This window comes from Nilaparvata lugens, chromosome 5 (assembly GCF_014356525.2).
Source record: "Nilaparvata lugens isolate BPH chromosome 5, ASM1435652v1, whole genome shotgun sequence".
NCBI lineage: Eukaryota > Metazoa > Arthropoda > Insecta > Hemiptera > Delphacidae > Nilaparvata > Nilaparvata lugens.
Window position 1 is genome coordinate 22,682,915 of NC_052508.1, and position 60,948 is coordinate 22,743,862.

Below are 60,948 nucleotides of genomic sequence, written 5' to 3' on the forward strand. Positions count from 1 at the left end.
ATTTGATCGAAATTGTTCGTGTCGAATCCTTATAGTGAAAGGACCTTAAGTTCCAAATTTTAAGTCATTCCGTTAATTGGGAGATGAGATATCGTGTACACAGACGGACATACACTCATACACACACACACACACACATACAGACCAATACCCAAAAACCACTTTTTTGGACTCAGGGGACGTTAAAACGTATAGAAATTTAGAAATTGGGGTACCTTAATTTTATTCGGAAAGCAATACTTTCCTTACCTATGGTAATAGGGCAAGGAAAGTAACAAAGTTGGCATTGGAAATGAACTCCCACGATATAAAAACAATAGGTCTGAACGCTACTATAAATACTGGACGTACGGTAAAAGTTCGTCCAAAATTGATGTGTGTGTGTGTAACTAGAACTAGCCTTAAGGCTAGGTAACAGGATGAACAAACTTCTTACTTGTGATATATTTCAATTTCTCCAATTTTTATACTATCAAGCTATCAAAAAAGAAAAGTTTTCTCAGGAAAAATCTTTTCTCCGATTATGTTTTTTTGAGATATGACCGCCCAAAGTTTAAATTTTGGGGACAGATGATTTCAAATTCGGTAAGAGATTCATTCATGAAATTTTAAGTATTAATGATGATTGAATAAAGCGAATCTTTTTGAAAATATACATTTTTGAGAAAGTTATTCCGTTTTCAAAAAATGAAAAAGAATAACTCAACTGAAAGTAAATTAGTTGCTTGATGTACGTGTACTAATGTGAACAATCCGCCTTGACTAGGAGTGTCTACTAGAGTCGTGGGAACCAGGCATCAGATATTAATAAAGTGAATTAGGCTACTCGTCTGAAACAACCAACAACAACCTATTTAAATAAAACTGAAGGTACTGAAAATTGAAAGAAGTCTAATCAAGCAATCTATAATGAAATTGAATATATTGATTACAAAAAAATTGACTTGTTAGTGAAATACTCAGGTCTTCAGAACCAAAGTTTTAGTTTACTGTATTAGAAAATGTAATGAGAAGATTTTCCAGTTCATAAAAAAAAGTATTGAGAATGGAGCGTTAGCTCAGAGATTATTTGATCCACATACATCTAGAACTCATTTAATTGAATATCTGTTTGAAGTGTTATCCCTTACAAGGTTCTAATAAATCATTTCCAGTCTATGTGGAGTGTGGGCTGGAAATGAAGTTTTTCTAGCTGAAATACGAATAGTAATGTCCAATTCTCCCTTTTCAAAAGACCGGTACATATTTGTTTGCATCCTATTGAATAACCTATATGACTTCGAATGGTCTCATTATTATTATCTATATTCAAGGAATGCAATGATTCAGAAGATTTTTTTCAATCAATCCATAGTTTATTTTTCCTTTTGAACAATATGCATACATGTATCATGTATGTATATAATTATATAAATACAATTGACAATTAACAAAATAAGTTAAAAGTAAAATAGTATTAATATTAAATACCGAAGGTCCCTGAAAAGTTGAAACCTGAGCGCAGGGGCCGAGTGTTACTAAAACATAATTTTCTAAATTGAAATAAATGGGTGGATTCCAATAAACATCTCAATTTGAGGAAATCTTCAAAGAAGGAAAATGAAAAAACAAAAAAGTAAGAAAATACGAAATAAGAAGAGAAAAATAAAATAAAATAAGCAAACACTCTTTAATGATTAAGAAATTATCATATGAGGTATCACATTAATTTATAAGCTTATGCACAATATAATCAAACTATTTATTTATTTACCGTATGCCAGTTTTATAAAAATTAAGAAAATTTCATACTATAAGTGCACGTCAACGGTTGAAATGTACTGTATTGCCTGGGGACTGACTACAGTGAAGTCGTTAGCCTCACCCAGGTAGGCACGTCTCTCACATTCAAATATGATGTGGTGCACTGTCTGCTACATCGCCCCACAGTCATATAGTGGGGACTCTGCAAGTCCACACTTGAAAAATGATGCATTACATCTCCATGCTTAGACCGAATTCCGTCAAGTGCCACCCAGATGCGCCGGGGAAGTTCAAAACCAGGAGGCCCAGTGCCTGAGAAATAGCTTTCCGGCATTCCTGGGGGCGCTTCATCTCTCCATCTCCTGCTCAGAGAGAACCTCTCGCCTCTCAATTGCTCTGCCATCCTGATCGCTGGCCTTCTGGACTTTAGCTCCCTTCTATATAAGTCTGGAATGTCCTGATGAATGGGGAGTAGTTGATTAGAGCTTATTCTTCCATAGAGCCACAAAGTAGAAGGAATACTTTCTTCTCTGTGATAGAGCCGAAGGAGAGCTTGTGGTTTGCGAAGAGGAGGTGGGGGTATGCAGCTGAGCACTGGGAGCCATGAAACTGGAGTGGATCGTAAGGCTCCTGAAATTATGTGCTTTGAATTGTTTAGTTGCATATCTACAAGATTAGTGTGACAACTGACAACTATTGATCCAGGAAGAGGCGCAGTACTCAGCAGCAGCATACACCAGGCCCACTCTAGAGCACCTCAGAGTTGAGGAGGATAGCCCCAAGGTGTGCCACATAGTTCACGAATGATGTTATTTCTTGTCTTCAACTTGACTGCTACACTCTGTAACATATTTAATTTGGATTGATAAATAAAAATTCCTAGCTGAAATATTTATAGGTCTAAGTGAAGTAATTGGCTAATATCGCCAAAGAGATAACGTAAAGATTAGATAATATCAGACGTCCTGGCTAAACTGTACAACAGCCTAAGAGGAATGTAAATAAATTTTGCTAATATATAATATTATATAAAATATTGAAAATTGAGGTTAGGCATAAATATTTACTGATCGGCGACCTAACGATCGACCGAGCCATACATAGCGCAATCAGCAGTGCCTATCAGACGACCGGTTTTTAGGTTTTAGTTTTTAGGTTATGTTGTTAGGAGACATTGTCACCAATACGTAAGTTATTAGAATGATTTAATTTGCAGTTTCTATAAAAAAATGTAGATGGAGGAAAAATGTTGTGTACATCACGAGCGAAAAATACTTTTTCTCCCTCAGGAAAATTGTTGCCCTCGGCTTCGCCTCGGGCTTCAAACTTTTTCCCTCACGGAGAAAAAGTCGTACTTTTCACTCTAGATATACAAATAACTATCGCATTTTTTTCGAAATTTTATAACTTTTTTTTATTTTACCCATTTTTACCCCTTTTTTAACCCTTAAAGGGTTAAGTTCAATTTTCCCCGCCCTGAAAACTTATAGCGTTTTTTCTACACATCCTAACGAACAATTTGAGCTATTAAAGATTAAAATCGAGGCTGTGGTTTTTTTTTGTTTCACTTTTCGATATTTACGGTTTCAGGTGCTATACTACTAGTAGAGCTTGGATTTACTAGCAGCTGAAGCGAATCATTGAAAATGTACGTTCACGAAATAAAAAAAATCTGGTGTGCGCACTCACACAACTTTCCTTGCCGTTATGAAAATTGATCACCTGACGCTAGTGTTCCCGCGCATCTCAAGTCTACTATTCAAAGATTTGAGCCAGCTGGTGACAGGGCAATAACGCTGGAGACACACATGAGGTCTGCTATCTCTTCATAGTGAATCATTCAATAGAATCAACAATAATTTGCAATTGAATAATCACATTTTCTCGAATTTAAAGCTTATTTTCAATTCTAGGTGAAAATGTTACTGAACATTAAATTGTAGAGATTTTCATGCTCAATCTACTCCACTTGATTGTTTTTGTTTAAATTGTATCTGAAGCCTGATAATTGGGAATCTAAAATCGAACCTTGCATTGATGGGGCGGAGCTCCTGGAATTTTCACAGATATGGGACTTGTGGCAGTTGATAGAGCTTATCGATGACTATTTTAGGTATGAATTTGATCAAAATAGTTGGAGCCGTTTCCGAGAAAATCACGAAAACCCCTGTTTTTGACAACATTTTCGCCATTTTAGCCGCTATCTTGAATTGCATTTGATCGAAATTGTTCGTGTCGAATCCTTATAGTGAAAGGACCTTAAGTTCCAAATTTTAAGTCATTCCGTTAATTGGGAGATGAGATATCGTGTACACAGACGGACATACACTCATACACACACACACACACACACACACATACAGACCAATACCCAAAAACCACTTTTTTGGACTCAGGGGACGTTAAAACGTATAGAAATTTAGAAATTGGGGTACCTTAATTTTATTCGGAAAGCAATACTTTCCTTACCTATGGTAATAGGGCAAGGAAAGTAACAAAGTTGACATTGGAAATGAACTCCCACGATATAAAAACAATAGGTCTGAACGCTACTATAAATACTGGACGTACGGTAAAAGTTCGTCCAAAATTGATGTGTGTGTGTGTAACTAGAACTAGCCTTAAGGCTAGGTAACAGGATGAACAAACTTCTTACTTGTGATATATTTCAATTTCTCCAATTTTTATACTATCAAGCTATCAAAAAAGAAAAGTTTTCTCAGGAAAAATCTTTTCTCCGATTATGTTTTTTTGAGATATGACCGCCCAAAGTTTAAATTTTGGGGACAGATGATTTCAAATTCGGTAAGAGATTCATTCATGAAATTTTAAGTATTAATGATGATTGAATAAAGCGAATCTTTTTGAAAATATACATTTTTGAGAAAGTTATTCCGTTTTCAAAAAATGAAAAAGAATAACTCAACTGAAAGTAAATTAGTTGCTTGATGTACGTGTACTAATGTGAACAATCCGCCTTGACTAGGAGTGTCTACTAGAGTCGTGGGAACCAGGCATCAGATATTAATAAAGTGAATTAGGCTACTCGTCTGAAACAACCAACAACAACCTATTTAAATAAAACTGAAGGTACTGAAAATTGAAAGAAGTCTAATCAAGCAATCTATAATGAAATTGAATATATTGATTACAAAAAAATTGACTTGTTAGTGAAATACTCAGGTCTTCAGAACCAAAGTTTTAGTTTACTGTATTAGAAAATGTAATGAGAAGATTTTCCAGTTCATAAAAAAAGTATTGAGAATGGAGCGTTAGCTCAGAGATTATTTGATCCACATACATCTAGAACTCATTTAATTGAATATCTGTTTGAAGTGTTATCCCTTACAAGGTTCTAATAAATCATTTCCAGTCTATGTGGAGTGTGGGCTGGAAATGAAGTTTTTCTAGCTGAAATACGAATAGTAATGTCCAATTCTCCCTTTTCAAAAGACCGGTACATATTTGTTTGCATCCTATTGAATAACCTATATGACTTCGAATGATCTCATTATTATTATTATCTATATTCAAGGAATGCAATGATTCAGAAGATTTTTTTCAATCAATCTATAGTTTATTTTTCCTTTTGAACAATATGCATACATGTATCATGTATGTATATAATTATATAAATACAATTGACAATTAACAAAATAAGTTAAAAGTAAAATAGTATTAATATTAAATACCGAAGGTCCCTGAAAAGTTGAAACCTGAGCGCAGGGGCCGAGTGTTACTAAAACATAATTTTCTAAATTGAAATAAATGGGTGGATTCCAATAAACATCTCAATTTGAGGAAATCTTCAAAGAAGGAAAATGAAAAAACAAAAAAGTAAGAAAATACGAAATAAGAAGAGAAAAATAAAATAAAATAAGCAAACACTCTTTAATGATTAAGAAATTATCATATGAGGTATCACATTAATTCATAAGCTTATGCACAATGTAATCAAACTATTTATTTATTTACCGTATGGCAGTTTTTTAAAAATTAAGAAAATTTCACACTATAAGTGCACGTCAAGGGTTGAAATGTACTGTATTGCCTGGGGACGGGCTACAGTAAAGTCGTTAGCCTCACCCAGGTAGGCACGTCACTCACATTCAAATATGATGTGGTGCACTGTCTGCTACATCGCCCCACAGTCACATAGTGGGGACTCTGCAAGTCCACACTTGAAAAATGATGCATTACATCTCCATGCTTAGACCGAATTCCGTCAAGTGCCACCCAGATGCGCCGGGGAAGTTCAAAACCAGGAGGCCCAGTGCCTGAGAAATAGCTTTCCGGCATTCCTGGGGGCGCTTCATCTCTCCATCTCCTGCTCAGAGAGAACCTCTCGCCTCTCAATTGCTCTGCCATCCTGATCGCTGGCCTTCTGGACTTTAGCTCCCTTCTATATAAGTCTGGAATGTCCTGATGAATGGGGAGTAGTTGATTAGAGCTTATTCTTCCATAGAGCCACAAAGTAGAAGGAATACTTTCTTCTCTGTGATAGAGCCGAAGGAGAGCTTGTGGTTTGCGAAGAGGAGGTGGGGGTATGCAGCTGAGCACTGGGAGCCATGAAACTGGAGTGGATCGTAAGGCTCCTGAAATTATGTGCTTTGAATTGTTTAGTTGCATATCTACAAGATTAGTGTGACAACTGACAACTATTGATCCAGGAAGAGGCGCAGTACTCAGCAGCAGCATACACCAGGCCCACTCTAGAGCACCTCAGAGTTGAGGAGGATAGCCCCAAGGTGTGCCACGTAGTTCACGAATGATGTTATTTCTTGTCTTCAACTTGACTGCTACACTCTGTAACATATTTAATTTGGATTGATAAATAAAAATCCCTAGCTGAAATATTTATAGGTCTAAGTGAAGTAATTGGCTAATATCGCCAAAGAGATAACGTAAAGATTAGATAATATCAGACGTCCTGGCTAAACTGTACAACAGCCTAAGAGGAATGTAAATAAATTTTGCTAATATATGATATTATATAAAATATTGAAAATTGAGGTTAGGCATAAATATTTACTGATCGGCGACCTAACGATCGACCGAGCCATACAACGTAGAATCTGACCAAACACCTTGGCAGAAATTTAGTGTGGCAAAACAGTATGCAATTTGAGGAACTAAAGGTCTCACGTGGCTAATTATTGTGATGTATGGAACAACTAATAACCTATAAAAAATTACTTAGCATGTAGAGAGCATATTTAAAAACCCAACAAAAATAATTAAATGTATTAAGGAAGTAGGAGGTTACTGGGTGCATGAATACTGTAATAATTTGCATGCACCAATCAAATAGTGGCAATTGATAGGCGGCAATAGTGAGCCGATTCAAAAATATTTGTATATATTTCTACAAATAAATAGAATTTATAAAAAATTGTTGTATAGTCTATGTTTTGGATATGGCCCGAAAGCAAAGAAATTATTAAATATATAACATAAGTAATAATTTAATATTTTAATACGGTCTATTTGAGCCTTGAATGGCGGAGGACTAGAATATTCAAATTTTATGTAAATTTAGAAATCGGAAATGAAAATTGTAAAATTGAGAAACGAGAACCACACTCGCCTGCCAACTGCCACCATGAGAGGTCACTAAAAATTATAGAGCGTAATACCTTGCTATATCTTGTAATAATTTAAAGTTAAATTGAATTACTAAATTTCTTATAAGACTTTGTGATGCTCTTATAAAGCAAAAGTCATTTTTAAATAATTTTGTAACCCCTTGGAAGAGACGACTCCGGCTACAATAATCCAGGACCACCAGGAGTTGGATCGACATCAGCGGCTCATAAGAAAATTCCGACAAGTGAGTGAAAAATATTGAAATAGTGATGGGGCGCCCTCAGTGCTTCGAAATTACATAAGAATCAAAGCTAGCTCGTCGAAAGGGTTTCTTATAAATTAAGAATTTGGTAAAAATACTTGCGCAAGTAAATGTAGTATTAAAGGTATTTTATTAGAAAGTAGCGAATCAATCCACATATCAGAAGATCTATCAATCAAAGAAGTATAAAATCTAGGCTGTTAATACATATTCATATGATCATTAATTTCTGCAATATAATTTGCGAAAGTTTTTTGTAGCTCTGATTCACTAGATGAATTGCTCTGAAGAATTTGTCCAATGGAAATTAGTGGACTGTATCTTATTTGTGTGGCAATGAGCCGAATGAATAAAAATGATGAGTAAGAAATAAATAAGTCTTATTACTTGCATGGACGAAATTCCACATATCCGAGATGAGTAACCACTGTGCTTGCAAGACTGATTGCAGCTTGGAGGCAAAATGGTAACTCTGATAGTAGCTAAGAAAAAGGGGTAAGACACCAAATGAAAAGATTGGTTAACAATATTCAATTTAATAAACAACAGAAAATAGTAAAAAATTTATATGAACAAAAACAGCAGTTGCTGTAACTAGATTTCAGATGGGCACATAAGCACAAAAGCAGAAAAAAGAGAATTTGATGTATCTTAAATACAAAATTGACTTTAAAATAATTGTATGAAATTAGATAAAATGCAAAGTTATTTTAATGCCTACTATTCAAATTGACCATGAATTATTAAGAAAATATAATTTTCAAAGGGGTGAATTGCTTTATGAAAATTTAATTTAGGTACTAGACCAAATTCGTAAAGACAAAACAATTTGATAATTCAATAGGTATTCAAAATATCTACAGAGAACATTAGCTGTAAATACAAAGGTTAATTAGTACAACAAACAAAGAATAATACAATATAGGATGATATGTAAAACAGGGTATGCGCAAGACGCTAACAAAATGCTTGAATTGATTAGATCGATTTGAGTCTTGAATAAATCGAGATAAAGACTTGAAACGTCTCAATCGTAGAAAACATAAGTTGACAAAAATGTTGGTAAAAATGAAAATTATTTAGTGCTGTCTAAAATTGGTAGAAAGCTCATCAATACATAATTATTACACACATCAGAACAATAGCACAATTATTTGAACGCTATATTGCGGTAGCAACCTAATCAAATTACTAAGTCAGTAGATTCAAAACTAGTAAAAAATGTGACTTGAATAAAGATAATAATAATAGCAAGGGCTAATTATTGTAATAACTGCAATAGGAAAAGATCTGTAGCAAGGTTACACATAGGCTAGCAAATAAAACGTTGTAAAACAAAGTAGGTTATGTAAATGGAAATGTAAACAAAACAGATTACACAAAAGAAAAATACGCTGAAGAGCGATGCAAAGACAAGTCCAAATTTGTAATGGCTTGTATCAAAACTAGTAAAGCAATACTTAGAATGCTTATGTAAATTGGGTTACAAAATATAGGTTATTATGAAATATACGCCGAAAGGCGATTTAATGACAAGTCCGAGAATTTGTAATAGCTATTACCAGAACTAGTAAAGCAATACTTAGAATGCTTATAATACAATAAACATAATTAGGAAAAAACTGAAAAGTTCACTGAAGCGCTGTGTCTTCAAAGTAAGGTTATGTAAAAATTGAATTTGCAATGAAAATTGCTGTTCAAAATATGAAGCAAAAGTGAAGCTTCAAAATGTGATGCTTCAAATATATTGAACGATTAATTGTGAATCCAATAATAACACACATTAAACGGGAGATTATGACAAAATAGCCTAAAAAAATACAAAATGAAATTGAGGATAAAATATAAAATTACTCAGCTTGAGACATGTTGAATTGAAGAAGTAGGAATGCCCAGGAGAGGACAAAGTGCGACCAGCCTCGACTTGTAGACTTGTGAACATGGAGGTCCACCAAGTATGTGTTCAAATGGATTGAACACCCGATGAAGTTGAACTCCAGACGACCTTCTACGACGAATACTGTGAGTGCACAGTAGAGATGTTGAAGCAGCAGAGTACTATCAACGGAACCTTCTAAGGTTGAAGGCCCCCGAGAGGTGACAGCGTGGTAAGACCAAGACTGACAAGAGAATAGAAGACGATCCAGAACAGCTTGAACTGAGAACGAATTCCTCGTAGAAGTTATCCTAAGCTGCCGTGCTTAGGAGGAAGCCTGAGTTTTGCCGAAGGAAACAGCCAATGCGGAGAAAACACACTTTGAGTAAAAGTTGTCCACGAGGACGCGGTGCACAAATTGAAATATTGAGCTATTTCAATAAATAACGAAGAGAAATTAATGATTTATGACTCAAAACGTCGAATATGATTAACGTAACAAGATTTAAAACCAGACATTGGTAAAATGTGAAAAATACGGGAAACTCAGAAATTTTGGTGACTGTGACTTATGGAGAAAGACGCTAACGAACGGCCATGTTGTCGACGAGTGAAACATCCTAAAACCAAAAAGGCGGATGCGGAACGATGTGGAACTAACAGGAAATGACAAGAAAAACACAACGCAATAGACTCAAAACTTCACAGAAAGTCTTGAAAGAGATTAAACAAATACAATCGCAATGACCATAAAATGATTAAAGAGTCAGACGATAATAATACAAGACACAAAAGCAATAAATGCGTGACGAACTTACGACTGGGGAAAAAATAAGGGGAAACACATTAAGTTGGCACTGGAAGCGCGCCAGATTCAAAAATGACGAACCGAACAAAGATACAACTGAAAACAAATGAAAGTAGTGCATACATCTAACAGCTCTATTTATTCCTTCAGGTGCCGAATCTCGCACCCTGAGATAAAAAATATATTTATTACAAAGAAATCTATTAGATACTATAGAATTTAATATATATATTTGGAATACTAGTTTGTCAGTTTATTATGCTGACCTAAAAATCTATTCAAAATAGAATTGTCCAAGTCGACAGGTATTGGCAAGCTGATATCGCAGCTACATGCAAATAAATGCATATGATCATAAAAATAAAAGCACATGGTAACGTTTCGTGCTATAAAATTTAAAGAATAGTATTGGCCTGTGATATTTTGTTGATCTCGATTATTGTTTTATCTTATATTATATATTTTTTGTCGCTCTATATATTTTTTGCTCTGATTTATTTTTTGCAATATTTGTTAATATATTGTCAGAAATGGCCCACGTTTGTAGGTCATAGATGAAGAATTTTCGAGCCAAGAAGATAGCCTCTCATAGAGTCACTTATAATCTATGAAATAAAAAATTCCTTTTAGAGCTTCTGATCAACGTTTTAATTCAATTTTATAATCAGGGTGTGGATGTTTTGAATAAGTTTGATAATTTATTGCACTTTCAAGCCTTCATGAAATTAATTGGATGTTCTTTCCAAGGGTGTTCTTATGAATTTCTCAATTTACTATGGATATTTTATCAATATGACCTGGTGTTTGAGCGATCGGGTTCAGCATAGAGGTCGTCTTATGGCCGTGGTTGTCGGTGATGCCCTCAGCGGCGGAGTTGATCCAGTCATGCAGCGTCGTCGTGGTCCCCGTGTAGGCTCCGTCCGATTCAGCACGCAGCGGTCCTCTTCACCGTTGTTTGATGCGCTCGTTGTCCGTTGTCCGTCTCGCCTCTCAGCCCAAGCACACTGCAAAGTTTTTTGGCAGCTTCAGTGCGATTTATGACAGGGCAACAGTTATTCAACAAATTAACAAGCACTCCTAATCCGGTCTATAATAACTTGAAAATTTAAATAATAAACTGTGAGCTACATAGAGTGAATTCAAAAATTATCTTGGCTATTGAAAAAGAAAAAATTGATTGAACATATTATTAATTCAACAATGTGTGATCTATCAGCACAAAATTATACAGCTCATCTTATATAATTCACTTGTCTTCGTAGGTAGTTTAAATATTGCAAAAGTTTCTGAGTAAACTGAATGAATTCAAAATTATAATGATTCAGAATTAAATCTGTATAGAAAAATTTATAATCGCTCTCGAACTGAATTGTTAAAAAGAGTTACATTAAACAAATTTTTAAAAGTTCATGAATGGTTTAGATATAATAAATTCGATGTAAAATTGAATAAACTTGAGAATATTTTGAAATGACTTTGAGATAACTTTGAGGCGACTCACCGGATATTGACTACATTGGCACACAGAAAACACTTATAACATGAATGGTCTGGAGATTCAGAAATTTGGCTGCTGACTGTCTCGAGCTGACGTCTCCACAGGTATTTATAGTGTGCCGCCATTTTGACTAACTTTTGGAGTTCATAAACATTTTAAGTTTTGAATCTCCATCACAATAATTCAGTTCACTATTTCAAATTTTAAGTTAGATTAAACTATTCCCACAGAAACTAACAGAGAGTAGATTCTTATTTTATTTAAACAAAAGGATGTGCAGGCTGCTTGAGTCAAGCTCCACTCAACATGTCTCGAACACAAAAAACTACAAATACCCTTTTTTGGAGCTTAGGAATTTGAAATTTACAGGTAATGTACATCAAAATTCCTTCTTTCATGTGTGGTAATTTGTTTTGTAAGAATTTCTGTATTTTTAGAAATATAAGTGTTTGAAAATTGTGATTTTTCCACGTGGTCTTCAAAGTTTTTCAGATCAATTTAATATATTTAATATGTTAAAAAGTGAGATTTATGAGCTTGATCTCATTACAAAATAGTGCTCTGCAACTTCTGTTAATATAGAAATAGAAGTTTTACAATGATTAATTACTTTTCCGTAATGGTATGCAAGTGTTGGAGGTTAGGCTTCCTCTACTTTGAACTACTTTACTTTGAATATTTGCTAAAATAAATTAGTAAAATATAATTAAGCTCTCAAATAATAATCCAGATAGTTTGTTTTTATAGAGTGATAATTAATTTCTTTCGGAATTGCGTTATTGATAAAGATTTTCCAAGATTTCCACTAATGTGTTTGGTGAGGCTAGTTTTTCTTTTTTAATTTCCATTTTTCTCTCCATAATTATGATTTTCCAAGGAAATATTGAGCTAGTCGTGACAATATGTATCAAATTGTTTATGGTGTGCGATTTATTTTTGTTCCTCAATACTATAGGATAAGTACCATATATATATATATTTTTAATAAATTATCAGTATTATTTTTATAAGCTCCTGTATGAGCCCATTAATGTATGATGACAAGAACATGTCGTACTAAAGTGTGACTGTATCCTATAAAAAACCACAACCTGATTTTTATAATTATTAAAATATTTCATGCTCTACCGACTGATGCCAAGCAGGAGGCTAATCGTTATTTAACTATAAAAAATAACGTGACAACTCCTTAGGTGTTGGTTGAAGGAAAGAGTCCTGTTCAGGGTGATACCAAGATATTTCGGGAACTTATTATGTTTCAATACAGCACCTTTCATCCAGACCTTCAGCTTAGCATTTGCCAGTTTATTGATTGATTGATTGATTAGCTGCCTTTATTTAAAACCTACTAGTAGTTCTGTGAACAGTAGACCTCACGCAGTATTCTCATCCACAAGTACCTGATTGAAACTATAGACCTTATGGAAATACAGCAATAGACTGGCTTCTCCACACATCTGTGTAATCACTTGTCAGCTGATTTATGATGAATAATTCTAGTCTGATTTTTACTCTAATATAAGCGTACTAGCAAGAACCCGTGCTTCGCAAGGATCTATTTTAAAACTTGACAAAATGAAAACTTGACGTAATGAAATTTTGAAGAATTGAGAATAGGCCTATAACCATCCTTGGTTAATCTATATATATAAAAGCGAAATGGCACTCACTCACTGACTGACTCACTCACTCACTCACTCACTCACTCACTCGCAGAACTAAAAATCTACCAGACCAAAAACGTTCAAATTTGGTAGGTATGTTCAGTTGGCCCTTTAGACGCGCACTAAGAAATCTTTTGGCGATATTTTAACTCTAAGGGTGCTTTTTAAGGGTTTAAAGTTCGTCTCTTAGCATGTATATTCTTCTTATCCCAATATCTTAAAATTATAATTGAAATGTCCATACTATATGTTAATATAGAACTATAATCTAGAGAGAGTACCTCTTCAAAACAGTTGTTCTGGTAACTAAATTAAAAAAATTTGTCAGGTTGGCATTAAGTTGAAGATTGAAATGCATTTATCCAGGACCTCCTAAATACCAATTTATGCAGTACCTCCTAAATACCTATTTAGGAGGTCCTGATTTATCGCGGAAAAATTGATTGGGTACTGCTACTTCAATCAGAGCTATTCCTGGGAATATTATATTACTAGCCGTCAGGCTCGCTTCGCTCGCCATATCCGTTTAGCCAGACGTTTAGTCTGGACCCTCGACTGGATCGTCCTAACATATGATAAAAATATCACATAACATTTCAAATTTGGTAGGTGTGTTCAGTTGGCCCTTTAGAGGCGGAAAAATTTTCAAAGATACGCCCAAAATCTGCGTTTTCTCAGCTTTATCGAGAACAAATAAACAGAAAATGTTCAAATTTACTACAGAAGCTCAGCTGGGGTGCAATAATGTTGTATTAGAAGGAATTTGGAATAACGCCAAAGATAAGCCCAAAATTAGCGTTTTCACAGCTTTTCTGCGTTTCCTCACCATTTTCAATAATTGATGTAATTATATTTAGAAAAAATCAGTACACAGGTTTAGCTGAGGTGGAAGAATTTTGTTCGCCAAAGATACGCGGATATAGTAACAGGTGTTTTTCGAGATCAAATTGACATAATACATTCAAATTCGGTACAGAGGTTCAGCTGAGGTCTCGTTGCAGGCGAGCGAAGCGAGCCCGCTGATCTCATTTTTGGACGATCCAGTCAGGGGTCTAGGGGGTGGAGCCCCCTGGCTAGACGGATATGGCGAGCGAAGCGAGCCTGACAGCTAGTTACGAATATATAAGCAAATTTCAAGTTAATTAGTCCAGTAGTTCAGACGTGATGATGCGTCAAACATAATTTTCCTATCCCGTACGTGCATAAGCCAGCTCTTTACTTTATATAATTATTATAGATATAGTTAACGACTGCAAGAGATAGGACTGTGGAACAGAATAGTGGTGAAACTATGATAGCGCCAGAAGTGTCTCAAACACAATAGTAGGTACTACATGAACTTTTTGAAAGTGATTTGAAAAAATGTTAAAACAACAGAACTGAATCCTTATCATTCTACCTTCATTTAGAGAGGCTTTTGTTTGAGCCGATTGGAAATCTATTTATAAAAAAATGAATGTCTGTTTGTGTGTTTGTTTGTTCCCTGTAGACTTGAAAACTTCTTGACATACCGGCATGAAATTTTGGGAATATGTTGTGTGAATATTGGGGATGGTTTCTGAACAGAAATTTCAATAGGGGGGCTAATAATAATTATTTATTAATCCATTTTACAGAGATATGATTACAATTCGCCGTGCAGTTCGCTCCACAATATTTTGGCTATCCATCATAAGTGGAAAACATGCGAACATGAATATAGAAGTATTGGCAATTTTTTATTTGATTAAATTCATGTTTTGAAGAATTCATTGTTACGATTGATAAATTGATAGGAGCTTATAGATATTTTCTAATTCAAATGAAATAGCTTTTGAAAAAAATAATGATTGGATAAATACCAATATTGAATTATTCTTGACCAAGAACTCAGTACATAGACAATTCATTCAACTAATTCTGTATTGATAAATTATAATCATTTTCTCTATTGATAATCAATTTCATCAACTAACTCGAAAAACTTCTTCAATTTCCATGAATTTATTAATAGAATTATATAAATATAAAGTGTAGGTCATATATCTAAATTCACAAAGAGTTCGATTCTTGTTGGCAAGATAGATGTTATTCAATGCAGAAATCATTGTTATTTTACTAAAAGATAGGATAAAATTTCTCTTCCAGGGGGAGTTTTGACAACCCACAAAACTCATTTTTCATTTGAAGAAATAATATCAAAAAGGTGCATAGGACCTTACTTTTTGTTCAGCTTGCCAAAATACCCCTCATTTCAATATTAAAATTTTCGACTGACTGTACAGTGAGTCAATCATTCTATCAGGGCTTGATAATTTTGAAATTTTAATCAAATAAAAATGGTAGAATATATTATCATGTAGATATCAACACCTTTATTTGAAGACATATTAACTGCATGCGTTTTCATATTGCCGATACAGCATTGATAAAACTGTAGACGTTTATTTAGCAGTCTCAAAAAACTGTTATAGCTGAAAAATTAATAATACCTACATGCCACGTGTAGACTTATACATTGCATCAGGAAAACGAAGTTCAAAACTATGGTTTTCCTAAACATATGTTTTTGAGATAATTTCTTTGATGCAGCTGTTCCACATTCACTATTATAAATTATACAGAGTTTGTGAAAATAAAAATATTTATTGATTACCAAAACAATTCTATTATTATTTCAATGATAATAATTAATTATTAAAACAATACTTTTATTATATCAATAATAATAATAATATTATTAAACATATTTATCAATAATTATCAGAACAATATTATTGAGGTTGAGTGGAATCAGGTAGAAAGCAATAATAGAACTGATGTTCTTTTTTGAATTTCTATCATATTATTTTGTTATTTCCAATGATTACAACATATGTTAGAATATCACATGTCAATGAATAAATTATCTCATTTCCATATGGCACTCACCTTACCATGTTCATAACCTTACTTAATAGGATCCTTTTTCATCCTTTGAAGCCCTTAGAGGCAAAATATCTCAAAATCCGTTCTCAGTGCGCGTCTAGCATGTTTGAAGAATATTTGTGCAAAGTTTCAAGTCTGTAGGACAATTAGTTTCAGCTGTAGTGTGATTTTACATCAAAATTTTCGAAAAATGCCCTCTCCTGGACCCCCCTGTGCTCCTGATCGAAATTTTTCTGCATTGATCTGATTTTTTTTCGTAGCTGAGCAAAAAAGTTCCTCATGACTTTGATGTGCAATGAGCGGTTAAAAAGTACAAAATTTTGGGGGGGCCCCAGCTCCCTCAGGGGGGCAAATTTCTGAAAATCCTTTCTTAGTGGATGTTTTCAGGCTACCATAAACAATCGTGCAAAATTTCAAGTTTTCTATATGTTTCAAGGTCCCCTGAGTCCAAAAACATGATTTTTGGGTGTTGGTCTGTGTGTGTGTGTGTGTGTGTGTGTGTGTGTGTGTGTGTGTGTGGTGTGTGTGTGTGTGTGTGTGTATATATATATATGTGTGTGTGTATGTCTGTGAACACGATAGCTCCATTCCTGAATAACCGATTGACTTGAAATTTTAAACTTAAGGTTTTTATACCATGAGGACCTGACAATAAGAAATTCAATAAAATGAAATTCAAGATGGCGGAAAAAATGGCGGATAATTACTAAAAAACCATGTCTTTCACGATTTTCTCAAAAATGGCTCTAACGATTTTCTTAAAATTCATACCATTGATAGCTATTTATAACCCCTATCAACTGACATGAGTCTCATTTCTGGGAAAATTGCAGGAGCTACGTAATATTCTTGAGAAAAATGGCGGATAATTACTAAAAAACCATGTTTTTCACGGTTTTCTCGAAAAACGGCTCTAACGATTTTCTTTAAATTCATAGCATGGATAGCTATCTATAAGCCCTATCAACTGACATGAGTCTCATTCCTGGGAAAATTGCAGGAGCTCCGTAATATTCTTGAGAAAAATGGCGGATAGTTACTAAAAAACCATGTTTTTCACGATTTTCTCAAAAATGACTTGACCGATTTATTTCAAATACATACCTTCTATACTTATTTATCAGCTCCATCAACTGGCATGAGACTTTTTTCTGGGGAAACTAATGGAGTCCACTCCATCCTTGAGAAATGGACTTTGTAAACTTCCTCTCGTGCATGAGGTAGGTAGGTAGAGCAGTTTATAAAAAGAACACATAGTCGAGATATTTCATCTGTAGAACAGCTGTTTTGACGACTTTTAAAAAAAAATCATCAAATTTCACAATTTACACAAAGGAAAAAGTAATCTGAAAACAATTATATATACACATATACAGTAGTCTGATCGTAGTTTCAAATATGTTGCCGCCAATCGTCATTATGTTATTCCCCTAAATTATTCTTGTTGAGGAATGAGGCTTACAGTTCAATGAGCAAGGAAAGTTGTGTGAGTGTACCACACCAGATTTTATTATTCTTGAAATGCAAAATTTCAAAAAACCTTGTATATACGTCGATGCGCAATTAAAAAAGGAACATACCTGTCAAATTTCATGAAAATCTATTACCGCGTTTCGCCGTAAATCCGCAACATATAAACATTTAAACATTCAAACATTTAAACATTAAGAGAAATGCCAAACCGTCGATTGAATCTTAGACCTCACTTCGCTTGGTGAATTACATAGATGGTAGACTGATACTTCAGTTTTTTCAGGGCTGCGGCATAGCCTCCATTTAGAGCAGTAGTCTGCCAGGACAGCTAAGTCACTTGCTAGTGTCTCCTCTCCGGTCTTAAAGTCACCACTCTGTGTAGCAAGAGCCAAATCATCTGCATATACAAATACTCTGGATTTGACTCTATGCAGGTCCGAGACATAAAGGTTGAAGAGGAGAGGAACCAGGACAGATCCTTGTGGCAGACGATTGTAAAGCCTTCTTGTTCGACTTATCCCATGCCCAATCAAAACCTGGAAGGATCTGTTTTCAGCATATTTTCGATGAGTCTCACTATAATTCATGTTGCATGGAATAACTTTCAACACTTTATACATCAGACCTTCTCGCCAAAGTGTATCATATGCTGCCTTCAAATCTATAAAGGCTACAGCTGTTTTTCTCTGCCTCTGATATCCAGCTTCAATGAATGTTGTCAGTGCCAAGACTTGATCCTCACAGCTGCGCTCTGGCCTGGAACCTGCTTGCTCAATAGGGACTGTCTCAAGAATTGCTGTGCTTATCCTACCATAAAGCAGCCTTTCCAGCAATTTATAAACTGAGCTGAGCAGAGCTATTGGCCGGTAGCTTTCTACCTTGTTGGTCATCTTCCCAGGCTTTAAGATTGCTACAATCTTTGACCTTATCATAGCATGTGGGATCTCTCCAGTGGCAAGTATGTTTGAATAGAACCGTAAATCAAACTGTCTTCTACATATGGATAGGACTGCATTGTGTGATTCAAAGATTCAATGGTTAAGGGACGGAGATTGTAACGTGATATACGGAGGTTGAAAAGTTCTCTATGTTTATTTATGTAAATAATTTAATTCTTTACATTCAGCTGCTCAACCGCCGAAACATTTAATTGCTTGAAAATACTGTCACTCGGAAATCTTTTAGGCTTGCCCAGTATGGTCTTTAATAAGTCTGGTCTTAAAGGCTCTCTGGATGGTAAACATCTTATTGAAGTGATTCGAATAAGATGCACCCCAAATTTTTATACCATAATGGAGATGAGATTGAATGTAGGCAAAATAAACTAATTATGAAATTTTTTCCAGTCTACATAATAGAAATTAAGGACGTTTTGTTTAATAAAATAAGAAAAACCTTTTCTAGGACATCCATTTTCCTCAATCATCACCTATTTTATAGAAAATTGAATCCATTCCGAGTGGGACAGTCAAACTGCAAGAAGATAGGTCCTCACTAAGGTTAGGAAAGGAAGGTGGTGAAAACCGATCTACACAATCGGGATTTAGTGTGAATTCTGTTTTTTTTTGTGACTGGTGAGTAACAGAATCTGCTGTGTATCTGAAACGTGATCATGTTCAATTCAGGAACAATTAGATTATAATGTAGTTTTTCACTTTATGCACTGCACTTTTGCTCCAGTTCCAAGGACTATTGCTGTTGGAGCTGGAAATTTGCAAATAACAAAATGGTGAATCGCTCGTTGGTTTTCAAGTTAAAGATGAATTGGTAGCAACCAGAAAGGAGGCTCCCCAGCTAATGTTTTTTATCGACTATCTCCAGATAACCAAAAAATCTCTAGTAGGCATCATCCCGAGCAAAACCGAAACAAATAAATTGTCAGTAATTATTACAAATAACGTGATAATACTATGTTAGTATATCATCAAAAGCATTGTTATTAAACTATATTATCATTAAAATGAATCATTCTCTTGATTCATTGTATTCTTGGATCTAAAAGCGTCTTCATGTTATTTTCACCCAATTCCCTTACTCAACCACGAACAATAGACAGTATAAAAATCCATCGATTAAACTGTAACGACCATAGACTTCTTAGCTGCTGTTCTTGTCAGAAAATTCAAAAAGAAGAAAAAGTTAAGTACCTGGGTATCTTGTTGGATCCACACTTAAGGTGGGATAATCAAATTAATAACATGTGTTCCAAACTAAAATTCCTTATCTACAAATTTCACCAAATTAGACAACTGAGCAATATAAAAATAGCTAAACTAATCTATTATTCGTATGCTCAATCCGCTTTTCAATATGGCATACGGGCTTGGGGGGGAGCTTTGAATGCGCATTTCACAAAACTTTTCATTATTCAAAAACATCTTTTAAAAACTATTCTAGGCAAACCCAGACTTTTTCCAACAAAAGATTTATTCAGGGGTTTTAACAGTTCGACAACTTTTCATAAAAAATTTGGTACTATATATTATAAAAAATAAAAATTTATTTGAACCTCGAGAATCTCTTTTGGGCTTGCGCCCCGCGCGAGACATTTTCCAATTTGTCAGAATGGACTTGAATGTGTGTAGGAGACAGTTTTCTTATATTTCCAATAAATTAATAAACCACATTCCCTTAAATATTCTTGAAAAAACAAACATAAACCAAAGGCTTAGATCAGACATAGATAAATGGATAATAGCAAATAAAATCGAGGAAAAATTGTTTTAAATAAACTAATTTTCGTCTACTCCATGTTGCAGTTGACTTACCTACCTCTTACCGTTCTCTTCTTGTTCATTCTCCTTCTTCTTCGTCTTCTTCTTTCTTCTTGGCCTTTTCCGTCTTTTCTCCTTCCGTTCCTTTATTTTTAGTATCCTCTTTATTATTAAGTACTAGTTTTTATTCTGTATTTTTTCAAGAAATTTGTTTTGGATCATTTTTGTTGAATATTTTTGAAAAACATTTATATTGCAACTCACACCTGCGCACAGGTTTTCTTTGCAGGTGTAGATTCTTATATATATATTTTTTTTTGTCTTGAAAGTGTTGTATATATTTTTTGAGAATCAATAAATTTGAATTTGAATTTGAATTGTATGTAAGCTCCTCATGCTGTGACAATTCTGTCACATACAGTGACTATACTGTCTGTGACAGTAACTGTCTTGACAGTTAAACTAAAAAATTAATGAAAATCGACGGCCTCCCATGTACAGTACTGACATAGCCAAGCAAGTTACACGGGCTTTTATCGCAGTAAATGAAAAGCTATCTTCTGATGAATTGTCATTGAAAATATGAGGGTGCACCTCCATTATCTCATCTAACCAGAACAAAGAAACCAATATCTACGCAATTTGCTTCCGTTCATATAATGGTGGCTTCCTGTTACCCACTTGGTCTATTTCCAAAAATACATTCAATAGGACAATTAAAAAGACACAATTCACAATTTTTCTACTTGTACAATTTTCAACCCCGTAGGCGTCTTTGGATGGTCTACAACAATGCACCAATTGAAAATGGCATTCAATCCCATTGTAGTCCGTAATAATCGCATAGTGGATGTTGATTTTTTGACAATCGTACCTATAAACAACCGGGGGCAGATTACTGTTTGAAACCAATCCGTTGTCCCGTTTCAGTCAATATTCGCGTGTATTGTGACGGCGGTTATTGTGACGCACGATCGCTGGAGGCCAGTTCGGCTGCGTTTTAAATTCGAAACGATAACTATAATGTTTGTTGTGGAACGCATTTAGAGTAGTTGGTGGTTGGAGGGTAACAATCATTGCATTGCACTAATTGAGAGCTTTCGGAGTGAATTGGCCCGACGAAAAAGCGACTTACACCGAGCGCAGCCGGGTCCACTCTTTAGCGCCTAGGGCCGAATGAACCGCGTCTCATTGTCTCAGCCGCCGCGCAATTATTCGCCGTTCATTCACGCCGCGACAATTAAATCGCGCGATGAACAGAACCAACAACAAACAATAAATTGTCGGCTCTGTTTCCCAATCTGAGCGCCGCCGACATTCTTCAGCCGCTACCGACGGCGTCGCATATTGGCTGCCACTTTTATGCACTCCCCACCTGCAAACATTTCCGGCCAATGAATGCTGTATTTGCTGTTATGCTGTATTTGTAGAGTGCATTTAGCTGCACAATGTGCTGCTGATACATTTAACGATTCCGGATCAGAACCCAGGAGTGCACCACCACCTCGGTGAAAAGAAATCCATTTCTATTCATGATACAAAGCATCAAATTGCTAGATAAAAATTGAGAGATCAAGATGAAATTATAAACCTGGAACTTCAACCTTGACGTCTCTGTCGGTTTCCTATGTAAACAAAAGTAACATAACTGTAAGGAATGTCATATTATTTCATATTTCCTCGACTTCATTTCATTATGAATAAAATATATAGTGAAATGGGTCATTATTGTACTCTACTGTTCACAGAAGCCTTTTACTACAATCTACAATCCATCCCTCGAATAATATTCCCCACAATAAAATTAATTCATTTCCACAGCGATAATGATAATAATTAGATACAGCGGAGAGCTAATAGGAGTTGAAAAATTTCATGGCTGCACAAACCTCTCTCATACCGAAATCTGTTCGAGTACGGATTTTATTTTGATAATGCTGCAAACGCCACGTTCCTAATTCTTCCAAACCGGACAGGGTCGAGTCGACAAATAACGGAAAATCATGAAAATTGAACCAGTGCTTCCGCACTCGCATGCACACAATGCTTGTTTCAATTAGTACAGTTGTTGGGAGCACGAGGGAAAGGGGAGAGAGGAACGCTCGATTTTGCAAAATCTTGCCCACAGATTCGTCGAGGCTTACTATTTAATCTCTGCATTATAAATTCGAAAACACGCAAATATCATCCGCGAGGAAAATTCTAGATTGAATCTTTATAATGGATGAATGAATTGCATAACACTGTTTTCACGTTTGTGGAGCTTTGGCTGAAATTATACGCTCACCCCATTGCTGCCACATCAGCCTGGCATCATTATTCTACCGTATTAAACTATTTATCCAACTTTACAATATTTTGTAGCAGAGCTGTATAATTGGAGGTACTCCTAAATATCCAAGGCAATCTGCATATTTTGTCCTTAATGAATTTAGAGTTAATTACGAGACCACGAGATACTACATTTTTGGTGAACAAACAACGTTTTTTTTTCATTTATCCATTAAATGTTTGTACAATTGCCTACCTAAAGGCGGTCGACAAACTGTCCTCACAGAAAAGAGGAGTTCCAACACTTCCACGCTCTCAAAATTGAGCATGGAATTGTAATGAATTTCACAGTGATCTCACTAGATAAGAATCATGCCATTTTGTAAATGTAGAAACTATGAATGCGAACGCACATAGCAGAAGACACACAGGCGGAATAATAAAACGTGTGCAGGCATATGGTGACAGACATGTACTCTGACGGACGTCTGTGTGCGTTGCCACATTCGAACAACTGGGAATGGATTTTTTCCGTTTGTCTGCAAACGTCTGCTGACGTATGACTGCTGCTGTGTGTGTTCACTTTATGAGGGTTGAGGCAGAGATATGGGTTCATTATTACTGATAATGAAGGTTTTTCAACTAGAAGTAGAGAAGAATGAATCATTGTTTGAATCATCCAATTAACCAATGCCTGTTATTATGGTTACTCGTTCACAAAAAAGAATTCACCTCAACTATGATTTAACACTATTAGCCTACTAAGTATTTTCAGAATGTGAAAATTTATATTTCGAATTTGATTTATTCATATGGTGAGCAACTATTAAACTACTATTAAGAGCTGTCCAGCTGGATTGACTGCATTGATGAGGGGCTGAAGAGTATGAAAGAAATCTGTTGTTAACAAACTACTGTCCGGTCATCTGATCCTTCTATTGACACTATGTGAATGCTGTACATCAATTTGTTGACCAGTGACCACTGTCCAACGGTTGACCTCCCCCTCCGATTACCTGCGATCAGCCGAATCACCACTCACCACCCTCCTCGAGACGCTCTTTCCTTTTTCCCATCCACTTTCCTTTCCACATCCCTCCACTTACGCTGTTTGCTTTTCGTCTTCCGTTTACAATTTTAATGTCTTTTTTTGACCAGACCTCTGCAAACAACGCAGCCTACTCACAGTTATTTGCCGCAGCCGCAGCCGCTGCCGTATTCAACCAGCGTTGTTTCATCAGTGCAGTATGTTGAATAGATCGTCGCGGTTGATTGAAGAAGACACCGTGAAAGCTGAAAGGTAAACACAGGCTCTCATCCAAAACGCTTCTAGAAATAAAATGAAGAAAAGAATATGCCGTCCGACATAATTCTTCAGTGGCTCGAAGTAATTGATTTCACACTAGAACAGACTATTCGCCCTCACTCGCTGTTAATAATGCGCTCTTTCTCGTTGAGGTAACATTGCTTATTATCATATTTTACTACTAGATCCTCGTTCGACTAATACATTGGGACAATCATTTCCTAAATAAACTAAAAACAATTTCTACTGTAGTGTAGCCTCAATGCAAGATTGTTTAGTCCTATTTTCTAGAGTCTGCTATTACTGAGACCTCACTTGGCCTATTTTTATATTCGATCTATAAATTGCGAGAAATTGGAAATGGGGATAAAAAAATAGGACATAGATTTTACTGTAGAAGGAATGCACGCAAACAATCAAACTCATGCTTTGAACAAAATAATATAACAACATAAAAATTACTATAATCTTGGTTCCTAATAACATGTTTTCAATAATCATATTATTCTACGGAGACGTATGGAAGTATCTCATTGATATTTCCACATTGAACACAATTCAAAATCAAGAATTGATGGTTCAAGCATTCTTATTATTTGAAAACTCTTTTTAGGGGAAGTAAACCTCAACTACCTATAGCGTGAAAAAAAGAAGTGAGTGACTTTATTCAGTCTTGAAATCTCATACCCAGCAAATCTTGTAATCTTAGCCTAGGAATCGGCTATGTGTATTCTGTCATATTCTTTATTTACTAAAAACATCTCAATTTGAATCAACCATCTTATTTAACATATAAGTATATTATAGTGAAGACAAAGACACCCTGACATTTGTCTTCTCTTACTGACAATAAAATGGAATGTCCTAATGTCCTAATGTTGAAGCAATTTGTTTAATTAACACTTCAATACAGTCCTAATAGCAGGGTGATGCTTTGAGGAGGATACTGTCACCCCTCCTCACAGATAATAGGGAAGGAGGGGGAGGAAGTGTAAGAAGCCTTAGGGCTACGAGTAGAAGGGCAAAGGGTCTCGCCTAGCAGTCCACCCAAAGTGATAGGTAATGCATTAGCATATTCGAACAAGCCATTAACAGGGATGAATTACGCCATTACCTGATGAGGCGAATTATACAGGGTGTATCCGATTGTCGAGCAGGAAGGGCAAAGGGAGCATGGCCTGTTTCCCTAATGGAAATTAGGGAAAGCTCTAGTCAACATAGAGACTGACTGCCTTTATGCACTCAGGAGGGAGGAGGGAATGCCTGTCATGTTGCCAGGTGTGACACTGTCGGCCTATCAAATCCAACACTATTCAAATCCAACAGCTCATCTCTTATTAACTTCTGAATATTACAGACTATAAAAAGATCATCATAATTTTTATTGACTTCCAACGAGTCTCTGGGATGAATCAGAATTATGCATGCTGTAAGTGAACACATTCGGCCAAAATGGAAAGATTCAAGCAACAATGATCTACTGTACTTGATTGAGGTACTATCCGTTATTCCATTACCTGGAAGATTTTCAAACTGTAGCAACGCAGTTTTTAGAACAATTCAATTCTCATTTGAGAATTTGCAGCAAAAGTATATGCACATTCAAGTTATCCTGAAATTTATGCTTGAATAGCATCATTACAATACAATACTACAAGATCTAGCATGAAAAATGCATAATTAATGTAAAAGGGGGAGAATATACTATGAAAAATTGATAAAAAAATATTATTTCCATAGATTACAGTGAAGGTAGAACATAGAAGCATTGTGAATTATCTCCAGAGCTTCCTAAATCACCATGGCTAACAGTTTTCTGAAAAAGCGAGCAGATTTCTACTTAAACTTGTTCGTTGGCTGTACAAAACAACGATTGGGCTGAGCAAATATCCCGACTATTCAATTTTCCAGTATTTTTCCGAGTCTATTGTCTGGCGATTTTCAACAATGCTGGAGCGATAGACGGACGGACACAGTTTGAAAAGTTTAAGCGCGCAGAGCACCCGTGCTCTTTGGGTTCCCCCACCCCATCTAAGCCGTTTCTGCGCCTCCATGGGAAGCAGTTTTGGGGGAGAGCCGCTTAATTCAAAGCTGGATGTTGGATGAGGAGTCTGTTTCAGCGAGAAGTATACATCTATATTGGTTGTTGGAAAGTGAACGTAAGAGCACGCCATGTTGGGGGCCTTTTGTTGGAAGGCTCGCTTCCGTTTAGGTCCGTATAGTAGCGCAAAGCGAGTTATCGGCTAGTCGCCGCATTATGCATGAGTTTTGAAATATTGACAGCCGCTTGGAAACGGATTGAAATCGAAATTCGGCAGCAGACGCTTGCTGGCTCATTGTTCCTTTTCGGCTTTACACGCGTTACCAGGGTGACAGAGAAAGCGAGTGCGTGAAAGAGAGAAAGCGAGAGGTGAGTAATAGAGGACTAATGAGAAAACAAGGAAGAAAGATCAGCGGATAGAGGGCATGAACTAGTGCGATGAATTATTGTGGAAGTGACTGGTAAGAGCCGATGCCGTGATAGCGAGGAACCCCACAGCCTATTTGCAGCTCCATCTTGAAACCTTATTTATTTCACGTTATCCTTTAGCGGAGTCTCCAACATTGTCTGCACTTCACAAAGGTGCTCCCAGCGAGTAAAATGTATTGTTCAAGTATAGGCTACCTTGTTGTATAGGCTGTACCAAGAGCTATTACAAGTTGCTTTTGCTCCATGAACTAATAATATGGTCTGACGTTATTTTTTATAATGAATAACGATTCGCCTCGGCTTGGCATCAATCGGTAGAGCATGAGAATTAAAAACTATAAAATCTGGTCGTGGTTTTCTAGGATACAATTTCGTTGAAAATCTTAATAGGCTCATACAGGAGCTCTCGCAATAATTTAATACTGATTATTAACAAATATATATATAAGATTTATACTCTATGGTATTGGGGAGTAAAAATGAATGGTACACCATAAAAAATTGATACATATATTAGATGAATAATTTTAAAGGATCAGGTCAATATAGAAAATATATAGAGCAACAAAATATACAATGAAACAAGAACGAAATCAAATAAAATATCACAGATCAGTACTATTTTTCAGTTCTATAGCACGAAACTTTACCATGTGCTTTTCACTTCATTGATCATATGCATTTATTTGCATGTAGCTTTGACATGAACTTGCTGTTGCTTGTCGATTTGGATAATCCTACTTTATATATTACTTCCCAAATCAGAGCATGATAAATTGACAAATCAATAATTAAATATATATTAATTTCTATAGTTTTCAATAAATTACTTTATAATAAATACATTATTCTCAGGGTGTAAGATTTGGCACCTGATGGAATTAGATAAATCAATTTATCCAAAGAACCAGAGCAACATTATATTATTACAAATTGTATTAAAATCAATGATTGGGTGAATGTTAGCATTACAAGCTTGGAACTTATATTCTCTTGATTGATGTACATTGATATATAAATTGACTCATTCCTATTCAATAAAATATTTCTTATACCCTTTTAAGACTTGCGCAAGTTTTTTGTATTAATTTCTTAATATTTAAAACCTTTAATACTTATAACCTGGTAGTGACTGGCAGGCAAGTGGGCAAGTTCTACTTTTCTTTCCACAATTTTCATTTCCGACTTGCAAGTTTACATAAATTTAAATAATTTGCTACTACGCCATTTAAAGGTTCAAATAGTTCGTGCCAATCTATTAAATTATTACTTATATCACATATCTGATATTTTATACTTTCTCGGGCCATATCCAATACATAAACTGAACAGTGAAAATTTACAAAATCTTATCATTTTTAGAAATATATATAAATACATTTGAATCGGCTCACTATTGCCGCCCATCGATTACTACCATTTGATTGGTTCATGCAAATTTGTTACAGTATACATGCGCCTACGAACCTCCTACTTCCTTAATACATTAGTTTATTTTTATTTTGGGTTTTAAGTACAATTTTTACATGCAATATAATTTTCTAATGTTTATAGGTTGTTGTTTCTTACTTTATAACAATTAGCCATGTGCTTTTTTAGTTCCTTTAGTTGCATACCATTTAATTACAATAAATTTCTGCCAAGGTGTCTGGCTAGATTTTACGTTATGCGACTCAATCGATCATTATGTCGCCGATCAATAGATACTTTACGCCTAACCTCAAATTTTCAATACTTTATATAATATTATATAAGTGGAAAATTATTTCTATTTCTATTCGGCTGTTCTAATTTAGCCATGATACCTGATATTATCTAATCTTTAAAAACGTTATCGAATTTGGCGATACTAGACTATTATTCCACTTTAGACCTTTAAATTTCTTTCAAATAGGGATTTTATTTACCCATCAGATTTTGATACGTTACAATGGAATCTATCCAGAATATTAATCTGTCAAGAGAGTGTCCTATAAAGGGTTATAAAAGTAAATTGAAAGAAAATGAGTAAGAAATCATAGGTGATAGAATATTCACTACTAATACTCTGTATATGAATGTCTCAGTAGATGAGGCTTGGTGCCTGGATTTGAAAAATAAATGTTCTATCATATTATTATTTTATATTACAATCAAGGATCATCCAATTACACAGTTTAATTTCTATTGTAGTATTGAAGCAGATGAAGATAAGAAAAGTGATGAAAGGAATGTGTTTTCACCTGTTGTCTCCATTAACAAAGATTATTATTATTAGAAAAAGAAAGCTTCTGAGAGAGATCGTTGTGAAGTGACAAGTTGCAATGAGCCAACGTACAAAATGACAAGAATCAATCAACCTGACAATAGCATGCGCGAAGCGTACCCTGAGTAATGTATTCTCAACAGAACACAAACAAAAAATCTGTCAACGAGTCATTCATTCAGGGATACTATTCACCTGAAAAATCAATGGAAACGTACGCGTTCGTACAATGCGTTCCAATGAATAAACATACCAAATTCACGTTTTTTCGATTAATATTTTAATAGACATCAATATGGAGAAATTTTAATTCGATTCGAATAAAACAAATAACACGTAAAAAATATGCTGACAATACGGCGAGCAGTTTTTGTACTGTTGGATGTGCTCGCTATTCAAATCGCGACGCGATTAAATCAAATTTTTTCAACACAGGAGAATTCGGGAGTTCGCCAGCTATTGTTGCGAATTGCTATTGTTCCAGCAGAAAATATCGGAGCAAGAGAGAAAGAGGCAAGCAAAGGGAATTTGCAGTTTGTTGAACGAGTTTTTGAATTTGTAAAACGACGGAGCGGTTTTTAAATTTTGTCAGTTTATTTTTGTTCAATTTAAATTTTGTGGTCCGCTACTACGTTGCGAAGCGTATTTCGAGGTTAGGTTATTTGTGTTGTTTGTCTCTTTCGTTCCGAGATTTTCGAAATGTCATTCTGATGCCTGACGAATAAACTGCTTGCTTTTCAGAGACACTGTTCTGACTCGGCTGTAAAACTGTCCGTCAAAAAAACAAAGCCGTGAGAGCCGCGCAGGGTGCAACGCAACCACTGGTGAGAACCAGCCACATTAAAAATGGCGCATAAAACAGGCTTAATTCATTCATGAAAAGCGCCACTTCTAATGCTTGCTGGCCGAACAGTCTAGCAAGCTTGGTCGGTGTAACGTTAATTATGTCATTATTTACACAGCGCTGTTTTAAATGCGGTTTTATCATAACAGTAATTTAGTATAGATTAAATCGGCCGACCGATTGGTATAGCCTGGAATTGCAGTGCCCGGCTCAGCCCCCCCCCTACCAACACTGCACTGCCAGCATGCAAATATACGCACAAGCCTCCCTCGCTATGCTATGCGTCCACTCTAATTCCATCACTCTTTCCTTATTCGTCGCTGCCACCGCGATTGTTTGTTTGTTTATTTGTTTGCTTTGGAAAAAGCAATTATTTTCATTTATTCAGCGCCGTTCGGCCACATCTACCTACCTCACCGTGCTGCCCCTCCCCACCCATCCACCCATCTAATTCACATCGCGCGGTGTATCGTTTTTCCAATTTTCCTTTTTCCAATTGCTAGCTGGAAATCACTCACTGACTGACAGTTGAACAAAAATAACAAACGGAATTTATTACTTGAGCAGTTGCTGTCGAGTCAGTCATCAAAATGAATGCTAATAGTTTCGGAGTGCTTTACATCAGCTTGTTTGCAACCTTCTAACGAGCTAATGTTTTTAAAAGTAATCGAGCCAAAACAAACTTATTGTGGTTTATCATATCGCCAAATATTATGATTTCTTTCCATCTTATGCTTCCAATACAATCATTCTTTTAATCTTTTAGATGTCAACGATTGATCATTACTATGATCAAATAAATACTGGAGGTTTCCAATGAGCGGAGAAGTAAACAAAAAATAATCTATAATTTGGAGTGGGCGTTCAGAACCGATAAGATTGACTAGGTAGGAGAGAAAAAAAACCAAAGCTATTGGAAAAGTAGGAGAAACGCGACGCAATTTGTTGGAGCGGCTGTAGATTGTAATCGACGGCCAGCCGAAACCGTATCGAGCGAAAGAGGTTTTAAGGCTTTACCGGGACAAAGGCAGTCTTTGCATCCAATTTGCCGAGTTAATGTGCAAGGGAGCGAACCGCTCTGATTTCAATAATATCGGTGTATTAGGGTCGAAAGAAGTTATAAGCATTGGGATGCTGGTTGGGTGGTGGAGGGGGAAGCCACTTCAATTCAAATTGGAAAGATTGTCGTCGATGTCGTCTGAGGCTCGCGGCGGTTCCGTCGCACCTTCTAGTCGTACAATATTATTTCTCGTCGCTAGTAGGTAATATCGGCTATTTTTGAAATCCACACACAATATTATCAGAGAAACAAGAAAGCAGCGGGAGAAAATTGAGGGAGGAACGCTCGAGGAAAGGATCACATCGCATATCAGCGTCGACCCGAGCTGCAATCTTGTTATCTGCAGATTCCGATTCAATTGCGCTGAAGGTGGAATTGGGGCTGCAAGCAATTTTGCAATCCAATTGTTATATCAGCCGCATACACGTTTTCTGAGCCGGAGGTTTCCTTATTGAATTATGGTGTTCCTCGAAGAAGTTTTTCTCAGCATAAAGTTGTACATAATTGTACTGTATTTTCTACTTTGTCATACAGTACTTTAATATTCTTCCATACCATTATAATATATTTTAATGGTTTCAATTTATATTGAAAAATAATGAGCTTGGAAGCAATTAATGCTACCATCTTACTAAACTATTTGAGGAGTTTTCTTCGTAAACTGCCTTCATGCTCAGGAAAAAGACAATTTTGGGAAATATTGAGGAATTCTCATGCTCAGAATCCATTGATTATTCAGTGATAGCTGCTTCAAGCCAAAAAACTTACCGAATGTACATTATGTTGGTTACCTTGGAGAATCTCATTCTTGTTAATACCCTACAGACCCTAATTCAATACTTTTCTACTTCGATAATTAAGTTTTGGCTCGCATTCTTCAAAGAATTCTACATTTTTTTACTCTCACCTATCTCAGAATTCTAAATTTCAGTACTACAAGAGAAAAATTTCAAAAACGAAGAATTAACTTTTTATTAATGATAACTTTATAATTCTGTTAACTTCCACAACTTTAACAAGCAGCTTGAAATTACAAATTACTGTAAAATTTTCTCTGTAGCTTCCTTCACCACCCTACATAGAAGAGATTAGGTTGAAGTTCAGTAGCATAATTTTTGAAAAATAATATTTTTCAGTCTTGGAATCTCGACTTTGTCTACAGTATACAAAATTTTGAATCGTTTAGAAATCATACTAATAACCAAATTCTAGTCATCATACTATGTTCAGTTTATGCCATCTCCAACAAACTTATAACATATTGTCAGAGCATAGAATGTGAATTTATTCAATTTTTATAGCCAGGATCGATTACCGGTAACAAAAAACTTGCTTTGCTTTTGAACCAGCAAGCAGCCAATGCCGTCGAAAGCAATGAAAGGATGCAATTTGAAAAGGCTGCAGACTGCAGTAAAACAATAACGCTTAAATTATCAAGTAATCAATTCAAATTTTTCATATGGTTGCATGGGAAATGGTCTATTGTCCAGTGTATTGCGCTTTGTCCGTTAAATAAAGCTGCAGTCGGTTATTTTAATTCACGTCGAAAAATCTCGTGTATCCCGTTGTCCCTGGAGATAGTGAATGGATGAAAATTTTGAGGAAAAATTGCCGTAACAAAACCATATCGTCATATTCAACTGTGTCAGACAAAATCTGCCCGGTTTTTGTTGTGACTTTCTGTCGAGTATAATAATTGATTCGATGATGTTTTTCAAGTGATGATGCAAATTTGTTAATTTTTTATCAGTTGGTATTTTTACTGACCGTATTCCAGGAAGAGCTGTATCTTCATCATTTTCTACTATACTGCATTAACTCTACTCTTTGAATATTCACTGAATCTCCTTTATTGTGCTACAAATTGGAGATTTGAAAACATACATAATCTAGTATCTAGTACTAGAATACCAAAAGACCTACAAATGGTGATCATGCTATTCATAACAATTAGGTCTACTGAAATGTAAATAATCATTAAGACTTTGAAGACGTACTCGTGTGACATTTGCTTCTTGTTAGCTTTGTGGCAGCAGATGCATTGGTTGTGCAATGGTAGAGAAATTGTATAGTAGTGCAAATGAAGTGCAAAGATGCAATGGTGAAAGAAGGACAGCGATTGTATCGACTCAAGGACTACATGTGTGTGTCTCACTACAGTAGCAGTTTTCCAATTGATTAAGAGTAGTACCATGGTTTTTGCACATTGTAATGCAGTCAAACCAGCAACTCCAATGAATTGATGAGTTGGAGAAAATCATTTTGAAAAATAACGGTATTTCATTATAGCATTATAGTGAGAAATGATAAACTATTATAGTAAAAAATTCCATTAGAATTATTGATTATACTATAATATGCAATATTATTTGAAACATGTTAATTATCATTTGAAATTTGAGTCTTGAAACGTCCTCAAGTAGCAGAATGGTAGCTGCGACACATTAGAAAGCAGTTGAAGAAGAAAGACCCTCGGAAGTCTCAAGACTATTATTTACTCATACAATAGTACAGTGCATCAAAAAGTAAGAGACCTACCGTGTTAACTCAATATTCTCTTTGTGTGATTAGTTTTTGCTTTTTGTGTGTGAGTAGGTACAGAATGAACTAAACAGCTAATCGCAACTATGAACGAGGGTTTTGCGTATCACAATAATAGATGATGAAGAGAGAGAGAGAGAGAGAGAGAGAGAGAGAGAGAGAGTGACTGTGAGAGAGTATCGTGACCAATTTAATCCGGGGGCCGAAATCCGCCGCTACAGAATTAGCAGGCTAGCAGTGTTAAGATAATCCACAGATCCCGTCTGTATGCATTTTAGTTGTGCAACTAGGCGAGTGATCGGTGCCTTGGGCGAGGGGTGGGGGAAGAAGAGGGCCACCCGCAATAGTTTGGTTGGCAGTGCAAAACAAGATAATCCTGCGCCGGGCCACCTAGGGTCTGAAACCGATAGCTTTTATGTCGGTATCATCCAAGCGTAATAAGCCCCCCTTTCGTGAACAAGGTGGCCGCGAGGGAAATCCTGCAACCCCCTTCCACCTCCCCCCACCCTACACAAACCACCCCTGCGATCAAGACTGACACCCGGAGACTTATTTTCGAAACAAGCCGCGCGATATTGTGGCCTACTTATTCAACGAAACTAGCGCAGGCATCGTATAATAAATAACGGATTAAGTTGGGCAAAGGGGGGCATATGATATTCAGCACAAAAGAAATCGCTCACAAACCACTATCATCCTCCGATTCGTGCCACATGTTCGTGATATGTCTTATTCTCTCACTGCCACCATCCATGGATCAATGCTTGCTTGAGCCAACAATTTCGGCTTGTCTTCTACAGGCTCATGTAGATTATTATCGTACCTTCGCTTTTGACAGATTCATACAAACTTAATGACTTGAGTGCTGAAATACAATTACTTGAATCGATATGGTCTAATAGAACTGTGGTCGAATTATGCATTTCTGCAGTCAACAGAAAAAATTAAATTATACTTACTGTAGAGGAGATAATTTATTCCCTACCATATTAGATTGAACTGAATCCATGTATAAGAAAGTATAGGATACAAGTATTTTTATCGAATCAACTTCACTCTCTGAATATTATTCACTGAATCTACTTTATTGTGATACACATTGGAGTTTCGCACATTCATTAATTAGTATCTAGTTGCTGAAGTAACAAATATGAATGGTGATCATACTATTTATGGAAGGTACTAGAGTTTAAAAAACAATTAAGGACCGGGTTGTATAAGTTCTTGACTTACTGAGTCCAGGACTCAGTAAGTCCTCGGATAATTCTTCCTTGACATGAATAAAAACTTTCACAGGTTACATAATATTGAATTTCCACGCCCCAATAAACAATCATATAGATTCAACTGAGAAATCATGATTAAACATTTCAGTCAATGATACAGAAAATAAATAATAGAGAAATACATTAATTTGAAGTCTGGCGCAATTTAAGTGTTTGACTAGTCATTCTTGAAAAAAGGATAGAGCAAAGAATTATAAAACATTAAGTCAAATAGTTTATACAATATACAAAATTAATTATCCTTGGATAATCGTCATAGAATATCTACAAAAATAAGATTTGAATTGCCAGTTTATGATGCCATTGTTTTTAAAGCATAAATTATCTTTCCATCAATATGAAGAAAGCTGAATTTGATCGAATGACTCATTCCATGAGCAATTAAGATGAGTATAATTTTGTAATTTTCTGATATCTTCAGAATTCAATAAAAAATATGTTACTGGCTCCATTTTTGTTCATCACCAACGTTTTCAATTTCAGTTCTGAATAGTGTTATTTGTAATTGATTGAATATTTTCAACAGAGCAAGAGCCAGTTTTAACTCAATGGCGGTGATATATCGTAGAAGAAATTGTTTTACGTTAATGTTTTATGCTGAAGTTTGATGGGTTCCTCTTTTTTTGTTTGCATAACTGAATAGACGGCTATTCCCACACCGACGAGGAAGCAGATCAATATAACCTGTTGAATAAAAAAGAAAAATATCAGAACTCTACATAGTATACAATAGTGAAGAAGTTCTCTCTTTAAATTTGTATTGTTTTGTATCTATTCCTGAAATAGAATTATTTATTCATTGCAATGAAGCTCCAATACAGATGTTTGAAATGATCAGATATCAAACACTAGAATATCTTTGGAAGACTGAGACTGTTACCTAGAAATTCTGTAAAACGCTCTCATCTTATTATTTGATTTTCTAGAACTTCAAATACATTTTCCACTTCTGCCATGTATGTTGTGGTGTGAAAAATGAATGATCAATAATTTATTAATATTATCACCGTGTATCCAATGGTAGGCAGGAGGAGAGCCATCCGAAGACTAGCAGCGACATCTGGTGGGAGAGCGAACCGCTGCTCCACCCAAAGCACAGGCAGGAACATGGGGTGTGGCACTTTGTCAAAAAGCCTGCAATAAGTCATACCAATACAGTTCCCACTCAAAATTCAATACAAGTATTCAAATGATCTGTGAAAAGGATAACTTATCTTATGGCATGTCTTCTGGTTAACTGTTGCAATTGAAATGATGCATCCAGTGTGCAGCCTATGGTTAATAGTTTGCAGTGATAAGAAGAATGTTCATGCCAAAACAATGATGAGTGCATAAATATTACAATGTTATTTTTGTTCAATGTAATTTTGACTTACTTCAATTAAAAAATTCTATATTCACAACTCTTCCCTCTTTTCCTTTCTGTTTTAATTAATCATGCTTGTCTTGGTTAAGAATTGTGATATCAATGTGTAATCTGCAGAATCAATGTGCAAAAATATGCAGAAATCCAAGATCATCGATGAATGGGAATGAATACCTATTTGATGATTTGATAAATTATTTCCAATTAGAAGAAGTGGCATCCCGTTTTCAAGCTCATTTTCCAATAACTGCTGAAATAATTAACAATTCATAAAAAAATTCAACAGATGGCGTCATATAATTATTTCATTAGCCATCGCATTAATTTAGCCAAACTGATGTGGAATAACGAATCTGTCGAACAGGTATCTAATTAAATCAGCGAGCATATTATTCCAACGGCGTTGATTCACACCAGCAAAGCCAGATCAATCAGAATATTGCATTTGCAACATTCAGAAAATCACGGCAAATGAGTCCCCAGGAGAGAAATAGTCAATTTGCAGTTGATGCCGCGGTCATAGGCTTATTAAATGACAACCACACTCCAATATTCGAATAATACATTACCGTTTGTTATTAATTCAGATCTAAATAAATATCAATCACACTAATTGACATGGGCTCATCCAACTACTAACTTTATCGCGCCAGCCAGTTGGAATTAATAATGCATTTCATAATGATAACGACACATACAAAGAGAAATTGGATAAGCCAAAAATGAAACCTATTGGAAACGTTTGATATCAACCGATATGCACGTTTATTATGTGACTGAAACTGAAACATATCGCAAATTAGTTGATTTGTCTTTTATACAGAATTATTGTCCTCCGGCTTTGAGCTATTGTGTAGGTGCTCTATAATATTATTGGTTACCAGAGTTCCATTTATTATTTGATACCTGAAAACGTATCCAACAAAGAGCTTGCAGTATTTATAATGTTACTGCATTTATATTGAATTGTAATAGACTGGCAGTCTGTGTACAAACATTATTGCTGTTCAGTTTTGAAACTATGGTATGGTAAATTCCATCTAATAATGAATCTGGAATAGATGAACTGTGAATAACTATTATACTGAAATTGGAAATCATGCATATCAACATCGGATCAGTTGACTTTTATTTTACATTGCTCAGGTTTAAATACTTTAGTTTCCGGAGCATTCTTCGTTTTTTTCTTATTGTGCAACTATTGAAACCTTCACTACTACTTATGATAATCTATGTAACTCCAGTTATAATGAGTAATGTACTGTGTAATGAGTAAGTTTTTTTTAATGATTCATTCCCTCACAAAAATCCAACGTGCAACTATACAAAGCTGCACAGACAATTTTTCAAGAATAGTAGAGCATGAAAACTCTTTTTAAAGCTCCATTCGAGTAGAAAATTCTCCTTTCCTATGATTTGTATTGGATATCTCGTTAGACATCTCCTTTATTGATATTGAAATTCCATATGCATTATTACAAAGTTGAATTTTTGAACCAGACCAATCTAGGCCTTGGAAGGTTATTTTTACTTTCCTTGCCCTATTAACATAGGTAAGGAGGCTTATAGATCAATGAGCAAGGAAAGTTGTGTGAGTGTACCACACCAGATTTTTAATCTGTAGAAGTAACGGTACTCACGCTATATGCTGAGATGGTTCAACCAACAAGTTGACTTGAATCCTTGCTGCCATGTCCAGTGGGTAACCCATCGTCTGAAAAAATAACATCAATCTAAATGGAAGTTCATGAAAAAATATTCATTCGTTTTTTTGTATTTATCAACTTATATTATATTATGAACAGTTTACAACAAAATTGGTCCTGAAAATATGAATAAGTCTCAATAAGTTGTTCGGTGAAGATTATCATCGGCTGGTTACTTACATACAGCAAGTATGGATAGCTCAAATTGCTTACACGCCATATAATGGCATCATTAGCATCATTCAAATGAAAAATGAATAGAACTTGTTGACCTCTGAATCATGTATTAATTAGCTTTTAACAATTTTTACTTGGTTTATTCAATTACACGGGGGAGGGCGGAAGTTGAAGGAAGCAAATACCTAACTGCTGCATTCCAAATTAGAAAATGATTACTGCTTGTTAGGATGGTTGACTCAAATAATTGGCAACAACTCAGCTGTTTGATTTATGTTATTTCTATGCATAGTAGTGTCTTGATGTTGTGGATGGGGTAAATCGGTCCAGGGATCAACTCGTGAGACCGCGACTGTAGTTATCTTTTATCAATATCTATGTTTTTCATAATCGAGAAATAAACACACAACATAAAATACCACTACCTCATACTCATAATTCAACGTTTTAGCTGTGGGAGTATATTTTTATATATGAATGAATATATTTTGATTGGGAATTTGTATTTTGATTGTATTGCTTTTGTTTCATTTTGTGTATTCTGTGTTGTATTGAGTAAAATTATTGGTTGATTGATTGATATGGAAAGGAGACTTACCGGCTCAACAGACATGAAGAAGGTGTGTCGTGCAGCGTCGGGCGAGAGACCGTCAACCTGTCGCAGGTAGAAGGGGTCGGCGTTGTGGAAGTGCGGGAACGAGACGAATGCGGGCATACCGAAGCGACATCGTGTCAGGTTGAGCAGCCCGGACGGGACGCAGTCGCCGTTGCAGAAACATTCGTTGCCCGGCAGCTGCGTCCCGTTGTCCAGCAGTTGCGGGTCCGCCTCGAAGCGCAGAACCGGTACCCCTTGCACGTCCTCCTCCCTCGCGTACGTCATCGTCAGAGATCTGAAACAGAAACATCATAAATAGATCATAGATTATCAAAACTCACTGAGAACATCCACTGTATCCGATATCATTGTATTGTCAAAGTACCTTACGTTTTTTATTTCTATGTACATTCAAGTATCCCTAAACAAGAAACTGAAAATTGTTCAGAACTATTTATTCATTTCACACACACATACAAGTTTGTTACAAAAATTGTGTATATGTATCTCTGACATAGTCTGATGTATATCGTGTATTTTGGTGACTAGAATGAATTATTGAATCATTGCCTTCAACCGGATAATCATTGACATTGATTGTGGAAACATCCAAGTACTTAAGTACCTGTGGATTTATTAAAATATTGAATCAAAGGATTGCAGTCGCGATTCTGAATTTATCAGTACAGTTTTATAATCATCCAACTATACTATATTGAGCATTGCCCACATGCCGCCATTTTTCAGTATTCTCCCATACCACTGGAGCTTTTTCAAGTGTGTTAACTCAAATTGAAGCTTGAATACTGTTGGGTTAAAAGTAATTAAGTAGTTCTATTTGACTGTACAGGAAAAATTAGAATTTTCGTAAACCAATTAATCTCGCTAGTAGATTGAGGAATATTTTTGGTCTTGCTTTAGTAAATTTTAATCAATTCAGTCTCTCCACATTATCAAATACATTAATATAATTCATCAAACCATTGATAACACGCTTTTTCGAGAAGGTTAGCTTGTGGAGATTCTCGAAAATTTGTTGAACAATCATTGTTCATATTATGTTATTTGATAATGGTGACAATTATAATTTAACGCTTTTTAATCGCTTACAATAATCACGACCCTGGATTTGAATAATCTATTATGCTGAAGGGTATACTAGTTTCCTAAGATGCTGGTTGTCTAGTATCGGCTAATAGTATCTTGTGAACACTGATCGCTTTATTTTAAGTGTAGTGGGAAAAAGCATGTACTTGTACTGAATCAATGAATAGTTTTTGTTTATTCAGTCAAGCAGACCAGCATTGTGTAATTTTGAAACTCTCATAGTGAGAAAGCTTTCATCAACATTCTACTTCGAGAGAGATTTATACCAACTTGTATACTTATTCAGAAGTATACTTCTAAATTATACTTCTAATTACTAGTATGGTACCCTTTTATTTTCGTCGATGGCACGACCGGTTTCGGATATCCATCAAATATAAGGGAATATAATGTAGTGAATTTATATATTAAACCATCAAGTAGCCCTGTAGAAATGAATGAGAGAAGTACACTATACACTCTACATGAATATAGTACAGCAATATTGAGTTTGAGATTTGTGTTTTCATCGTATGTATAATTCAGGAACGATATGATAGGAGCTATTCCACACAACTACTACCGTATTAATATTGATGCAAGTTGAGGTGTTATGAGACTAATAACAAGGTCTACAGTCAAACAACAGATGGGTCTGCTTTTGATGTGGGTTTCACTACTTCTGAATATACGGTAGCCTATGAGCTCCATTGATAAGAGTGACCAATTCTACTCAGCGCAAAACCATTGTTGATCCTCGACTGAACCCTCAATTCGAGTAACGCTTAATAGAGAACATCAAATATATTCCTACTCTGACAGGAAATTTAGTTTCCAATAATACACCACTGATGGGAGTTATGTTTTATTTCTTGTTTGCTACATGATCACTACCCCAATACCAATTGAAGAGAATGAAAAGTTAGGGATGAAATTCGACCAAAAAATATGCATATCTCCAGTAAGCCATGGAGAATTCATTGCAAAAGCATTTGAAAGCATTTTCCTATCATATTTCGGAATTAAAAAAAAAATAGATGAGAATCATAGAAACATAGGAACTAAGTATTATGTCATTTTTGATAATAATCTAATCAACTGAATATAATGGAAATTATTGACGAACACATCAGCTCAGTCATATTACTGTAATCAAAATGTTACTTTACATAAAATTCCATTAATTAATTAAAACTTTTGATTGCATACCACGACTTTACTGAAGACGATAGGACTGCATTAATCCATATGTAGGAGCAAGATAGGCAACCCGTGACAACATTTTAAGCTTCCTTTGGTTTTTTCATCTTCATTAGCTTCCCATTTTATTTTTCCCAAGAAGCCTTACTATCTATTCAGAGACTGCAATTTTATCTGCGTTTTCCCTATACGACTTGACTTGTACCAAACAGTTCCTGGACAATTGTATTCAGTACCGATATTCAATGAATCTCTGCGTAAGATTTCGGGTATCGTCGTACTCCTCGACATAGCTTCTGCTGAAACTTCCGACTAGAATCACTGGATATTATTCTTAACTGTAAATGAAGATGAATATCGTGAAATATTGAAGATTACCTTCAAATTTACAATATTTTTTTTTTTTTTGTCGACTTTCCCAGCTATGAACAGAACCAATTTAAACAATTTACTATTGAAATATTCCATTAAATCCAATGAATCAGCAACAAACTTTCAACAATAGTACCGTACATTTTGTGATGTATATCAAACATTTCTCAAGAATAACCTTTTTAACTTGGTTTTTTGATTGTCTAACTCCTCACGCTTACTGAAAAAACGTGTAAGGAATTTGATCTCGAAGTTGAAATGTTTGTAGCCCTACAGTTTAAAGATAACTATAACTTCATATATAATTCATTGATAAGAATAGAGGCCTACTGAGTTCACTATTTTCTACTCTTATCTGTTATTCTGGTTACAATTTCAATCCACATTCCTTAGTTTTAGGTTTCACCTTGAAGATGAAAATGATAAATTTCATGAACAAACAAGATATCAGCCCAACTTTCTGAAAATGGGATCGAATATTCTGAATGTATTTGAATAAACTGTTAAGACCTGCAAATGTCGGCGGAATAGAGACTGACGTTGCTGTGCTTGTTTTTCGCGCCAGGCGGATAGAGGTCGCCACTGCCTCCGTAGACGTTGCCGCAACGGCCCGGGTAGAAGGAGGTGCGTGTGTTGTAGTTCCATCGCTCGAGAACACCCAGACGGTTCATGTCCGTCACTCCCGTGTTGATCGTGAACGTGCCGTCGAATGAGTACGAGCCGTTTCTCTGCAATTAAAGCATCAAATCAATAGAACATTTTCCGATAATTGCTGCAAAACTTTATTCGATGAAAATGTCCAGCCCTAGCTCCAGGTTGCCTTTATTGTGACTCCAGTGGTGTTTGGCATACTATACTCGTACAATTTATTCTCCTATTACATTCATTTTCCATTATTTTCTGATTAGGCCTATTCTATTTGATTTAAAAAATTTATAATTTTCAATGCTTTTCTATCTTTTAAAAATCTTATCTTGGAATGCGAATTAGTAGGAACCAACATAAATTTCAGGTAACATTCAACAATAATTCATCAACGCTGAAGGCTTCTACTCACGAAGATTTCGGCCTTCATTATGATCCGTCAGCTGAACTGAAAGCCAATCTCTCAAGTGCATGGACCAAACCATAAGATCAACACAGTCATAAATCATACATATATACAATGTACATAGAATGCATTCAAGAGTGTATTCTGAGTACATTGCATAAATCTCTCTACGTGTGGAGAAGTCGTGATGAGTTTTTAGGGTTGTTAAAGTTGGTGAAATCCAATTCAGTTTGAAGATTTATTAAAAAATGACAAGAAGTTCATTTGATATTGATCAAATGGGATTTGAGGAGTGTTAGCAGAACTCGGCATTATAAAGCTATCAACGTTGATTCGTTGAGCCGTAGAGGAAAGATAGCATTAGAAGATATCCCATGTTATAGGGCGTTTATTTTACAAATTTCATTGCTATCTCAAGCCGATAGTTCCAGTAGTTCTTTTCCGTGAAGATATGTGACGCTTTTATGTAGTCTCTCAATAGACAGTTGTCAAAAATCGGCTTGAGTTAACAAAAAATCCATGGAATTTGGAACATAAACCATATCTTTGGAACATCTATACTATGGGATATCTACTTATGCTATCTTTTCTCTATGATTGAGCGTACAGAAGTGGTGTGACAAGTCGATCCCTAGTCTTTCGGTGCAGTTGAGGGTGGAGGTTGAAGGAAGGCAACTGCACATGCCTGACTGCTATATTCCTAATTTAACAAGGGCCATTTATAAAAAATATTTGCTATTCTACTCGTAGTAAGGCCGAAAGAAACAATCATGGAGCTTCTTGATTATCACGATCTACAATTATTTCTGGTTACCTTGTAGAACCATCCGAAGCGATCGAAGGGCGAGTTGGCCGACGAGAAGGTGTGGCCGAGTGTGACGAGGGGGTCGCTGTAGCCGTCGAATAACAGCTGACGCACCGGCTTGGTCACGTGCACGCCTTGCGACATCAGCGTCAGCGCCAGCGAAGTCGTGCGCTGCTCGAACTTGGACTTGTAGCGGACGCGGCGTGCCGCTGCCTAAAAGTTACAAATAAGAGGGTCATTTTCTCAACCTCCGATAATAAAAGACGAATGTATATTTTCAATGAAAGTTATTCACACTCATGATTATTCTTCAACATTATTGCCGTTGAGGTTGAGGCACTTGTCATACCAGTGGATTAGCCCACCGAAACTCTTTTCATAAAATGATGCCGCCAAATTAGTTCAAGTGGGCTATGCCTTTGTTTTGGAGCTCCTCGTTAGTTTGAGAACCCTCAAAGTCATGTCTTGAGTTTGGGGGGAAAGTACATGTTAGTAGTGGCCAAGTCTGGTTTGTACAACGGGTGATCGAAATTATACAATTTGTTTGCCTGATTTGGTTAAATCTTGTCGCTCGAGAAAGAATACCTTTTTCTATTCTCATGAGAGGGTATTTAGAGTACATACTTTGTCAGAACATCTGTGAGCACTCCCATGAGAATCAATGGTATTATTTTTCTATTGTCACCCGCGGTCGTATAGAAAGAAACGTACCTTGAGCTGATAACTGGAGGTATCACTGATTGAGATATCAGCGCTCCGTCCCGTTTCTTAATGTTTTTTTATATGCTTGCATATTTTGATAGTCCATTCCTGATTGCCTTCAACTGAACAAAATCATAAAAGCCGCTATTCTGTTAATACTGTAGGAGCCACATCCACTTCTACCCTTAAGTAGTACAGTTTAGCCTTTAAGTAGTTTTTTTGTGTTGAATAGTGTAAGCCCAGTGATTACAATAATAGCTGAAAGATGAAGATGGATTTTCAATAGATAAGGTATCAGGAGTATAGCTTTTGACACAGCCAACATTGAGACAATTGAAATTTTATTTGTTTGAATAGCCTAAGTTATGAACAGAGAATTATAATTATCAATTAAGATTAAAGTTTTGTCCATGTTGAAAAGTTGAAAGTTGAGCATAAATTGTCTTATTGAGTAACAGAAAGATGACTTATAATAGTTGGATTTGTTTTTCAGTTGGAAATTTACCAATACTTTATTTAACACAGAACAAAGGAAAGCAGCGATACCAAGAAAATGATGTGTGATTCTTATTTCAGCTTTAAGAAAATTTTGATATGAAAATCATCGATCATTCTCTTATCGAATTTGCTCCCACTCCAACCTTCTATCAAATTATCACTGAGAATCTTATGAGAGTCACTCTCCCGAGCTCCATCAGTAGAGAGAAATCAGAGTTTCCTATCTTCAGGGGGTTCATGTGAAGAGTGTCTCCACTTAGTTCTGAAGAGCATCATGATTATTCTCCTCATTAATTTCCTCTTGCTCTTCTAGAAGTCTAGTCTCTAGGAGAAGTTTATTTTTTGATAGTTTTGAATTCTTGATCTAATCACGATTAAATGCGTTCAACTCTTCTATTTTGCATTATATTTGGAGTAAGGTTTACCAAAGCAACGGCATTGACAGTAGTGATGAGATCGTTGTGACTGCCAGATGACTCATCCTGTGAGAAGAACCATTGGCGGAGGTTGCGATAGGTGACGGTGTCATTCCCATTCCACGTTATGTTCACTTTACGCCTCTTCTCACTACAAAACACACAAAATCAACATTTGCGAAAAAAATTCTATACTTGAGAGACGGGATAAGCCTAATCGAAATAATGACTGTCAGATATTCTGATAACTAATTTTTTAATTCAATGAAGTACACAAGAATAGAAGTTTCAAAGTTCAAAGCGTAGTTTAAAAGCTGTATTGAATGTGTTTTTTTGCCTGAGACCTTATTGATTTTTTCAACAAGACAAGATAGGTGCTCGCAAGGTTGGTAGACTTCTACATCATTTTTCATTCATATTAATGCACATCGCCACACATTCATGCATTACACCTCGAAGCTGGAAATAGATTATAGAAATATGTTTTAATGAAAATTAAAAAATTATCAAAAACAATCTAACATTCTCGTGAAACGCGATGGAACAATCTGATGAATTATATGATATTCAATTACTGACATCAAAATACCTATTCAGATTGTTCGATTCAATAACGTTCTAATGTTCTAATTGTGGTTCAAACTGCATAAGGGAATTGTACTAAATGGACATAGAATTTACTTGTAACGGTAGGGGCCCATTTCAACGAAATGTGGCTTCTCTGTCGCTATTCGATGTGGATTTGTCCAATTGAAGAAGTAGAAGTCCATATGCATTGGGACTGGAGGATTATGCCAATTCTCATAGGACATGGTACCAGGCAGCAGCGTTAGAGCCTGCAAATTGCAACATCCAGTCAGTTATCAAAAAACAACCATCATAACAAAAAAATCAAAATCATCAAAACAAATCAAATCTTTATTAGTCCCAAAAACATAATAACAATGACAAAAATTGTTATAAAAGTTAATAAATACCATTAAATAGAATTATACCATAAATATAGCGGGATATACCATAATATACCATAAATATACCATATAAAAACGGGAAGTCCCTGCAAGGTTAGAAAGAACCTGAGCGCATTGGCTGAGTGTTCAATGATTAACAATACAAGAAAATAATAATGGAATAACATGAGACTTGATTTTGTCATCTAATATTTATTGAGAAAATCGGGAAGAGGAAGGGGAGTAAGGAAGGGAGGAGAAAGTAGCAGAGTGAAGGCTTAAGGGAAAGTAAAGAATAGTTGAAAATTACACAAAACATGAGAAGTCTTTATACTAAGGTACCGGTATGAGGAAATTTCTCTAGATAGAAGCTACTTATACCAAAATAACATTTTTTGAGACCATGTATTGATTTCAATTACTAGTTCTCTATTCAATTTACTGGTGATGAAATTGTTTGAGATAACATTAATGAGCTTTGATACCTTAAAAATTAAAATTGTTTTCTACGAATTAACAGAATAATCTTGAAGCATCTTAATAATCACTGTCGTTTGAGAAGTTGAAGATCATCTACATTTTTAGCGAAAGAAATTCCTCATTTCTAGTGAAGTTGATTTTTTTAAAATTATCACCAATGTTTAATAATCATCAATAAATACAGAATTTTGATAAAATACTTTCAATAGAGCTTCGAATTTCACCTTGCGGCCGAAGTAGTCGAGTATTGGCGCCCAGACGAGAGCGAGCAGGATGGAGATGAGAGCCAATGCCGCCCCCAGCACAGTGCTCGAGCACAGCCGCCTCCTGCCACCTCCCATTGTCACCTCCACCGCCCCCGACCCTGCCCCACCCTCACCTTCAGTCTGCTCCTTCCCTTTGATGGCTTTTTCACTCTTGGCACTTCTAGAAAATATCACAAATCGAGCGTATTTCGAAAAAACTCAATCATTTGATCTTTTAGAAATACAACAAAATAATGAACAAATCCCCATGAAATAGAATTATTATATAATTGACCGAGCGAAGTGAGGTCTAAGATTCAAGTCGACGGTTTTTCTTTTCTATTTATGTTTATATGTTCATATTTTTGTTTATATTATTTATGTTTTTATATTCCGCATTTACAGCGAAACGCAGCAATAGATTTTCATGAAATTTGATTTTTCATTTTTGAATTTCGCGTCGACGTATACTTACGGTTTTTTGAAATTTTGCATTTCAAGGATAATACAAAAGGAAAAGGAGTCTCCTTTGAACGCCAATATCACCGTAAAAATCAGACTTTAGAATTATTCATCATAAATCAGCTGTCTAGTGGACTATAATACTACCCGTTCAAAAACATCGATCATCTTGAAAATGTATCTTCCCATCAACGCTGTAGACAGTTGCAGCCAGACCTGATAGCAGCGCTCACACTCACATTCCGGGACGATACGTCACGCTACGATAGGACAGAAAGCTCTATGTTTATTTAGAATTTCTTCTAGACATTTTAAATTGATAAACTATTTACTAATGTTTGAGAAAACATAACAACAGGCCAATGTAACTTACTGAGCGAAAGGTCTCCTGTTCACAGAACTACTAGTTATAATATGTTGAAAATCCTACAGTTCTACATCAATAACTCATATTGAGACCTCATAACTGAGTTGAAGACTGTGTTGATAAAATCATGTCTCATGATTTTTTCCGAAAGAAATTCCACATTTCTAGTGAAGTTGAATTTTTTTAAATGATCACTAATGACTAATTTTTTTTAAAAATCAGACTTAATCATTAATAAATACAGAATTTTGATAAAATACTTTCAATAGAGCTTCGAATTTCACCTTGCGGCCGAAGTAGTCGAGTATTGGCGCCCAGACGAGAGCGAGCAGGATGGAGATGAGAGCCAATGCCGCCCCCAGCACAGTGCTCGAGCACAGCCGCCTCCTGCCACCTCCCATTGTCACCTCCACCGCCCCCGACCCTGCCCCACCCTCACCTTCAGTCTGCTCCTTCCCTTTGATGGCTTTTTCACTCTTGGCACTTCTAGAAAATATCACAAATCGAGCGTATTTCGAAAAAACTCAATCATTTGATCTTTTAGAAATACAACAAAATAATGAACAAATCCCCATGAAATAGAATTATTTATATAATTGACCGAGCGAAGTGAGGTCTAAGATTCAAGTCGACGGTTTTTCTTTTCTATTTATGTTTATATGTTCATATTTTTGTTTATATTATTTATGTTTTTATATTCCGCATTTACAGCGAAACGCAGCAATAGATTTTCATGAAATTTGATTTTTCATTTTTGAATTTCGCGTCGACGTATACTTACGGTTTTTTGAAATTTTGCATTTCAAGGATAATACAAAAGGAAAAGGAGTCTCCTTTGAACGCCAATATCACCGTAAAAATCAGACTTTAGAATTATTCATCATAAATCAGCTGTCTAGTGGACTATAATACTACCCGTTCAAAAACATCGATCATCTTGAAAATGTATCTTCCCATCAACGCTGTAGACAGTTGCAGCCAGACCTGATAGCAGCGCTCACACTCACATTCCGGGACGATACGTCACGCTACGATAGGACAGAAAGCTCTATGTTTATTTAGAATTTCTTCTAGACATTTTAAATTGATAAACTATTTACTAATGTTTGAGAAAACATAACAACAGGCCAATGTAACTTACTGAGCGAAAGGTCTCCTGTTCACAGAACTACTAGTTATAATATGTTGAAAATCCTACAGTTCTACATCAATAACTCATATTGAGACCTCATAACTGAGTTGAAGACTGTGTTGATAAAATCATGTCTCATGATTTTTTCCGAAAATTGGATCTGCATAAAGTAAGCAAGGTGGCTGCATAAAGTCTCATTCAAACTAACGTGATTTATTTCGAAGGATCTGGTGAATAACACGTTATAATGGTCTATACTTGATCACAAGATTACTTTTATTTTAATAAGCTTAAATAAGTTCGAGTGTGGGGAAGCAATTGGGTTCGTAGTCGCACTAGGAAACTCTCATAAAATAAGTTGAGCTCCATGCGCCTTTTACTCCCGTTTATAAGGGTGAACACTTGCGAGTCGAACACGTCCAAATACCATTGATTAGTTTTGAACCGCTTCCCGATGGTTCGGAATCCACCTAAAGCTGTAGGTCACTCATCTATCATCATCATCTCAAATCTAATCTAATCTAATCATCATCTGTATTATACCCAAGACGGAACCAAGAGCTCATGTGAGTATCATACTCAGCAAAAAATATGTATGCATACGTTTAAGGTATTAAAAGTAGATTAGTTTGAACGAACCGTTCGTAGAACATGAAATTCGTTTATCGGGACAAGAGTGTGCTAAAGTGAATGAAATTGATTTACAGTTTACACGCGGTAAATACTACTTGAACTCTCCTGTGTAGAAGTTCTGAAGACTGCATTAATTTTTATCTTATTGTGCAAATAATCAAAATATCCTGTTAAAATGAGGAAGTTATTGTAAAATATAGTTTAGTCGCTTTAAAAAGTTATAATCAGTTTTTATTTCAATATTCAACCCCTTCTTGTGATTTATCAATTTCCTATAAGGCAATAGTTTGCAGTAAAGAAATCAGCAGTTTCCCAAAACATTAATAATCTATATAAAACTTGAATTTTGAAAAACTTTTGAAGTGAAAATGCACTTACTTTTTGTATAGTGACGATCGTTTCAAAAGTTTTTTTAAAATTCAAGTTTAATTTTAACAGTGAAAAAGTATGGATATACAACAGAGTAATCTATATAAGGTAGTAAAGAGTTCCTATATTCTATTGTCTATTAAAAAGCACCTACTGATAATTTAACTCTATAATTTGATTGTCTATTGAGCTATTCCGCTACAAGTAGATCTTCCTCTAGTTTATCTAAATAGACTATCTCAGTTTTATAGACATACCTTGTATAGATTTTTATTTAAAATTTGTATTTTCGATTGAATTGTTTTTGTATTTTGATTTTTATTGTATGCTTGTGTTGATATGAATAAAATTATTGTTTGATTGATTGAGCTAGTAAGAAGAAACTTACAACAACTGTACTCATCTTTATTCTTTGATTGAAAGGTTATCTGGCTCAATGGATTTTGTTATTCTTATAAAAAGACATCACGATGAACTTTCTGATGTATGCTTTCTAAATGATTAAGCAGCCAGTGTAATACATATGCCTTCTTATTTAATTTTGAATTGAGTAGTGTTTCTTACTCGCAGTATCAGGAGACATCCGAGTTACTAAAACTCCATTATGAATCCGTTTTTGGAAATACATGCATAAACATGATTGTAAATACGTAAGGATTATAAATACGTCATGTTCAGTTTTGGATGAGCAATTGATCAATGGAGCTACAATGTACAATGATCTCTATCTCTAATACAATATATTTTCAGAAACTATAGATAGCTATGAAAAGTCATAGACTAAAATATAGGTCAAACTCATAAAACTCTATCAGAGTTTCAGAAAAGTAATAAATCACAGACGCCGACTGCAGTTTTAGATATAGCATTTAACTGATCACTGGCTGATACTAATAATAATAGTGTGATGTAAAATATTTTGATATTCTTTTAAATATGTGTCAGTAGCACAGAAAACTGTGCCCTTATAATTTATTGGAGTTTTCTCTCACGAAGTAAGTTGTTAAGATATTCTTAAATGAATATCGAAAGACGTGGGTGGCTCAGTTCTTGGGAAAGTTTTCAGGTCACACCTCGTAAAGTGAGGGCCTGTGATTGTGACTTAACGACTGTTTTCAGGCAGCGTAGGACCGACGGTTTAACGAATCCACTCCAAACAAGGGACATGGGTGTGACTCTAGGAAAATTATATCCTTGCGAGGTCGAAATCCGAACCTATTCAATTTTAAGCAGAAGAAATGGTGATAATTGGTAGTAATATTACAGTATTGAATACTCCATTTCCCTTCCATATTATCCTTAACATGCAACATTTCGAAAAACTTCAGGCGGGTTCATACCGGCGCGATATTTTCCAAGGGAATGAATTGACGAGGAAATATCGACAAGATAAATTGCACGAGGGTTCATACATTCAGCGATAAATCGGCATGAAAGGAATGTAGATGTTGAGGGGAACAAAGAGTCATCATCTCCGAATCCTGAACAGGTTTGTGACTTCAAGTCACCTCAAGTCAGCATTCGTTGAATGAGGAGCATGGATGTTATTCATAGATAATGCTGACTGTTCATCATGAACTTCGGAAAATTCTCAATAAATTTATCGCTAGGACCGAGAGCAAGCAGCACTTGAGGTGGTTTTTGCTTTTTTGAGAAGTGAGAAGCTGAAAATCGCGCCGGTGTGAACCATTTCCATCACCTACCTTTACATTTCAAGTATTTGTCTGTGCGTAACGCGTGGGTGATATTGCCATGTATAAATTGCCTGGGAAATATCGCCCCGGTGTGAAATCCGCCTACACATACATCGACGCGTCATTAAAAAAGAAACATTCCTGTCAAATTTCATAAAAATATGTTTCTCGTTTGGCCGAGAATGAGTCACATACAAACATGCAGACTTAAGCAAATCCCGTCAAGTTAAAACATAGACCCCCTTACGCTCGGTCAATCATATTTTCAATATCGTAGAGAGAAATAGTTCATCAAAATCTTGACCTTAATTCATCATTTTATATCTTTAAAAATTAATCTTAATAAAATCTTGACATGACATTTTCAAAGTCCTGACTACAATTGGCCAATTGAAGTTATTTTCAAGTAGGAACTTCCATAATATATCGTCTGCTTAAAATCACACCTTTTTGATCCACTACAAGACCACTTCTCGTATTGGGGCTTGCGTATGCAAAACAGTTCGGTGATCTCAATGGCCAATACTGTGATTCTAACAATGAACAGTTGAACTCGAAATAGAGAATGAAATATCTTGTGCAACGAACGCCTATGTCCATAGCAATCAACAAATTAGCCTAATCATTGTAAGTTTGCATAGTAGCCTACGGTGCCATGACCTTTCCCTTCAATTAATGCGCCGATCAATCAATGGGTCAATTCACGTAGCTAATGGCAAATTATTGTAGAAAGATAACGAGCATTTATTGTTTCAGAACGTTTGATAAATGGTCAGATATCAAAGTCGTTAGTACTTTTTCATAGCCAGGAATATTGATTACAGCAGTTTTCGTTCAGCTATGTAACATCCGTGTTCCTGTAACTATGATAAAACTGCCTTTTAAATTAGCCTTTGTTGTGAATGGCCTCCCGAATAATTTAAGATTGGATCACTTTGAAAAAGTTTAGCATATTTTTCAAGGCATCGAGAAAAACTGTATCATCAAACATCATTAAATAAAGGCGATAATTTGACAGCAGTTCATCATCAACCTCTATTGTCTACTATTTCCAACATAGTTGAGATAACTTATTGTTACCGAAAATTAGTAAATTTATTTGCAGCAAATTTTGGCCATGAAAAAATAAACAAAGTATATTTTTGTAATGGGCTGATCAGCATATCTAGTAGCCAATTAATTAAAACAAAAATTATCTCATCACATAAAATTCGAGGAATTTTCACTTAGTAGATATCAAATCATAATACCAAGTAATTCACGAATATAGTCTAATAAAGGTCTGAATAAATTATTTGACTACAATTTTCAAATAAAACCAAAGGGTAACCAAAAGACCACTGTAATTTCAAGCTTTTTCTCGTGACTGAATCATCTATGACTTCCAAGCATTGCAGGTTATGCATGATATACTTCAGAATAGTTGAATAGTCCATTGATTATTGATACCGTATCGTAATGTGGTTAAATAGTGTATTGCTCATTGGTTTTCGCAAAACTGCACAGAATACGTACAATTACCGGACATTTTTTAGGTTGGAAAGATACCGTTTTACAAACAGTGTAAATAAAAAAGCTGATCTCAATTTGAGCCCGAAAAAGTTAAGGCCAGTCCCGAAACTTTAGGATCCACCTTGTTCCACTTTAATTGTCGAAGTCATCGATGTCAGTTATTTCTATTAACAAATTTTTGATCTTTTGAACATGGACTATGTCTCGGTTATGTTTTCAGTATTTTTTTCATTGTTTACTAATTTACTTATGATTCGTATACTGAATGTTTCTTGTAGGGCTCGCATAAAATAAAATTTTACATCATGCTCGACCCTGCAAACTACGACTTCTTGTTCTAATAATTAGTATAATTTAATCTTCGATTCTAAATTTTCAAGAGTATGATAGGAAATTGTACAATCCGTATATTGTAGTGAATAGGGAAGATAGAACAATAATTTTGTGAATTTTAATTACCATAATGTATGTTCTATTCATATTTTTCACATAAGTCTATCAGCCTCATTATTTTCAGATAGTCAGGTGGGAGATGATACAATAAAATCATTGCCAGGTGGAATGTGGTTCGAGGTAATATCTAACCAAAGATCACGCTCCAACCGCATAATGTTTTTGGATCGTCAAGTATTTACACCTTTTGTATGCGATTCTCTATGGTTGGAATTTACTTCTCGTACCAATAACTCAATACACTAATTCTAGCGATACTGCGATAGCTTCTCACTTTCAGAAATAATATAGGCTTTCAACAATATAGACAAACAATAGCTGCGTTTCTGAAGAATGAATAACAAGAGATGCCTCAGGTTATAATCTAATTATTAGTGATCATACCACAATAGGATGAGGACACAGATGACTGAGAAACCAGCAGTCTTTACTGCTCATTCTTCGAAATACGAATTCCATCATCACTAGTTTCTCTTACCAAAATACAACGTGTGTGAATATGAAAATAGATCATTGAGATTTCCCAATCGACGAGAAGAGAGAGCTCAAATAGTAACAATACAAGCAAAGAGGATCGGAATACAAGATTCAAACTTCTTCTACTCCGATTCTCTCTGATACAAGCAAGGCTTTAACCCAAAATCATTATTTCCCCAGTTCCCAATCTATATTCCAGTTTCAAACAGCTATATTGATTTCATGATATACGCCTATGAAAGATGATGAAAGCAAAGTAGAAGAATCACGGAGTTAGCTTGCGCTTGAGGATTACGACTGAACTCATTTATTTATAATATATATTTAGATTATTGCCAAAGGTTTTGATAATGATAAAGAAGATAGCAGGAGATGTTAGTGATGATGATGCTTGTATAAAACTCTAGTTCGATTATGTTTTCAGTAACATCCGATCACTTTAGAGTCAAGGTAATTTATATCAAACACAGCATTGATAATAATAAAATCTGTCAAAATTGAATTAAGAAAATCTGTCAAATTACTACAGAAGAATAATGAGTTGTTAAATCGCTTCTCGGTGGTTTGGAACACACTAAAACTGTAGGTCCATTCATTTCCCATTATAATCCGCCTCATCACCCAAGTACAAGCTAGAGCTAATGTGGCATTTGTCTCAACGTAATAAATGTTCACAATGATGAAAACGTGGTGAGAGATTAGACAATAGGTTATTTTCAACTGGAAACTGAGATAACACGAAGATATTAAATGGATATTTTATCATTTCAACCAAAAGTCTAAAATGAGAATATGCTTCATTGAATTGTAAAAAATACAAGAAAGAGAATGGGAAAACCAACGTAGCATCACTGCTACAGTACCGTCTTATTATTTTCAAATACTCTGAACTGAAACATTGTTATTGCATCGTTTTATGCTTGGATCTTCAAACATCGTTACTTCACCTTGATATTAATTCTCCTTTTGAAAGAGAGAATTGAATATTTCAAAACAGGAGAATAGTATTCTAATCTATACACAGCGGCTGTTTGGCCGGCTTCTTGAAACAGACAGACCTTTATCATATAACTGCTAACACAATAACACACTATAACACAATAATAATTAAAATCATCTATTACTTCTCCTTAAAGATTCGAAAGTGAGTCTTCAAAGCTTCAATGCTCTGGATTTACAGGATAGTGCCACTGAATGATCAATTTTTAGTTACTATTCTAGAGTGGTAAATTTCTATGGAGGCTTCAACCAACTCCATTCCAAAATATTGAGAATTCCCTCGTTTCTACGACACTATTATAAATATTGTCCTATTGAGTGTTCTCAAAAGTATTGCTTCCGATTACGCATTGTCTCTTTGAACTGAAATGAATATCTTTCTTAGCGGATTCGTCATTGACCATCAAGCTGAGTGCATTCAAGCAGATATTCTTCATCCAACCTGATGAGACTTCACACTCACATAAGGCTTCTCAATAAGAAGCCGAGATACCGCATTTTCTAATGTTTTTGAACATTGTTTTCTAAATGCCTTTACTAACCCCATATTTTCAATCCCTTAGGGATTGGTGTTTTCCAGATGGAAAAGATCTAAAATTATGTTCATGAATATATGGATGATGTACTACTGTGTTAAAGTTCAATACATCATATTTGAAGGAATCTTATCTCCAGGAGGAAATCATGGTTATTTTAGTAGTAATTTTACTTGAATTGTTCATTAAAGCTTCTACTTTTTACATACCGAGCCTGAATGATCAGTGTGGTGGGATTATTTATGGAGCCGAATTGTTTAGATAACACTGTATTTATGAATAATCAAGCAACAGTATAGTGTTATCCCAAGAAAACTATTGGCAAAAAATATGTTAATAAATAGATTGATGTACTATTGTGTTATAGTACGAAACTCACGTCATTGACAGAATACCGACGATTGGAAGATGTAGATTTTAGACACTGTAGGACAATATTCTTGAAGAATGCCGGTTAAACAGGAACTAACTACACTCACCGTTGTTCCACAAGCTCCATACACAAAACAGTTAATTGATTGAGTTCTGAATGAATGACAATGAACGAAATAGTCTACCTAATCAAACGTTCTAAGCCTGAGAGCAAAACTACTTCAGATCGCACTAGTGGGATAGAGCTTGAAGTAGAATATTAGTGCTAATATCATGCTAAGAAACGAGCAAAATACCGGTACGAAAGCTAAATTAATAGTTTGTCGTTTATAGTTCAGTAATAATATTTCACTAGTACATTTCTAACACCGGTCACTGTTTCCTTCAGCATTGAGAAATCACCAAACTCTCTCATTGACAACTAACTCTCCATTAGTGAGCTCACTAAAAGAGGATAATTCTCGAGGAGGGGAGAACAGAATTGAGAGTGAGACGAAAAAAGACAAACACAGAAAAAGTGAGATGACTGATTTTTAGAACGGAAAGGGGTAACAGATAACTATGATGTATTATTTATATTATAATTGGACAAATTCACAATCATTTATCTGTTTCAGGGTCATCAGTCATCACAGAGGTTAAGAATGAGAAGAGAGCAGCATAACACTCGATTATAGTCCCTACACTGAAATGATAATACGATTTATGTTATTATTTCCGTTATTAATTTGCTCTTTTATTTTTATGATGTATTAATTCGCCTTTTTAATTACTAATAGCGCTAAAAAATACTAGATTTATGGTGGTAGGCCTACTTTTTTGTAGTCTAGGAGCTTGATATTTTTATTCCTGGGAACGCCGACTTGTTTTGGATTGATTATTCAAATCAAATCTGATTTGAAATAATGTATAAGATAAAACAGTAAAGACTCCACCAAACCCTCTAACACTGATTTATGGAGTACAGAGGGAAAATTTGTTATGAGTTGATGGTGGCAAAACGTCAGCCAAATGTGAAGGATTGGAGTTATTGAAATAAGGTCAAAATCAAAAGAAATTTTTATAATTGGTTATTCTTATCGTGAAATAAATTTGTCAGATTTATTTCTTCATTTGTTGACAAATGTTCGAATTCACTGCTTTGTACTGACCATGGAAGCTGAAATCTGATGATGATCAGATTATGATAGACTGCTTGAAATGGATTCGTATAGCCCACTAATATATTATTTACTTAATTTAAAACTTATTTTACTGAAAATAGTCAAAAACTTTATACTAATTTCTCAATCAAAGCTAGTCGTTTGATCGTCAATTCCAATTGCATCGTTGATAAGACCAAGGTTCGCTCGTCAGTGGAAGCGTAGGAAGCAATAATTTTTGGAAAGCAAATTGATACAATTTTATCAGCAATGAAATGATGTCAAGTTCATCATTTCGCATCTTATCAAAGAAAGGCTTGCGAATTTCAATGCTCCAGTGACTGAATTGATAGAAATGGCACCGAAAAAAACAACAAAAGTCTGTTCAATCTATCTTATTATATTTAGAGCATGCCTTTACTGCATTTTGTGAATCATAATAACTATGCTTACTTTCACATTTTTCTTGCTCAATGTATGAGTACTATATCGTATGGACGAGAATGCGATACTCAACTTATAAATTTACTTAGTAAGGACCAGTACGGTGAATGAAGTGCCGATGAATTTATCTTCATAAGAGTTTTCGTAATAGAAAATGGAAATGAAAATGCTTTTCACAAGTAATATAAATAACAAAAAGGAAATACATTTACAGTGGAATGCATTTTATATATACCTTACATTCATCCACATACATTTAGCATAAGATACATTTTATTGATAAATTGATAACTCATTATGCTTTATATATAGTTATTTTTTTATTTGTTGTAGTCACACATATTCATGTAAGTGTTTTTTTCCTGTAAGAATTAGAAATAAATTTGATTTGATTTGAAGTGATCAAATTGCAAATTGAAACACGTTTCGAATGACTGGGCCTCATTGAAACTTAAAATGATTAGATCAGATAAATAGATCTAGTTAAGATATTACCATCTATTTTATTTATAGAATCATTTTTATCATTAAAATTGAACAAAATTGTTAAAAAATATTTTTTTAGTTAATGTGTTTGGTTTAATTGCGTATTTTTCAATCCACACTTTAAAAAATTAATGATTACGTGGTTAGCATGATGGCTACCATAATCGAACTATACTATTTTGGGATTCCTACGAATCCTTTGCCTTAAAATATGTCTTATCCTTTCAGGCGTGGGAATAGAGAATAGGAGGAGGGGAAGATGGAGAAAGAGGTGGAAAATTTCATTGTTTTGAGACGAGGTGTTGAAAACTAAATTTGGACAGTTTACTCAATAAACATGTGAGCTTTGTGGCGCTGCGCTGCACGAAATTCCCTTAATCGCTGAGTGCAATAATAGTAGTTGTTCATTGTTCGCTATTTCAATTCACTTCCTATTATTGCTCTCTGCTTTTATTTCTGGCTTTTGTTAGTAATCCGGTTGGAGAGTACAGCCTAGGTGATTTTACTAATTATTTTATTAGAGCATTTATTCATTTGAATGATTCACAGCACCTGAGCTGTAATCCAACAAACTGAGAATTGAATTCTGATGTGATCAAATTGATTGGGGCAACGATAAAACAGTCGAGAATTATTTCAACAATTGAAATTTATTCCAACAGTCGAAAATTATTTGTAAACAATCTCATTTTTATTGAGACTAGCAGGTAACCCGTGTTCCGCGAGGGTTAAATTAATAACTTGACAAACTGAAATCTTGACCTACTGAAATCTTAAAGAATTTATAGGCCGAGGATGGATTTAAAAAATCCATCCTCGGAAAATTAAGAATCTAGCAAAATTTCAAGTTATATTCTGTATAAAATAAGTTGAGACTTGGACTAAATATCCGTGTTGCCAAATTGCGCAAAATTTCAATCTTTTAAAGCAAGCCCTTATGACAGGATGTATTAAACTCGACAACACTGTCGATCCAGAGTTGTCAATTTCAATATACCCAGTCATATGGGCTTGCTTGAAGAGATTGAAACCTCGAACAGTTTGGCAACACTGATATTTTCTCCAAGTCTCAACTACTTATTTTATACAAACTATAATCAGTTCAGACGTGATGATGCGACATTCGTGATTTTCCTATCTTGTACGTCTATAAGCCAATTCTTCATTTTATTATATCATAGATTTCTCCTTGTTTCTAGTAATAATGAATGCTTAGAAGATCTATTACTATTCATAAGTTCCCTTTTCTCCTACTCGATATTTGCATCTTCATTTCTACTTTGGCTCTTTATCTTTTAATAGTGATATTTTTATTTTTATAAATAGATATTTGTGCTGAATATCAAATTCCAAAGCAAACTTGTGTAACTCTTTCAATCTTGTAATTAAAAATGACTACCGTACGATACTCGCAGTTCGATTCAAATTGATTAGTTAGAAGCTAGTTTCTTCAATAAAAGAAAGCATTAAAGCATACAAGCCACGGTAAGTACTTACTGGAGATAATCCACTGTAGGAAGTAGGCGCTCGTGGGGGACAATGGGACCTGACAGATTCTATGAGAGAGATGAGGTCTGGATCCGAAACTATTAAAGAATGAGCAATCACAGTCCGCCTCCACGATTAGGCTTATTAGCCTTCCCTTCCCTTCCCTTCTACGACGTTAAATCAGTTATAGGCTACAGGGTATACAGGCTACTCGCCAAGAGCAGAATAAGGCCTAATTCATCACTTCGCAAAAACATTTTTTATAATATGATTCAACTGTTCTTGTCAATGCCAAATAATGCCCACTCATTGCAGATAACGCAAATACCTACTTACTATTACTTTGTAGGAACTCACATTCATGATATTAAATACAATAGAAATCGGATGATTCTGGAAAATGTAAGGTTTAACTTTTGTTAAAATTAGATATAGATACAATTCATGCAAAGCACCAATATAGAACAAATAATAAAGGAAATTTATGTTCCTTTGCCATGAGAAATTCAGCCATGAAGAGATTCATCTTAATTTCTGTATTTGCTATAATTTGACAATGTTTGGTGTGTGAATACTGAAGATTATATTACAGTACTACAATAAAATAATGTGATTAAAACAAGAAATGATGCGTAAAACTGTATGTGCGACAAGGTGAAATTAGTATTTGTTTTATTTAGTATTTATATGTTTGTTTTTCTAGTTTGTGTATCATTTTATCCAGTTCTAGAATACGTTGTTAAATTTTTTCACAGAGCAGAGAGGATCCCTGCTACTCACTATTATATAATATGAAAGAGACTATTTACCTCACCTTTCTCCTTTTAACAAATAAATGAATGAGTTCGACCCTTTTTTATGACGTAACGCTGATTGACACCCCTAACAATAAAGCATATGATCCAGATATGAACCCAGTGCTGAATAGTATGTGTAAATTTTACAAGAGTAAGAAAGAAAATTTATGACGAAAATATTATACTAAATGCGTGAATCAACTTTTTTCAACTATCAATTTTGCAGATTTGCAAAAGATTTCAATGAATGCGCATCAACAAAAACGTTTATTGGCAGAGTCCATTGATTAATGCCAATTCTCAATAATCTCCCTATTCAGGGAATAGGAAGGGTAGCTAGGGTTCCTGGTTATAGTCATCCAACATTTTTAATTGAATCGAAAATTTTTATTGGTCTGTTATACAGAGTGAGTCATATGTATGGGAGCCCTTCAATAAATTAGAGACTGTTGTAGATATAATACTGTAACTTTAGGGATGAGTTATTGGTAGATTTTATACTCTACCTTTTGATGAACAACTGAATTTCAACCCCTCATAGGGGGGTGACTTGGGGGTTGAACTCGAATATTTTAAACGTAAACACCCATTGTATGGTACATAATTTTAAAGGCCTTTTTAAAACAAAAAAGATGGCATCGATAAAAATGTTCTATGATACTTGTATCCAAATTGGTGGCTGATTGAAGTTTTAGTTCTCAAGGAAATGAGAGGTTGTAACTCAAATATTTTGAATGTGTATACCCATTGTGTGGTACATAATTTTGAAGGCCTTTCTAAAACAAGAAAGATGACACCAATAGGAATGTTCTATGATACTGTTATCAAAAATAGCGGCTGATTAAAATTTTAGTTTTTGAAGAAAAATAATTGATAAAGTTCAATCAGCCGCCATTTTGGATAAAAGTATCATAGAACATTTTTATTGATGTCATCTTCCTCTTTTTGTTAAGGCCTTCAAAATCATGTATCACACAATGGGTGTTTACATTCAAAATATTTGAGTTACAACCCCTCATTTCCTTGAAAACTAAAACTTCAATCAGCCGCCATTTTGGAGCGTTTTCAAGTCTAGTGAAAAATGATATTGCAGAAGGATACGAAAATTAGTCCAAGGCTAGTGGATATTTTGAATAAGGTGTTGCTTTGAATAGGGTAGAGACTTATCCAACGAGCAAAACAAGCAGGGGACCCGAACCTAATAGACATTACTTCCCGGTGAACAAACTTACGACGATAAGAAAGCGCTTCCAATCTCAAGTTCCTATCTCCATCTTCTTCTCCTACGCCCATTCTCCTTATCGTGTTCTTTTCCTCATCAAGTTAACTGCAATTAGTTCAAAGCAATTAATTAATTTCTAAACAAAATTACGCTTCAACAG

The 60,948-nt window shown here is 35.1% G+C and overlaps 1 protein-coding gene across 6 annotated transcripts; it reads right to left on the reverse strand.

Annotated features, from left to right (window-relative positions):
- Positions 1–34,480: 34,480 nt before the first annotated feature.
- On the reverse strand, positions 34,481–58,878 carry LOC111052112 (protein peste). Of its 6 annotated transcripts, none has more exons than XM_039427961.1 (10): positions 58,779–58,878; positions 47,317–47,518; positions 45,210–45,364; positions 44,538–44,679; positions 42,922–43,125; positions 41,567–41,784; positions 38,402–38,693; positions 37,561–37,634; positions 35,562–35,688; positions 34,481–35,238 (listed from the first exon to the last, which is right to left on the reverse strand). In XM_039427961.1, the coding sequence occupies exons 2-10, from the start codon at positions 47,431–47,433 to the stop codon at positions 35,134–35,136; spliced, it is 1,434 nt and encodes a 477-aa protein (XP_039283895.1). In that variant the 5' UTR covers positions 47,434–47,518; positions 58,779–58,878; the 3' UTR covers positions 34,481–35,133. The 6 variants fall into 6 exon arrangements, with proteins under 6 accessions (XP_039283895.1, XP_039283893.1, XP_039283890.1 ...); XM_039427959.1 differs by lacking the exon at positions 58,779–58,878 and adding an exon at positions 55,217–55,750 and having other exon boundaries at positions 47,317–47,515; XM_039427956.1 differs by lacking the exon at positions 58,779–58,878 and adding an exon at positions 55,317–55,728.
- Between the last annotated feature and the right edge of the window lie 2,070 nt (positions 58,879–60,948).

What these genes read in the sequence shown, in the direction of transcription:
- LOC111052112 (XM_039427956.1), bottom strand. Translation starts at nt 55,336, where the DNA reads ATGGAGCTTGTGGAACAACG. An exon ending in ATGGAGCTTGTGGAACAACG is followed by an intron (nt 47,519 to 55,316) that starts GTGAGTGTAGTT and finishes GATATTTTCTAG; the next exon opens with AAGTGCCAAGAGTGAAAAAG. An exon ending in TGCCTACCATTGGATACACG is followed by an intron (nt 35,239 to 35,561) that starts GTGATAATATTA and finishes TTTATTCAACAG; the next exon opens with GTTATATTGATCTGCTTCCT.